The following is a 72,089-nucleotide window of genomic DNA, read 5'->3' on the forward strand; positions in this document are numbered from 1 at the left end:
TATCACTTTTTGTCTTCTAGTAAAAACCTCTCTTACGATAAGCTAGCCTATCTTCAAACATGATATTATATTCCTCACTTATTCTATTTTTCATATTCATGCAATATACTCTCTTTCATGAACTTTCCTCAAAAAATACACTTCACTAAAATCCTCATACCTTTTATATCAAATTCGAGTGATTATCCTTCCTATTTGTTTTACCACCTTTTAAGTTGTTATATTTCACGTAATTTTTTTTACTATATCATCTATTATATCATTGCTTAAGAACAATCAACTATCGTCCTTTCACTTTTCACACCCTTTATAATAAAAAAAATTATTAGAAAATCTCCTTTTTGACAACTTACACTTTTCTTCCCTCTCTCTCTCTAGTTCATACGAAGTGACTCTCCATCCGTGACCATGACCTCCTCATATATTTTATATCTCTCTCCAATCGAGATTCTTTAAAACCATGTCCTTTAGAAAAACTTCATTTCACATCTAACTCCACTTTATGTCATACATCTCATGTCTAACATCAAGTGATTAATGTCCTTTATAACTATTCACACTCCTTCCACGCATACCAAAAATATAATCTTCTTAAGTAAGAAATTATTGCATCCCCTCATATATTCCTGTTTGTCCTATTCCAAACTCCTTCTTCACGTATTTGGAATGCCTTCATATAAAATAAATTTTTGAAAAGTTGTTTGTTTTATTAGGCCATTATTCACTCTATAACTTTTCTTACATGATCTTCATGAAATCTTTAAAATCCTTGAATCATTCACTCTCTTGAGTTTATTAAGACACTCCATACTCCATACATGATATATCTCAAACTTCGACAAACTCTCCCATAGTAAATCTTTCTCTATATAGAAAAATTTCAAAACTATGTCCTTAACATACAATACACTATCTTCCAACAACTGATTTGATTTGTCATTCACAAGCCTCTTTATTTTTAACTCACGCATTTCCTCTTTCAGCTAAAATCTAAAAATCCTTCACTTCCAATGTCATTCATTTCTTATCACCATTACTTTTCTCCTTCTATTTAATAGATTGATTCATCTCTCATTCCCCACGAATATCTCTATTCTCTTACAAACTCCTACTCCTTCCAAGCTCTTATCTCTTGCTCGCATTTTTTTTAAGCTCTTGCCATGGCCTCCTCCTCAACCAATTTGATCACTGCCGCTGATCTCAGGTTTCCAGACCTATTTCATTTTTACAACTCTCTTTCTTCACGTCCAATTCATGAAGGTGAATTGGTTCACTACAAAGACTTCGCCTCTTTTGACCTTGACCAATCTCTTCCCGAACTTAAACACTTACTAGACACTTCATCCCAAGCTTCTTACTATCCCCAACTTGTTCGTCTCTTCTACACAAATCTTTCCACCGATCATAACCGCACTACCATCACCACCAAGGTCCGAGGACGCATGATGTTCTTTGATGCTTCCTCACTAGGCAAAATTCTCAACCTTCCTTCCACCAGCACCGATCTAACAAACATAGTACCACTCGACCACTCGATACTTCGAAAAATTCTTCTCTGTACTCACTTCACACACCTTCCCTGGCACATGAGAAATCTCCAACCCCATGCTCAATTGCTTGCCCATATTCTTCTTCACAATCTCTATCCCAAGCCTCCTCGCAAGGGATTAGTACCCAGAAAAATCTCTCTCCTCCTCTACGCAATCTTCTGCTCTACTCCGATCAACTGGTCCAACATCATCTTCGCCCATTTTATTCGCTATCAAAAATTTCAACCTCTTCTTTTTGGGTGTTTTATAACTCCCATTTTAAAATACTTCAAGGTACCCCTTCAAAATGAAGTTATCCTCTATCCTTCGCGGATCCTCAATGCTACTTTTTTCAATCCAAGGTCCCTGCACACTAATAATACCGGCTCTGATGACGCGGATCCCTCATCCGAATATGATTACCTTTCTGCAATCATGGATGTTCAGACAACTCAGGATCTTCTCCTTCGGAATCAAGCCTCGATGCAGCAGACCCTTCCAACTCTCCAACAAGATCAAGCCGCCCGTACACATCAATCCTCTCCACCTTTGGAGTAAACTTATTTTTTGGACTATAATAACTTTATTTTTTTTGGTCTGTAATAACTCTACTTACTCTGATCCCTTCCTTTTTGTCCATGACAAAGGGGGAGAAAACCCTGTCTCCATTATTGGAGAAAAATACTCTCTTTAACATTTTTTTTCAATAGTTTTATGATATTATTATTTTTCTTTGCTGGAAGTAAATCTGACAGAAAAAGCATAAGTGAAACATGTCATATGCTAGGGCACTCACTAGTTTCATGGTTCAGTAAGAAACAAAACTGTGTATCCTTATCAACTACTGAAGCTGAATACATTGCTGCTAGCCTAGCTTGTACACAAGTTATCTGGATGAAACAAACTTTGAAAGATTTTGGTTTAAATTTTGAAAATACAACTATTTTCTGTGATAATACTAGTGATATAAACCTATCTAAAAATCCTATTTTACACTCACGAACTAAGCACATTCAAATAAGACACCACTTCTTAAGAGAACAAGTCTTAAACAACATAATCAAACTCGAATTCATACCCACTAATCAACAGTTAGCAGACATCTTTACTAAACCATTAAAACATGAAGACTTTACACGAATTCGAAGAGATTTAGGAATATGCAAACTAACTGACTTATAATTAATCTCACCTACTAAGACTAAAACATCTTATGAGTTCTATTAAAATTTTATTTTATTCGGTTTCATTCTTATCGATTTCTCATATTTATGTTTTAAAAGGTCAAACTATGTATCTATATTCACGTATACTCTAAATAATTATAAAAACTCATTCATCATGACACATTCTTTATGTCTTTCAACTTGTCATCTTTCAAGTACACATCTATAATGACTCTTTGTCCTATTACCTTTCACTCATATCCATAAGAACTAATTATATTAAGTAAAAGCTATCATGATTTTGTTTACATCACTCATCTCATAACACCTCTTATCACTTTTTGTCTTCTAGTAAAAACCTCTCTTACGATAAGCTAGCCTATCTTCAAACATGATATTATATTCCTCACTTATTCTATTTTTCATATTCATGCAATATACTCTCTTTCATGAACTTTCCTCAAAAAATACACTTCACTAAAATCCTCATACCTTTTATATCAAATTCGAGTGATTATCCTTCCTATTTGTTTTACCACCTTTTAAGTTGTTATATTTCACGTAATTTTTTTTACTATATCATCTATTATATCATTGCTTAAGAACAATCAACTATCGTCCTTTCACTTTTCACAACCTTTATAATAAAAAAAATTATTAGAAAATCTCCTTTTTGACAACTTACACTTTTCTTCCCTCTCTCTCTCTAGTTCATACGAAGTGACTCTCCATCCGTGACCATGACCTCCTCATATATTTTATATCTCTCTCCAATCGAGATTCTTTAAAACCATGTCCTTTAGAAAAACTTCATTTCACATCTAACTCTACTTTATGTCATACATCTCATGTCTAACATCAAGTGATTAATGTCCTTTATAACTATTCACACTCCTTCCACGCATACCAAAAATATAATCTTCTTAAGTAAGAAATTATTGCATCCCCTCATATATTCCTGTTTGTCCTATTCCAAACTCCTTCTTCACGTATTTGGAATGCCTTCATATAAAATAAATTTTTGAAAAGTTGTTTATTTTATTAGGCCATTATTCACTCTATAACTTTTCTTACATGATCTTCATGAAATCTTTAAAATCCTTGAATCATTCACTCTCTTGAGTTTATTAAGACACTCCATACTCCATACATGATATATCTCAAACTTCGACAAACTCTCCCATAGTAAATCTTTCTCTATATAGAAAAATTTCAAAACTATGTCCTTAACATACAATACACTATCTTCCAACAACTGATTTGATTTGTCATTCACAAGCCTCTTTATTTTTAACTCACGCATTTCCTCTTTCAGCTAAAATCTAAAAATCCTTCACTTCCAATGTCATTCATTTCTTATCACCATTACTTTTCTCCTTCTATTTAATAGATTGATTCATCTCTCATTCCCCACGAATATCTCTATTCTCTTACAAACTCCTACTCCTTCCAAGCTCTTATCTCTTGCTCGCATTTTTTTTAAGCTCTTGCCATGGCCTCCTCCTCAACCAATTTGATCACTGCCGCTGATCTCAGGTTTCCAGACCTATTTCATTTTTACAACTCTCTTTCTTCACGTCCAATTCATGAAGGTGAATTGGTTCACTACAAAGACTTCGCCTCTTTTGACCTTGACCAATCTCTTCCCGAACTTAAACACTTACTAGACACTTCATCCCAAGCTTCTTACTATCCCCAACTTGTTCGTCTCTTCTACACAAATCTTTCCACCGATCATAACCGCACTACCATCACCACCAAGGTCCGAGGACGCATGATGTTCTTTGATGCTTCCTCACTAGGCAAAATTCTCAACCTTCCTTCCACCGGCACCGATCTAACAAACATAGTACCACTCGACCACTCGATACTTCGAAAAATTCTTCTCTGTACTCACTTCACACACCTTCGCTGGCACATGAGAAATCTCCAACCCCATGCTCAATTGCTTGCCCATATTCTTCTTCACAATCTCTATCCCAAGCCTCCTCGCAAGGGATTAGTACCCAGAAAAATCTCTCTCCTCCTCTACGCAATCTTCTGCTCTACTCCGATCAACTGGTCCAACATCATCTTCGCCCATTTTATTCGCTATCAAAAATTTCAACCTCTTCTTTTTGGGTGTTTTATAACTCCCATTTTAAAATACTTCAAGGTACCCCTTCAAAATGAAGTTATCCTCTATCCTTCGCGGATCCTCAATGCTACTTTTTTCAATCCAAGGTCCCTACACACTAATAATACCGGCTCTGATGACGCGGATCCCTCATCCGAATATGATTACCTTTCTGCAATCATGGATGTTCAGACAACTCAGGATCTTCTCCTTCGGAATCAAGCCTCGATGCAGCAGACCCTTCCAACTCTCCAACAAGATCAAGCCGCCCGTACACATCAATCCTCTCCACCTTTGGAGTAAACTTATTTTTTGGACTATAATAACTTATTTTTTTTGGTCTGTAATAACTCTACTTACTCTGATCCCTTCCTTTTTGTCCATGACAAAGGGGGAGAAAACCCTGTCTCCTTTATTGGAGAAAAATACTCTCTTTAACATTTTTTTTCAATAGTTTTATGATATTATTATTTTTCTTTGCTGGAAGTAAATCTGACAGAAAAAGCATAAGTGGAACATGTCATATGCTAGGGCACTCACTAGTTTCATGGTTCAGTAAGAAACAAAACTGTGTATCCTTATCAACTACTGAAGCTGAATACATTGCTGCTAGCCTAGCTTGTACACAAGTTATCTGGATGAAACAAACTTTGAAAGATTTTGGTTTAAATTTTGAAAATACAACTATTTTCTGTGATAATACTAGTGATATAAACCTATCTAAAAATCCTATTTTACACTCACGAACTAAGCACATTCAAATAAGACACCACTTCTTAAGAGAACAAGTCTTAAACAACATAATCAAACTCGAATTCATACCCACTAATCAACAGTTAGCAGACATCTTTACTAAACCATTAAAACATGAAGACTTTACACGAATTCGAAGAGATTTAGGAATATGCAAACTAACTGACTTATAATTAATCTCACCTACTAAGACTAAAACATCTTATGAGTTCTATTAAAATTTTATTTTATTCGGTTTCATTCTTATCGATTTCTCATATTTATGTTTTAAAAGGTCAAACTATGTATCTATATTCACGTATACTCTAAATAATTATAAAAACTCATTCATCATGACACATTCTTTATGTCTTTCAACTTGTCATCTTTCAAGTACACATCTATAATGACTCTTTGTCCTATTACCTTTCACTCATATCCATAAGAACTAATTATATTAAGTAAAAGCTATCATGATTTTGTTTACATCACTCATCTCATAACACCTCTTATCACTTTTTGTCTTCTAGTAAAAACCTCTCTTACGATAAGCTAGCCTATCTTCAAACATGATATTATATTCCTCACTTATTCTATTTTTCATATTCATGCAATATACTCTCTTTCATGAACTTTCCTCAAAAAATACACTTCACTAAAATCCTCATACCTTTTATATCAAATTCGAGTGATTATCCTTCCTATTTGTTTTACCACCTTTTAAGTTGTTATATTTCACGTAATTTTTTTTACTATATCATCTATTATATCATAACTTAAGAACAATCAACTATCGTCCTTTCACTTTTCACAACCTTTATAATAAAAAAAATTATTAGAAAATCTCCTTTTTGACAACTTACACTTTTCTTCCCTCTCTCTCTCTAGTTCATACGAAGTGACTCTCCATCCGTGACCATGACCTCCTCATATATTTTATATCTCTCTCCAATCGAGATTCTTTAAAACCATGTCCTTTAGAAAAACTTCATTTCACATCTAACTCTACTTTATGTCATACATCTCATGTCTAACATCAAGTGATTAATGTCCTTTATAACTATTCACACTCCTTCCACGCATACCAAAAATATAATCTTCTTAAGTAAGAAATTATTGCATCCCCTCATATATTCCTGTTTGTCCTATTCCAAACTCCTTCTTCACGTATTTGGAATGCCTTCATATAAAATAAATTTTTGAAAAGTTGTTTATTTTATTAGGCCATTATTCACTCTATAACTTTTCTTACATGATCTTCATGAAATCTTTAAAATCCTTGAATCATTCACTCTCTTGAGTTTATTAAGACACTCCATACTCCATACATGATATATCTCAAACTTCGACAAACTCTCCCATAGTAAATCTTTCTCTATATAGAAAAATTTCAAAACTATGTCCTTAACATACAATACACTATCTTCCAACAACTGATTTGATTTGTCATTCACAAGCCTCTTTATTTTTAACTCACGCATTTCCTCTTTCAGCTAAAATCTAAAAATCCTTCACTTCCAATGTCATTCATTTCTTATCACCATTACTTTTCTCCTTCTATTTAATAGATTGATTCATCTCTCATTCCCCACGAATATCTCTATTCTCTTACAAACTCCTACTCCTTCCAAGCTCTTATCTCTTGCTCGCATTTTTTTTAAGCTCTTGCCATGGCCTCCTCCTCAACCAATTTGATCACTGCCGCTGATCTCAGGTTTCCAGACCTATTTCATTTTTACAACTCTCTTTCTTCACGTCCAATTCATGAAGGTGAATTGGTTCACTACAAAGACTTCGCCTCTTTTGACCTTGACCAATCTCTTCCCGAACTTAAACACTTACTAGACACTTCATCCCAAGCTTCTTACTATCCCCAACTTGTTCGTCTCTTCTACACAAATCTTTCCACCGATCATAACCGCACTACCATCACCACCAAGGTCCGAGGACGCATGATGTTCTTTGATGCTTCCTCACTAGGCAAAATTCTCAACCTTCCTTCCACCGGCACCGATCTAACAAACATAGTACCACTCGACCACTCGATACTTCGAAAAATTCTTCTCTGTACTCACTTCACACACCTTCGCTGGCACATGAGAAATCTCCAACCCCATGCTCAATTGCTTGCCCATATTCTTCTTCACAATCTCTATCCCAAGCCTCCTCGCAAGGGATTAGTACCCAGAAAAATCTCTCTCCTCCTCTACGCAATCTTCTGCTCTACTCCGATCAACTGGTCCAACATCATCTTCGCCCATTTTATTCGCTATCAAAAATTTCAACCTCTTCTTTTTGGGTGTTTTATAACTCCCATTTTAAAATACTTCAAGGTACCCCTTCAAAATGAAGTTATCCTCTATCCTTCGCGGATCCTCAATGCTACTTTTTTCAATCCAAGGTCCCTACACACTAATAATACCGGCTCTGATGACGCGGATCCCTCATCCGAATATGATTACCTTTCTGCAATCATGGATGTTCAGACAACTCAGGATCTTCTCCTTCGGAATCAAGCCTCGATGCAGCAGACCCTTCCAACTCTCCAACAAGATCAAGCCGCCCGTACACATCAATCCTCTCCACCTTTGGAGTAAACTTATTTTTTGGACTATAATAACTTATTTTTTTTGGTCTGTAATAACTCTACTTACTCTGATCCCTTCCTTTTTGTCCATGACAAAGGGGGAGAAAACCCTGTCTCCTTTATTGGAGAAAAATACTCTCTTTAACATTTTTTTTCAATAGTTTTATGATATTATTATTTTTCTTTGCTGGAAGTAAATCTGACAGAAAAAGCATAAGTGGAACATGTCATATGCTAGGGCACTCACTAGTTTCATGGTTCAGTAAGAAACAAAACTGTGTATCCTTATCAACTACTGAAGCTGAATACATTGCTGCTAGCCTAGCTTGTACACAAGTTATCTGGATGAAACAAACTTTGAAAGATTTTGGTTTAAATTTTGAAAATACAACTATTTTCTGTGATAATACTAGTGATATAAACCTATCTAAAAATCCTATTTTACACTCACGAACTAAGCACATTCAAATAAGACACCACTTCTTAAGAGAACAAGTCTTAAACAACATAATCAAACTCGAATTCATACCCACTAATCAACAGTTCGCAGACATCTTTACTAAACCATTAAAACATGAAGACTTTACACGAATTCGAAGAGATTTAGGAATATGCAAACTAACTGACTTATAATTAATCTCACCTACTAAGACTAAAACATCTTATGAGTTCTATTAAAATTTTATTTTATTCGGTTTCATTCTTATCGATTTCTCATATTTATGTTTTAAAAGGTCAAACTATGTATCTATATTCACGTATACTCTAAATAATTATAAAAACTCATTCATCATGACACATTCTTTATGTCTTTCAACTTGTCATCTTTCAAGTACACATCTATAATGACTCTTTGTCCTATTACCTTTCACTCATATCCATAAGAACTAATTATATTAAGTAAAAGCTATCATGATTTTGTTCACATCACTCATCTCATAACACCTCTTATCACTTTTTGTCTTCTAGTAAAAACCTCTCTTACGATAAGCTAGCCTATCTTCAAACATGATATTATATTCCTCACTTATTCTATTTTTCATATTCATGCAATATACTCTCTTTCATGAACTTTCCTCAAAAAATACACTTCACTAAAATCCTCATACCTTTTATATCAAATTCGAGTGATTATCCTTCCTATTTGTTTTACCACCTTTTAAGTTGTTATATTTCACGTAATTTTTTTTACTATATCATCTATTATATCATTGCTTAAGAACAATCAACTATCGTCCTTTCACTTTTCACACCCTTTATAATAAAAAAAATTATTAGAAAATCTCCTTTTTGACAACTTACACTTTTCTTCCCTCTCTCTCTCTAGTTCATACGAAGTGACTCTCCATCCGTGACCATGACCTCCTCATATATTTTATATCTCTCTCCAATCGAGATTCTTTAAAACCATGTCCTTTAGAAAAACTTCATTTCACATCTAACTCTACTTTATGTCATACATCTCATGTCTAACATCAAGTGATTAATGTCCTTTATAACTATTCACACTCCTTCCACGCATACCAAAAATATAATCTTCTTAAGTAAGAAATTATTGCATCCCCTCATATATTCCTGTTTGTCCTATTCCAAACTCCTTCTTCACGTATTTGGAATGCCTTCATATAAAATAAATTTTTGAAAAGTTGTTTGTTTTATTAGGCCATTATTCACTCTATAACTTTTCTTACATGATCTTCATGAAATCTTTAAAATCCTTGAATCATTCACTCTCTTGAGTTTATTAAGACACTCCATACTCCATACATGATATATCTCAAACTTCGACAAACTCTCCCATAGTAAATCTTTCTCTATATAGAAAAATTTCAAAACTATGTCCTTAACATACAATACACTATCTTCCAACAACTGATTTGATTTGTCATTCACAAGCCTCTTTATTTTTAACTCACGCATTTCCTCTTTCAGCTAAAATCTAAAAATCCTTCACTTCCAATGTCATTCATTTCTTATCACCATTACTTTTCTCCTTCTATTTAATAGATTGATTCATCTCTCATTCCCCACGAATATCTCTATTCTCTTACAAACTCCTACTCCTTCCAAGCTCTTATCTCTTGCTCGCATTTTTTTTAAGCTCTTGCCATGGCCTCCTCCTCAACCAATTTGATCACTGCCGCTGATCTCAGGTTTCCAGACCTATTTCATTTTTACAACTCTCTTTCTTCACGTCCAATTCATGAAGGTGAATTGGTTCACTACAAAGACTTCGCCTCTTTTGACCTTGACCAATCTCTTCCCGAACTTAAACACTTACTAGACACTTCATCCCAAGCTTCTTACTATCCCCAACTTGTTCGTCTCTTCTACACAAATCTTTCCACCGATCATAACCGCACTACCATCACCACCAAGGTCCGAGGACGCATGATGTTCTTTGATGCTTCCTCACTAGGCAAAATTCTCAACCTTCCTTCCACCGGCACCGATCTAACAAACATAGTACCACTCGACCACTCGATACTTCGAAAAATTCTTCTCTGTACTCACTTCACACACCTTCCCTGGCACATGAGAAATCTCCAACCCCATGCTCAATTGCTTGCCCATATTTTTCTTCACAATCTCTATCCCAAGCCTCCTCGCAAGAGATTAGTACCCAGAAAAATCTCTCTCCTCCTCTACGCAATCTTCTGCTCTACTCCGATCAACTGGTCCAACATCATCTTCGCCCATTTTATTCGCTATCAAAAATTTCAACCTCTTCTTTTTGGGTGTTTTATAACTCCCATTTTAAAATACTTCAAGGTACCCCTTCAAAATGAAGTTATCCTCTATCCTTCGCGGATCCTCAATGCTACTTTTTTCAATCCAAGGTCCCTGCACACTAATAATACCGGCTCTGATGACGCGGATCCCTCATCCGAATATGATTACCTTTCTGCAATCATGGATGTTCAGACAACTCAGGATCTTCTCCTTCGGAATCAAGCCTCGATGCAGCAGACCCTTCCAACTCTCCAACAAGATCAAGCCGCCCGTACACATCAATCCTCTCCACCTTTGGAGTAAACTTATTTTTTGGACTATAATAACTTTATTTTTTTTGGTCTGTAATAACTCTACTTACTCTGATCCCTTCCTTTTTGTCCATGACAAAGGGGGAGAAAACCCTGTCTCCATTATTGGAGAAAAATACTCTCTTTAACATTTTTTTCAATAGTTTTATGATATTATTATTTTTATGCATAATGTCTTTTTGACAGGGGGAGCATATTTTGTCATCATAAAAAAGGGGGAGAATGTTGAGAAACTTTGTTTTGATGTCACATAATATGATACACTGTCTTATTTGATTTCATATGATATGATAATGTCTTCTTGAAAAATGTTATATTATGACTGGATATGTTTTGCCATATATCTAACGAGTATTTGATGCAAGGATATCTCACTCAAAAAGGATGGAGACCTCCTGTTCAAGTACAACTATGGTGCAATCATACTCCTTGAAGAAAAAGCTTGTTGAGCCATGCATTTCTAAAGACCATCTAAAGAGATCGGCTACCTCAAGTTGAAGATTTTCTTCTTCTTTAGAGTCATATGTAACAGAACCTTCAGAAGCATGCATGTTGCATACTCATTCATAAAAGCTATTTCATAAAAGTATACGATAGTTTCAAAAAGCTCATTTTTTTAAAACCAATAATTGTACCTTCTTACAAACCTTTATGGAAAAGGTATTTTGACATGATATAATTCATGATTTCAAAAAGCAATAATTGTACCTTCTATCATATACAAGACAACTTGAAAAGTAATGATTTCAAATATAGGAAAAAGACAAAACATGAAATCGGCTACACAAAGAAAAACAAATATAATACTTGTTGAAAAGACTCTAGTTACCTTCTTTAAAGAAATGATTTCAAATATAGGAAAAAGTCAAAACATGAAAATCGGCTACACAAAGAAAAACAAATATAATACTTGTTGAAAAGACTCTAGTTACCTTTGTAAAGAAATGATTTCAAATGTGTAGGAAAAAGACAAAACATGAAAATCGGCTAAGAAAAAAAATAATAATACTTTTTGAAAAGACTCTAGTTACCTTTTTACAAACCCATAGAATGTCGACTTACTTGAAGTCATCATTCTCTTTGTATAGCATTAAATACCTCCTGTAAGAAATCCTTGTTGATATCCTTCTCAAGAATGTCGACTTGTTTAAAGTCTTCATTCTCTCTATAGACATTGAAAAACACATCATAAAGAAAACTCTTGATATGACTATGTACAAATAAATATCTCAAAGCATTTATTGTACTTACTCTCATTTAAAGTAAAGAAGTACTTATGTACCATAAATCATTAATTAGGATAAAGACATAACTACATGACAACCTACAATCCAACGTTCAATGTACTATTGTAAGAAATAGACTTTTTACATAAAATATATATATTACCTAGAACATTACAACGACTAGTGTACCCTATATTTTACTTTTATGTAAAGAAGACTTTCTCGAATTTCTCTAAAGATGTTTTTTGAAATGACATGACATTTCACATCTCAAAAAGGCTACGATTTCAAAAAGTAACGACTACTTTTTTTAAGCTATATAAACACACTCAAATAAACTATTCAAACAACAGAATGGACATGTGAGCTTACAACGAGAAAAATTCCTATTCAATATCTGAAAGAGAGCCTAGAAAAAGAAAGAGAAAAGAAAGAGAAAAAGTCAAGAATAGCTCTTTGACAAAGAGTATCTTCTGAGTGAAAAGAACAGAACATTCTGAGAATCCTTCATTCGTGCATTCATATCATTCTGAAGGTTCTATAGGAAGTATTGTAACTTTCTGTTATTCACTGTATTCCTTCTTTGTTGAAAGAAGTAGACCTATGAGAAAGAAGGTGTTGCCCTTCTCTGTTGAGAGAAGAAGACCTCTGTGAAAGAGGGTGTTGTCCTTCTCTATTGAGAGAAGAAGACCTCTGTGGAAGAGGGTGTGCCCCTTCTCTGTTGAGAGAAGATGACCTCTGAGGAAGAGGGTGTTGTACTATTTATCCGGTGACTCGGATGTTATAGTGGAAAGCTCAAGTGGTTTGCTTCGGGACTGGATGTAGGTCAGGGTTTTGACCGAACCAATATAAATTCTGTGTTTAAGTGTTGTGCCTTTATTGCTTTATATTTTTAATTTATCGATCTATATACAATTTCACTATTCACCCCCTCTCTAGTGGAATTTCAGAGTCATGCCAGGCTGGGGGATTGGTGGTGTGTTGCTTGTTTTTCTCTGAACTTTCACAAATGCTGTGATTGTCATAAGTGCGACTCATCTTTTCTCTCTTGTCATCACCCAGTCTGGAAGCGAAGGTGATCTAACCCCTCACATTCCCATTTGTCGGGGCAAAATCTAGTCACTAAAGATTTTTCTGGGTTGAAGCATCATCCTGCAAGTCAGAATCATGAACGGCCTCCCCAAAAATTATCCTTTTCACCGTGGGTGTAGATTGACAATCTTTATAACTCGACGAATTCATTCCTTGCTGTCAAGATTGGGTCTATTTGGGTCCCGATCTGGCCGCAACACTTTGGGCTTTCTTTTCCGTCATTTGCCCCGGCTATGTTAGCCGCATCTCTAGCGTATGATGGCATCTCCCAACCATCGCAAGTTCTGCTAGGGGTGGCCCCAAAAAAATCTGCCTCTGCCATCAATGTTTACTCTCCTAGAGATTTGCCACTCACTATTTATAATGCACGGAGCTCGACGTCTGATTTTTTTTTGCGCTAATTTTCATGGCTGATTGACAGTGCGGTTGGATAGGCATGCTCGTGGGAAGCAGAGAAAAAATTTGCCATCCTCGCCATCACAAGTTCTGTTAAGGGTGGGCCCACAAAAAATTTACCATGATAGCAATGTTTTCTCTACTAGAGTTTAGTCGCTAATTATTTCTCAAGCTCGGGGCCTGGTGTCTGCTTCTGTTTGTACCACTTTCCGTTACAGCTAGGAGGCGTGGTTGGGCATGCTTGCGCGTGGTGGACAAAGGACGAATCTGCAATTGTCCTTGATTATTTTTCCCTCCAGACGCTCTGACGATTTGGTTATCAATCTTATTGCGTTTAATGCTAGAACCAACCTGGCAATCAGATACATGGTGCTTGGCTCCTCGGTTTCACGTCCTCTTCATGTATCGCATTATATCTCTAAGGTTTTTTCATCTGCCAAATCTTTTGGTCTTTCGCTAAACAGGGTCTCATCCGGTAGTCCAACGCGGCGCCAGGGTAGCCACTTGTTTATACCTTTGCTTCAGCAACGTCCTAGTCCACAACCCTTGGGTGTCATGATTGTCGATGCAGCTAAGTTGCTGGATATCTCCCTCTCCTCTTCGCAGCTGCAAGCTATAGCTGTTGATATGGATTCTATGATTTCAACTAACTTTGCTATTATTGGGGACTCTCTCTGCCACTTTGGTGGAGCAGACTGCGAGCAGTTGGGCATTTTTGATGGTCACTTGAGGTCGTCTGTCAGTGCTGGGAGTGTTCGGAAAATCATGCATGGTCAACGAAGAAGGAGGAGGCCTTCGTCAATTGTTTCGGCTACCGATGCTAGGTCCCCAAGAAGGTCATCTCGGTGCCACCAACCCTGGGTTTTTTTAGATTTTGTTCTATGAAGACTATTTATTGAGATGTTAGGGGCTTAAATTGTCTCACGAAATGCCTGTTTTTGGCTAATTAGGTTAGGGAGGAAAAGCCCAACCTACTTGCTTTATGTGAAACTAAAATGGAGGTCATCCCACTCGTGGTCACCTCTAGTATCTGACAGGGAGATGACTATTTCTTTAAGCCTGCGGTCAATCATGCAAGAGGTATCCTTATCTTGGGAAAGCAGTCTTTAAATTTATCTCAGTTGGATGTGGGTCTTTTCTCTCTATCTGTTATTTTCAATTTGTAGGCAATTGGTAGAAGGGTAGTGGTTTCTGTTGTTTATGACCCTAATCTCGTCGCCATGAGGCTCGCATTTTGGGATGATTTGGATATGGTTGTCATTTCCACTGCATATTGTCACCTTCTTATGGGGGTTTTCAATTGTTTGCTATCCATTCATGACTCTAATAACCTCGTTATTCCTAATCCCTCTATACGAGGTCTCCAAGACTTTGTTTATCGACATTTCCTCTACCCTATTCCTTTAACCAAGGAACACTTCTCTTGGTTGAATAGGCGGTCTCGTCCATGCTGTAGGGTCCTTGATAGAGTCTTTGTCACCCCTAATTTATTGGACCTCATTCCCTACGTTAAGTGTGTATTGTTTGCTCCCTCTATCTCAGATCATGGGCAGATCATCACTCATTGGGAGGATGGCTTTTAACCCACCAGAAGCTTTGCGTTTGAAGAATGGTGGCTTCAGGAGCTAGATTTTCTCTCGATTATTGCTAATTCTTGGAACAAACCTGTTGATGATCATTGGGTGGCGCTATGGGTTCAAAATAAGCTTTCTCGTCTAGCTAAGGATATCAAAGTTTGACTTCATAGTCATAATGTGGAGAAATTTCAGCAAATGTCCGCATAAGATAAGGAGATTTCTATGTTGTATCAGTCTATGTCTTCTCATGGCTCTCTTTCTGATTTGCAACTTTTCAGTCTCCAGGCAAGGTCCTTAGAATTAACTATGCTCTTAAAAAGCTGGAGGGTCAAAGAGGAAATTCGTTGAAAGTAGAGGTCTAGGGTAAATTGGCTTGCCTCTGGTGATGGCAACACTAATTTTTTTCACTCATATGCTTCTCATCGTCATAGGAGGAAGGTCATTCCTTCTATCTCCATTGGGGGTGTTTCCTATCTCAATCAGCACGTTAATACGACAATCTCGCTATATTTTAAGGATTTATATTATGCTTCGTTAACTGTAGAGGGTGTCTTTGGTAATGTCTTAGTTGGGTCAATTCAGCCTGAGCAAGCCAGATCTATGCAAATAAGGTTCTCTGACGATGATATTTTTAGAGCCATTAAGTATCTGTCGGGTTGGAAAGTGCCTGGCATTGATGGGTTTCATGTTGACTTTTTTAGAATCTTTTGGGACTGTGTTAAATCAGACGTGGTGAGCATGTTTGATGAGTTCTATCATAACTCCAGACTGCCTTATCATTTTCATGTTGCTTTTATTTTGCTTATTTTGAAAGAGGATGAGGCCACTGATATTTCACGATTCCGCCCTATCTCAGTTATGAGTGCTCTCTATCAGATGTTTGTCAAGATTTTGGCGAATAAGCTGAAATTGGTGGCTAACCATATTTTTTCAGACTCTCAGTTCGCCTTTATCCATAATAAGAGGGTCCAACACTCGTTCATCATGGCGTTCGAGGTTGTTCATTCGTTGCAGCATAGCGGTCAACCTTACTTTGTCCTTAAATTAGACTTTCATAAAGCTTTTGACTCTGTGCATTGGCCATTCTTATTTCAAATGTTAGCAAATTTCAATATTGGTCATCATTTTTCTGGTTGGGTATGGGAGCTAGTCTCAAATGCCCAGGCCATGTTAAATATCAATGGTGTTAGAGGAGACCGGTTCAAGCTGGGGCGGGGGTTGCGGCAAGGGTGCCCCCTCTCACCTTTATTGTTCAATGCTGTTGCAGAGGGTCTTGTGGTCTCGCTTAAGCGGGCTGCGGTATCGTGTTTCATTGATCCTTTGTAGGTTCCAGACTTTCCGGGTCATATTCTTACTTATGTTGATGATATGATCATTTTTGGTCATGCAAATGTTCAACATATGCTTAGGTTCAAGCTTATCATTCAGTTCTTTCTCTCTTTATCTGGACTTTCTCTAAATGAGACCAAATGCTCTATTACCATGTTCAATGTTTATGCCAATATGCTAGTGATACGATCCCACTAGGAGGACCGCACCAACTGAATGCATAGGAGGACCGCACCAACTGGGAGCATAGGCCTAAGTTGTGCGCAATGTAGGGGTGGCGTGTGTAGACAGTCGAGCAGGAGGCAGGGCGCAAGCAGTGTGCTATGACAAGGTGGCGTGTGCAGGTAGCTGTGCAGGAGACTGGGTGCTGGCAGGAGGCCAGCGCAGGTTCTGGCAGGGGTCAGTCTCAACAGCCCCTGCGACAGGTGCGCCGCAGGGTCCTTTGTGGCAAGTCTCAGCAGTCCGTGCGGCAAGTGCGCCGCAGGGGCCTTTTGTGGCAAGGCTCAGCAGAGGCCCATTACAGAGCACCTCGGGACTGACCCCTGCGCACTGTGCAGGGGTCTTGTTTGTTTCAGAGAGCCGTTGGGGGCTCTTCTTTTTTGGTTTTGGGCGCCCCAGCCATGGAGGCCCGTTTTTGTAATGGCTATAAGCCTTCCCTGTTGCAAAGTAGGAGTCATGGAATTTTGGAACTGATGCACCTTCGAGTTGCCCTTTCTCTTCCTTATTCCCTCATGCTCCTGCATGCGCAAGCTCGGAGCCAGACTCACACAGTGAGTAGCTGAAGGGCGTGTCTCTCTCTTCAGCCGGCCGACAGTCGCGTGGTTCTCGACGTCGGATTCCTGGGACTCGCTCAGCGAGTAGCCAAGGGGACGTGGTTCCTCCCTCTGGTTGGTCGAGGTCGCGTGGAACGCAACCCCGGATCTGCCTTCCTCAGCGGCGGCAGCAGCAGGTCAAGGCGTGGGACGCCTGCCTGTCTCAGCACTCCCTTCCACCTTCGCCAGTGGCGCGCCAGCCCCCGCAGTGTGGCACTCCACCCCTCCATCCGCAAGGCCCTCAACGCGCCTTGCCTCTCGCCCGCAGCTCCCCTCGCGTGCCCTCCTGGCGCACGGCCTTCGTGGTACACACTGACCCGCCTTCACCACACGCGCCTTCTGCGCGCCTAACGGGTTCCAGACAGGGAACCTCCCCAGCATCGCGCACCGCACCGCACGCAGCGCGCGCGGCGGATCCCGCTACCGAGAAACCTCTCTTCGCCCGCGCAACCCTCCGCACGACCGCTCGCTCTTGGCCTTCGTGGCACGCACCGGCCCGCCTTCACCGCACGCGCCTTCCGCGCGCCTGTGAACACCCCAAATTTTTCAAAGTTTTGTAAAAATGATCCTTTTTGCCCCTAACCCCGTTTTCTGAGAAAATCAAGTCATTTCTCCAGATTCTCTGAATTAAAATTCATATTGATATATATAAATCAACTCCGGATCCGAATCCAGCACTTTAAATCCATATTTCCTCAAAATTCGGATCAAAACCCATTTCTGAAGAAATTTTCTCAAAATAGTTTTTAAATTCTCAAAAAAATTCCTTTTTGCAAATATTTTTTGCAAAAACACAAAAAAAATAGTTTTAACCTTTGTTTTCTCACAAACTTTAGGATTTTATTCTAAAAATACAAAAAAAAATGAAAAATAAAACAAAAACCAAAAAAATGGAAAATTTCAAGAAAAATGAATGAGTTTAAACTTTTTTAAAGTCGATTTTGCTAAAAAAATAATTTTTAAACCATTTTTATGAAATTTTTTGTTAAGGGAGCCTCTTTTTTGGAAAAAACCAAAAAAATTTCACAAATAAACCCTAATCGCCCCCCTCTCTTTCACTCTGGCCACTTTCCCCTCTCTCTCTTTCTCTCTCCTCCATTATCCATCGCCCTCCATCTTCAACGATCTTCCTTCCCGAACCTTCACCCCCTCCTTAAGAAGGGCACTCGAGGGAACCCTAAGGGCATCGTCTTCACCCCTCCACAGCTTCTTCACGCTTCTCATTTTTCCTCCTTCCTCTTTCTTCTTACCCTCTTCTTCGCTTCACCCTCCTCATTGGCGTCAGCTGGAGGAAGTCGATCAATCATCCCAGCAATCAGAGTGCTTCCTCTACAAGAGTTGAACGGACCCTCTTCTGCAAAGCAATATCCCCCTATCATCCCTTTTCATATTAACGGAAGGAGATCCACCTCAGCAATATGGCTCCAATCGCTTGAAAGAGAGAATATCCCACAACACCCAGAGGAGTCATCCCTTCCATCTTCACCTCAAATCGACGAGCCTCTCTGATCAAGTTAAAGAGATCAAATCCCCTGCAGTCACAGGTAAGTGGTTGCCCCTTTCTCCTGATTCTTCATAGAAACCTTGTCTCTCTTTAGTAATATCTCTTTATGCTAAAATTCCATTCTCCTTCGTTGTTCTTTTTTTTTTAAAAGCAAAGGGGTGGGATCGGTCTGCATATAGCAGGACCGACCCACCTGCAAGCAAAATCAACGGAATACATCTATTCTAACATTTTTTTTTTTACTGTTTTCCCCTCTTTCGATTATGGAATTTCAATGGTTGTATATATGTTGATCCTCCTGTTGTTGTACTGTAGGTTATGATTTTCATCCATCTTGTTTTGATTTCCCTTCGTATTTATACTCCTCTTTCATATCTATTTTTTTCTCTCTCTCTCTGATAATCGGTTTGTGCTTTGCCCGCCTGTTTGATTCTTGAATTTCTGCTCTGTTTTGATCATTCATGGATTTGGAGTTTCTGCTTTCGTCGCATATGTCATTAGGTTGCCGCATCTTCTGCTGGTCCTGCATAACATCATTTGCATTTGTATATCACGCATTACCTCTGATTCACTGCTAACGTCATTATCACCCCTTTTCCTTGATATCCTTCTGTATTCACTACTACCATCCATACCATAGGTGCCTTGAGTTTCATCATCTCTGCTTCATGTCGATTTCATTAGTAGCGTGTTAAAACTTTGCTTCATTACTAGCAGACTTATCACCCATTACCCGTACAGAATGAGTTTAGACCTCCATCGTCATAAGCATTTTAGCATCGTCTATGGCCCTGTGCTACCTGTTTCATAATACATTTTTACCATTATTAGTATTTGTCCTGTTCATATTATCAGGTTCAGAAATCCTAAGTGATTCGTCTGAATTCTGATTTGATCTTGTTCATGGTTTCAGTACAATGCCCTTCTCTTTCTTCCCTTTTTTTTTTCTAATTTGATTCCACTATCATATCTGTTCATTTTTTTTTACAAACAAGTTATGGCCCATCTATGTCTTTTGTTGTGGCAATGGTTTTTCGAGTTTACGATCTTCAATGCTTTGTTCCACCATTTAAGCATGCTCTTCCCGGAAAATGGCTATCTTGCCTGGTATAATGAATGTGAGTCCGGAAAGCCTATACAACAGCAAACATCTGAGGCAAGGAGAGGAAAGTGACCCAATCATATTAAAAGATTACTAATTGCATTCCGTTCTCAGAAACTGTTGTGAATGAATGGCCCTGGTATTCACTCATCTAATGAGGGAGAAAGGCAATACTCCTTTCAAAGGAGATATACGTTGGAAAATCTGACTACATTCCATTAAAACTCAGCAGCAAACAAGGATTATGATAGTGGAATTGCCAAAAAGAACTTTGCTTCTCTATTGATAAATATGGAGATAGAGAAATACTATCCCCTAGATCCATTTGCTGCAGATATGTTTATCCCTGCAAAAAAAAAAAAAAAACCCAGATGCCTCATGCATTGGGTCTCTTCCCAAAATTGCGATTTGTTGTTTCTGATAGAAGAGATTTTGGTGCATAATCACTGCTGGCAGTGGAACAGAAATAAGAATACCAGATTCAGGTAACCTTCAATCATGCTATACATTTATCTGTAGCGTCATTTTTCCTTTATCATTTGAATGTTATCATCTCATAACCTCTGAATTCTCACCATAGCCCACCTCACGTCTCACACTTCCATTCATGCTCTTTTCAACATAACACCCCCAGTAGCCATCATTTTTACTCCTGCATAATACGAGCATATTGTATACAACTGCACAACTTTTGTCACAGCCTCCAGCCCCCTTTACATACTAACCTCCACCATCCACGTGAATTTCCATTTATAACTCTCCTGCAATTTATCTTGCACAGCAGAACATATATATATCCTTGATGTTTATATTAATCTTATCTATCTTCATTACCACATCATCCAGCGTGTTGTAGCATGTCCCTGTAAATATTCAGGGTACCCTCATTAACACCTTGATTGCTACAACTTCACATGTTTTCTTTTGTTAACAGGAAAAACATTTGTTGGAAAATATCGAAAGGATGGAAAAGCTCAAGCAAGAATCAACTTGTTTTGCATGTTTTAACTATGTTGGATTCCATTTTTTTTTGTATGCTATGCTGCAGTTTATTTAACCATGTGGTTAGATCCTCCACCTCACTCATGTGCACATTCCCCTTTTGCAAAACATATTGTGAATGTGGAAAAAAGTTACAAAGACGTTTTTTTTTTTTTTCTTTTTTTCTTTCTCTTTCTTTGACATTCATAATTATGCAGGACATCTGTGTATGCGTGAGTCAAGCATCATTAAATCTTGTTCATTTAACCCACAACGGTTGGGATCTCAGTCAAACCATATACAATCCTCGCCTTGATCAGTTGGAAAGGTTGGGCATTAATGCTTCTATATTTGAGGAAAGATGGGTTGAGTAATTGAGATATAACCCTTCTGATTCAGTTGGCTGTTATAACTTTGTATGCTCACAGCACCTTAACCTTCATCACTTCAGCCCATCATCAGTACATCCTGTATATAGTGCCCATCACACTGTTGTACCTTATGCATTCACATTATAGTATCCATGGCATCCACATAGCACCACCATAGCACCCCTGTTGCTACTCACCGCATCTTCTGCTGTCGTCTTAGCACATGCCTTCACCTCCAGTATACAGCACCACATAACACTATATATCACCCTTACACTACTACACTTCTCACAGTGTCTTCACACTACCTTCATCCCCCGAACTCGCCTACTGTAAACCCTCATACCCTGTTATGAATATTAACCATAGCTTATAAGTTGTTGTATGTTCATGTCTTCCACTCACCTCCATTTCACTTCACACTAATGCACCCACTTCATTGTTACAACTACTGTAGTAGTTGCCCTTCACATCCCTCTATAATTACCACAACATACCTTCATGTTTAACATCGTCTATTGGTATGCATGGCATCAGCAAATGCCTCCCTTACCTGCTGTTACACAGCAGTCCTGTCATTACCCTTCATTTCCCATTTCATTATACTTATGATTCCATCACCCACTGCGCACAGCAGAGGCACAACACCACATCATAAATACCTCATAAACAGTCATAGCATTGCTGCATTTGTTCTAACACATAACAATCTTCCTACCTGCAGAATTTTGTACGGAATGCTACAATTCCAGATTTAGGCAGTTTTAGGTGTTTTAGCTGCAAGGTTTTTCACATATCTCATATTTATTACCATATACAAGTATATACATATTGGTATATATGTCATTTTTAATCTTTCCATTATAAACATCTTGTTATATGAGCCTTTCTACCACTGATATTCATATGACATGTGTAACTTGCTTCTATTTTATGCTAACCAAGTTGTTTTTCAGGAAATATGTAGATAAAGTCATTATTCAGGGTTGTAAATTTGATTTTATGAGTAGTAATAGCTAGACTTTAATGAAAATTTACATTTCTTGCTTTAGGTAGAATGGATGAGCATTATAAAATGCCATGAATTGTTTATTCCATGCATTTTTCCTTTATTTCTCAAAATTCCCACAATGGTGAAACACGAATGGCACGTGCACCATTTCGTAAGAGGTAAGTTAATTCTAAGTTGACGATTTACATCAACGACCATAGTCGGGGTGTAAACAAAACTTAGAATTTCTATCTTTTACAAAATAACACTGGATCCACTTTCAAAATTCATCATATTTTCTCAAAATATTTTCTTTCTTTTATCAGAATTTAACTTAGGATTAACTCAAAATATATACCAATGGCCATAGTCAGGGTATATTGAGAGTTAATTTCATTTTAAATTCTATAAAAGCACTAAAAAAATGTATTTTATTCTTCTTTTGAATTTAAATATAGATTATCATATAATACATTCAATGACCATAGTCAAGGATGTATTATATTTTCAATCTTATTTTAATTCAATTCAAGAATAAGATAGCTTTTCAAAATCTAAATTCAAAATTCTTTAAATTCATTCATCATTTAAGGAAGAATTGCATCATATTTTCAAAATTCTCTTTCAAAAACCCAAGTGATCTCAAATATCTTTCTTCAGTCTATAGTTTAATTCATCCTTCTATCTTATTTCAATGATTTAAATTCCAAGTTCAAAGTCCAATTTGACTTTGAAATTTCAAAATTCAATCTTTATATTCTCGATTCATTCTAGATTCAAACTCCAAATTCAAAGTCCGAATTTGACTTTGAAATTCATTTATAGTTCAAATTCTCAAATCAAATTTTGAAACTCCAAAAATCAAATTCAATTCAAAAATTCAATTTCAAAGTTCCATTTACAACTTTGAAATTCTTGATTCAAAATCAAGTTCATCTTCCTATCTATTCAAAAACCACAGTTTGAGATTGATTCTCAAAAACTTGACCTTTCTTAAATTTTAAATTCAATCTGGGTTTTCCAAAACCCAGATCCATAATTCAAAAGTCCCAGATGGACTTTCAAAAGCCCAAATCCAAAGTTAAATCTCAACTTGGATCCAGATTTCCAAGTATGAATCCAACTTCCCCTTTGGATCTTAGACCTCAGATCCACATTTCATATTGGATTTCAAATCTGAGATCCAATTCTATTCTAGGATCCAGAATTCAAATCCCCTTTGGATCTCAGATTTCAGATCCATTCTAGGATCCTGAATCCAATTCTACTCTGGATCTTAGACTTCATATCAGAATTCCATTCTAGGATCCAGGAACATATTCTACCTTGGATCTCAGATTCAGATCCAAAATCCATTCTAGGATCCAAAATCGAGTTCTATTTTGGATCTCAGACTTTAGATCCAAATCCATTCTAGGATCCAGAATCCAATTATACTTTTGATCTCAGACTTTAGATCCAACTCCATCTTCCAACCCTATCTTGGATCTCAGATTTTAGATCTAAATACCTTCTTGGATTCCAAATCTTGAATCCAATTCCATTCAAAATTCCAAAATCCAAATTCCACTTAGGATCTAGATCTCCATTCTACTTTGGATCTCAGACTTCAGATCCAATTCCATTATAGGATTCAAAAATTTAACTTCATCTTGGATCTCAAATTAAAGATCCAAAATCCATTTAGGACCCAGAATTCAACTTTACTTTAGATCTCTGACTTCAGATCCAAATTTCATCTTGGATTCCAAATCTTGAATCCAATTCCATTCAAAACTTCAGACCCAAAATTCATCTTGGATTCCAAATCTTGAATCCAATTCCATTCAGAATTTCAGATTCAAATTCCATCTTGAAATTCCAACTTTTAAATCAATTTCATTTCTCAATTTTATTCAGATTTCCCAATTCTATCTTTCCTTCTGATTTCGAACTTCAAAGTTAGAATTCAATTCCATTTTCATTTCTATTCTGATCCAAAGTCCATTTATGACTTTGAAAATTCTTTTCTTCTTCTTTTGTCTCAGGACTTCAAAATCATTTTTCCAAAATCCAGATTTATTTTCCCGAGCTCTTGATTATTCTAAAAACTTAGAACTTCAAATCTTAAGTTCTAAGTTCGAAATCATTTCTTCACTTTATCAGATTCATCTCAGAATAACTTGGGAATTCTTCAAAACACTTTAAAAAAGAGCATACATCTTTGCATTTGCACAAACATGATTCTTTGTGCATTTAGAGTTAGAATAAATTCTTAAATGATATTTAGGCAAAGCAAAAGGCATAAATTCGACCCTTGGTTCGATTACCCCTGGTAAAGGCGCCAAGAACGGTCGAACCTCGTACCGACGAGCGAATCCCGTCTCCCAGTTTTCCCGCAAATATTTCAAAAATAGAGGCGAGTCATTTCAAATATTTTCAAAATTAAGGTCAAGTGAGACCCCGCAAAAGAATTCCTCTCCTCTCTTTCTTTCTTTCTTTTCTCTTCTCTCTTTCTTTTCCCTCTTTTATCTTTCTCCCTTCAAAAAGGAAGAAAATAGAGGTAGGAAAGGAAAAAGAGAAGGAAGAGAGAGAATATTACGAGAGGAAAAATTTTGCGATGATCACAGTTTTGGCGACCGAGATGGGACTCGTCTCCGTCCGATCGAATTTAATGCCTTTTCTTTTTGCTTTGATATTATCTAAGTCTTTATTCTAAACATATGTCAGCTTCATTTCCATGCAAACCTTAGGAAGCCTAGATTTTGTCCTAAGCTGACATCATTGCATATAGGATTTAAGTATGGTTTGGTAGGACCATATTGAGGAGATTATTCCATGCTCACATTAGACTTAGGTCTGAAATACAACTCTCCTCAATTTTAGGGATTGAATGCAAACAATGTATGCAAGTGTATGCTTCTCTTCATTTTTTAATCTATCTCTTTAGGACTTGCATTAGAGCCATCTGATTTATTTTGCATGTTGAACATGTTTTCAAAAACATCCCTTACCTATATTGTCCCGGTCTTCACGTTGCTGGGTTGTCTCACTGAACCATAGTTCGGGAGAGAGCCTCACAACTGGACCACTTAATTGGGTTCGCGCCCCCCTACCACGTACCTAAGGGCCATAGTCCGAGGTATATCGGTAGGTGCTCAAGGATGTTGGGAAACCATTACCTTAGAACCGGAGGAATATTTCTATGCCACGTACTTCGAGCTTCGGCTTGAGTATATCGGCGTATCTTGATTGGAATCAGATGATCTGAACCCTAGAGTTAGGATTAAGGTCCTAAAAGCCATTTTCAAAATATTGCATTTAGAGTCAGCCTATAGGGAGTGCTGTTTGTGCATCCTTGTTTGTATATCTATGATTGCATGATATTTTATATTCCCTATTTTTTTCAAAACCCTGGGTATATTATTATTCAAAATTTCCTCCTTGTTTTAAAACCCAGGTGTATTTTCCTTTTTTCTTCTCTTAATTTCTTCTAATTCTTTTTTATCCTGCCTGCAATTCTTCAAAAAATTTCTTTTCTATATTCCATTCCTTACCCTCATTTACAATAAAAACATCTTTTGTCAGGATATGTCCTTTCAAAATTTATCTTTATTCACATTTTACTTGTCTATCCTTTTTTTTTAGAAAAACAGTGCGGTTGTCGCAAATTTTGGTGACAACCCGATCCCTCGTAATGGGATATTTTCATTTTCAGATTATGATTTCCTCCTTTATTAAAATTTCTTCCTAGTTCTTCTTTTCTAAAAAAGCCCATTTATACTCTACAGAGAGCATCAGCGCTATCAGTTGAGTCAGGAAAAACTCAGAAAATTACACTGCTCTAACATCCCAGTTATAAGCGGAGAGAGTAAGGAATGGATTCTCAAAAATCTGTCAGAAAGGGAGTTCAGGACAGCAAAAGTGAGATCGATCCCGCAATATACCAATTATTCAAAAAGATGATGGTTGAGATCTTGTCTGAGCAAGCTGAAGCTAGTTGCGGAAAAGCTCCTGGTTGATATTTTGGAAGGCTCTTTTTTAAAACAATTATTTTCAATAAAACTTTGGAAAATCGTCAACCAAAAATATAAAAACCGACTTTCCACAAAGTGGTAAGTATGGGTCGATCCTCAGGGAACAGGAATTAATAACTACAATTCTAAAAAATTTAATTTATTAATATCAAATGGCAATCTACAATTATAAAGTGAATACAACTACAATTAAGCACTAAAAGAACACTAAACAAGCATTCAGTCTTCTGCTCCACACCAAGGGTATTTCTGTCTTTTCGCCACTTAGAGAATCTTCTCACTTGTATAATAACCCTGGAAACTAAATATGCTTTTCAACCTAAAAATGCAGAAAAGTACAAAGTTAGTTTTCTTTTTTAATTATGCAAACAACAACTAAAACTATGTCTAATTCTACGAAAATAATAAACAAATGTTACTTATCAAACAAAAATTAAATAAAATACTAAATTAATTCTAAAATTAACCAAATTACTTCTACTAATGCTGTATGATGATTATGCAACTTCTAAAATACAGAAACTACTGAAAACAAACCTAAAATGCTGAAACTAAGAAAATTACAAAACTGCCCCTAACTAGTGTAAACTAGCAATCTGACAGGTTATCGGAAAACCACTGTTTGACAGAGCAAACGAGGTCCGATTTTCCCAAAATTTGTTCTGTTCTGCAACTGACAGATTAAACAAATTGACAGTATTTACAGAATTGAAAAACAGTATCTGGAACTCCAGATATAAGCGTTTCAAATCTGGGAAAAATCAGGATATCGTCAGTCCTGTAATTTAAAATCCAGAAAAAGCGGTTTTCACAAAACGCTTAAAAATCAGACCAAATCAACTCCGAATGAACTGAAATTTGGTCTGCAGTTAAATAACCCGTTAATAAAGTGAATAGAAGAAAAAAATTTGGAAAACACAGAATTTTTGCTCAGAAAATAATTCTGTTGCGACAGGGCAAAAATCTGGTTTTTATTTGAGTGCACTATTCACTTTATGAACCTATTTACCCCCTATCAAATGTAATCTACACCTAATGCAATCTAAATGACACTGTATAACAGTGTATATGCAGATGAATATTAGGAAAACACTAAATGCACGACGAACAAAACACTACAAGCAATTTATGACTAGAACGAAGTTAACTAATAATGGAAATGCAACTATGCTCAATAATAAAATACAATCTAACTACTAAGTTAACTAATATCTAACTATCATTCAAACCACAATGAAACACATTTCATACATACTAAATAAATACGCTATACGTACACACACTTCTACACTAAAACTAAATTAGATAAATAAACTAATTAATATAGAAATCAAAAGAAATAATAAGAAATGACTTACTTAACTAAAGAACGAAGGCTAAGGTTAGGTTTCACTTGGTTGACTCGACTCGGATCGGTTTCAACTTGAGTAGGTTCAGTTTGGGTTTGGATGCACTCGGATGGGATTAGGTAGGCTCGATTTGACTAGGTTGAAAGAGATAGGTTCGAGCTAAGGTTGACTCACTAATTGGATTCGGTTTTGAGTTACCTTAATCAACTAGGTTCGGTTGACTTAGGTGGACTCGGTTTGACCTTAGTTAAGGTTGGGTTGGGTTTGGCTAAGGTTGACTCGATCTCGGATTGGTCTTGACTTGGACTTAGGCTAGGCTAGGGTTTGAACTTGGTTTAGGATAGACTTAGTCAACTAGGTTCGGGTTGACTTAGACTCAACTAAGTTGGACTCAACTTAGGTTCGACTAGGCTCGAATGGGCTAAGGTAAGCTCGGTTTGACTCACTAGGTTTAGACTAAGTTTTTACCCGAGTTAGGTCTTTGACTAGGTTTGACCAAGGTTGGGTTTTGGATTTAGGTCTAGCATGACTAGGATGAACTCGGTTTAGGTAGGCTTGAACTAAGTTGAATCAACTAGGTTTGACTTAGATAGGTTAGGTAGACTAGATTGACCTAACTTAGGTTAGGGTTGACTCCACTAAGCTTGACTAAGGTTGGGCTTTGGTCTTAGACTCGACCTAAATGCGGTTTAGGCTTTGACTTGGGCTAGGCTAGGTTTTGACTAGACTCAAAGGGGGTGTAGACTAGGGGTTGACTCGACCTAGGCTCGGTTTGACTAGGTTAGGTCTAGACTAAAGTAGTAACCTCCTAATTAAGCTACAATTAATCCAAAGTTCACGATTTTAATGGAGGAGGTTGGAAAAGGAATGTAATAATTACCAATGTTCAAACTTTGAAATGCTTTGAATTCTCAAAAATCGCCCCATTTAAAGAGGGAGTTACACTCCTTAATTGCCTTTAATGCCTTTTTGGAAATCTGAAAAGGCCAATCTAGAAATCCACGATTTTTGCTTTTCAAGATGGAATTAAAATGCTTTTAATGCTCTATGGAAATCGTGTAACCTAGATTGGAATTTTGGTTTAATTGCAAAACACTTTCCAAAGTTAAGGAGTAACTCGTTCTTTAATGCACATTCAAAATTCAAATCTTCCTTAAATGCCTCACACGATTTTTGAAGAATATCCTTTTTCCAAAAGCTTTCCAATTTTCAATTACTTTAATTACCTCCCTTCTCAAAAATCGCCAACTTCAATGGATGCTACTTTCTAAACTAATAGACTTAATTATACCTAGGGAACAAAAGAACTTAAATGGAAAATCGATTTCCTAGGAGTTAATGCTAACCTAATTCCAAAACTTACCTAAATGCAACCCTAAAAACGGCTAAAACAATAAACCCTAATACATTGAACCTAGACAACCTAATTAAACCTACCTAATTGCAATTAAGAATTACCAAAAACAGCCTAGAGCTCGAATTGAGCTCTAATGGCTGCCGCCCCTCCTTGGGGAAGAAGAAGACTAAAAAAAAAATACAACCTAAAAGAAAATGATTAAACTAAACATCAAACACTTTTGATAAAACTAAATTAAAATCTAATAAAAAAAAGAACTCCTAATTACACAAAGGCAAACATAAACAACACTATGCTGGAATTCATAAAAAAAACATCAAGAATTAAGACTCGATTTTTGGAATTTTCTCAATAGACCTAAAACACAAAAAACACAAAATGATAAAAACGATTATCTAGAGTAGTCCTAAAATGCTAACTCTACCACAACACACTTTGCAACACTGTAAAATCAATAAAATATGCAGACATGCAGTATGAAGTAGAAGCTTACACACACACCACTAGCAAACAAAATAAAAGAAATCGGCTAGATGAGATTCTAGCCGATTTTCACAATTTGAATAAAAAATCTTTAAAAATCAAAGACACCCAAATCAAGCAATGACTCAAACCTCAATAGATCTGCAAGAACTCACTAGAATCGGATCTATAAAGGGTCTATTAACCCAGCATGGCTGCTAAAACCCGAACTAAGGCAAAAATTGAAAATAAATCAAAATCGGCTAGAATGGATCTAGCCGATTTTTAATGAAAAATGCCTTTCTTCAAGTCCCCAACACCCAAAATAACTCAAACTGATCTTTTTGAAGGCTTTTTCTGTAGAACTAACACAAACACACACATTGGATAAGACAACCCAAATCGGCTAGAAGAACCTCTAGCCGATTCACACGTTTTTTTTGAAAAGTGATGAAAATCGATACTCGAACATGCAAACAATGAAACAATCCTAGGTCTAACGTGCTGGTCTATGTACGAATACTATTCTAAGGTTGAAACAAAAAGAAAACCAAGAAACATACAGAAAATAACAAAACCAAAAACCACACACAAAAATCGGTTTTATCTAGAAGAGAAGGAAGAAGAAGACCTACCTTTTGGAAGATCCGACGACCGGGGGGGTGAAGAAGAGCGGACCGTGGCTGGAGGTAGACGTCTTCTACAGTTCAAGGATGCTGTACTTCACCAAAAACGGCACCTATTGCAGCTGCTACACGTTGGAGATCCACCAATGATGGAATGTGAGCCGATTCGCGATCGGAGGGTGTAGAAAGCCGGATGGAGGTAGGGCCGGCTCACCTTGGTGTTGTGTTGCGCACTCCCGCCCAAGGTTAATGGTCTCCACCTCTGCTACACCTGCAAAAGTACAGAAAAATGGTGAAAAGACAGCAAGGAATAAGAAAGAAAGGAAAAGAAACCAAAGAAAGTTTGAAAATATGCTTGAAAATCAAGCATAGGTCGATCTTCAATGGCCAACACTTGGGAAAGATGGAGAGGAAGGAGCTGCTGCTGTAGAGTCACTGTAGGGGGCATACAAACACAGCCAAAGACGCCTAGGGCTTCTCTAAAAAGTATATTTATACTTTTTGGAATTTGCAAAAACAATGTTATAAAAAAAATATTTTCTAGGCGCCTCTTTTTGGGGGGTTTTCAGAAAAACTTTTTGAAATGGATCTAGATAGGCGTATGGGTTGGGTTTTGGACTTTTAAAGAGTTGATCCAAGGTCCAATTGACCTAATTGGGTCGGATATGGATCCGATCCACCTCGAAATCCGTGCCCAAACACTGAAATAGCCATAACTCTCTCATTTTAACTCTGATTTTTCTGAAATTCGAACCATAGCCCCTTACTATCAAAACACATCTAAACATGGGTTTAAAACCTTAAACTTGACACAAAATGCATGAAAAACTTGTTTACATGTTGTGCAATTCATGCATCATCAAATACCCCCATGCTTGAATGTTTGTTAGTCCCTTAACAAACCCTAATCATGATATGCACTGAAGACAAGAAATGCTAAGCATGAATGCATAACACTACAAGAAAACCGTGGATTAGCGACGGCCTCTATCCATCGCTAATCCGTCACTAAGCCGTCGCTAAACTGTTTAGCGACGGCTTAGCGACGGATAGAGGCCATCGCGATTTTTTGCTCGCTAATTAGCGAAAAAAATTATCTGTCGTTAATTCCGTCGCTAATTTGCGACAGATTAGCGACGGACATTATCCGTCGCTAATCTGTCGCTAAATTTTAAAAAAAAAATAAAAAAAAATTGATCCTTGTCGGGCGGTATTCCGGCAGCACTAAGCCGGACTTATACCGCACCCGACAGGCATTGCATGCACATAACGATCGCTCTGCCTCATCGCGAACCGGCGTCGCCGTCCTCCATGAACCGGTGCTCTCCGGCGTCGCCGTCCTCCATGAACTGGCACCGTCATCTTCCGTGAACCGGCGTCGCCGTCATCCTCTGTGGACCGGCGTCATCGTCCTCCATGAACCGGCGCCAACGTCCTCCAGCGATCGCCGACCGTCCTCCGTGAATCGACGTTGTTGTCCTCCGTGAACCAGCGCCGACATCATCCAACGATTGCCGACCGTCCTCCGGCGTCGCCGTCCTCCGTGAATCAGCATTGTCGTCCTCCGTCAACCGGCGCCGACGTCCTCCAGCGATCGCCGACTGTCCTCCGGCGTCACCGTCCTCCACTCTCATGTACATGCTCTCCAATAAGCTCTCCGACGTCGCTCGGTTTAAATCGAGCGCGGTCGATTTAAATCGAGCGCGGTCGATTTAAATTTCAAACAGGGAGAGAGGGAAAATTTCGCGCTTGGTTTAAATCGAAAATTAGCGACGGATTAGCGACGGAAATTTTCCCTCGCTAAATCCCTCGCTAAAATGTTTTTCTTGTATTGAGAATTAGCGACGAAATACTTGTTGTCGTTAATTCGTCGCTAATTAGCGACGGATTAGCGATGAAACAACTTTCATCGCTAATCCGTCGCTACTTAGCGACGGATTCATTAAGAAAGTTTTCTCTAGCTAATCTGTCGCTAATTTGCGACGGAAAAAATCCGTCGCAAATTTCCGTCGCTAATTAACATTTTTCTTGTAGTGTAATACTAACTCACTTTCGTAGGAATCACGGTTGCATTTAGCGTATGCAACAAGCCCTTTAAACCCCTAGCTTACACTAGTGGACGAGTAAGGTCTCGTGAGGGTTTGCAGCGATGCTACCCACAAACATCAATAAAATGCAAGGATGATCTTTAAAAAATATTAGGCTCTTAAGAATGCAGTTGTAACAAATCTTTCCTGTAATTGACATTCTCAAAACAAGTTTAAAAATCTCATGCCTCCACAGTAAAAATTCTTTTCTTTCACTTTTCTCATATTGTAGCTAGTTCATGATTTTTCTCCAAAAGTCAAATATTCTCATGTTTTACTCATTTATTCTCACTTGTATATTTTCTGCACAGTAATGCACATATATACTTAAGCAATGAAAATTTTCTCATTTTGCACATTCTCTTTTTTTTTCATTTTCACTCTCTTTTTTTCTTTCAACTTTTGATTTCTTGCGCAATCTTCTCGTATGAGCACTATTTCGAATAGTCAGTTTTCGTGACCCGTGTAGCGAGCTTTGGGTCAGTGACTCCCAAGTCGGCCGACCTTAGGGCACTAGATACAGAGTATCCCTCGGACTTAATTGCTCGAGTCACTAGACCTTCTATTCTAATAGTTTACGTATAGTCTTCCTCTTGTCATGTGCAATGTCTCTATCTCTTAGGCTTTCTATGCAGTCCATGTAACAAGCTTTCGAACCGGTGGCTCCCAAACCAGCTGGCTTTGGGGCACCAGATGTAAAACACCCTTCAGATTCTACTTACTCGAACTACAAAGGCCACATATATCGACTTAGACAAGAGATGATCTCCTTCGTTATCCTTTTCGTTAAGATACTCAAACACTTCATCTCGTGTCTGAGTTCTACTACTAGGATTCACGAAGACATCAACAACTAAACGTAACTCTATTCTTTTAAACTCATTTTTCAAACACATCTTTCCATTGCTTATTTCTTTCACAAAACATACTGTGCATACTTATACAAAAGTGATTCAAAATTTTCTAACAATCAAATACTATCTTTTCTTTGAATTATCTCATAAACAACTACTATATTTGATTCAGTTCAGAAAAAAAAATTTATGGGGCTTAAAAATTTTTAAACTGTTAGATTATGCCAAAAACAATCATATATGCTACACTTTGTTCTTAAATGCCTACTTTGATTACCAGTCATACAAAAAAATTTTGTGTATTTTTGTGTGCATGCATCTAAACCACCCCCCCATGCTTGAATGACACTGTCTCTAGTGGCATACAAAATGAATAAAAATGTAATGCAAATGCACACTAAAAGACGCTAACAAAAATATGGGAGAAAGGATAGATACAACCTGATTTGCTCTGAGCTTTTGAAGTTGATTTTCCTCTGATTCTTGAATTCTTTGAGAACTCTTCTCTGTACCTGGTAATTGATACACTAATTGTTAAGTTCATCCTGCATACATCAAAACACAAATTAGCACATGTGAAATGAAATACTAAATAAATAAAAACTCTGAAATGAAAAATAAATAATGTACATATGATACATCCCTCTGGTCGAATCTTCATGCCTTCGTGAGATGCACTATCTCACACTCACCATCCTGTAAGACATCTGAAATGAATGGCTTCAGTCTTTGCCCATTTACTTTGAATGTACCTTGGGTCATAGGATCGAATAATGTCACTGCTCCATGGGGAAATACTTCTTTTACAATGTATGGACCTGTCCATCTCGATCTTAACTTCCCTGGGAATAAATGTAAACGAGAATTGTATAGCCACACTTTCTGATCTGGCTCAAACACTTTTCTGACAATATGCTTATCATGAAATGCTTTTGTGCGAGCCTTGTATAATTTGGCATTCTCATATGCATCATTCCTGAGTTCCTCTAATTCTGAGAGCTGCAGTGCTCTCTCTTTGCCAGCCTGGGTGAGGTCAAAATTTAATTTCTTGATAGCCCAGTACGCTCTATGTTCTAACTCGACAGGAAGATGACATGCTTTCCCGAATACAAGGCGATACGGGGACATGCTAATGGGAGTCTTAAATGCAGTTCTATATGCCCAAAGTGCATCATCTAAGCGCTGGGACCAATCCTTGCGGTCCAGACGAACTGTCTTTTCTAAAATTCGCTTAATCTCCCTATTGGACACTTCAACCTGTCCACTAGTCTGCGGATGATATGGAGTGGTGAATCTATGATTGACAGAATATCTTTTCAGCAAAGAAGCTATCTGAACATTCCTAAAATGCTTGCCACCATCGCTAATCATCGCACGTGGCACTCCAAAACGACTGAAAATGTTGTGCTTAATGAACTTAAGCACTACTCTGTGATCATTGGTCTTGGTGGCCACAGCCTCGACCCACTTGGACACATAATCAACCGCCACCAGAATATATAAATTTCCGAATGAGGGCGGAAATGGTCCCATGAAATCAATGCCCCAAACATCAAAAATTTCGACTATCAAAATCGGCAGCAAGGGCATCATGTCCCTCTTGGACATGTTTCCAATCTGCTGACATCGCAGGCATCGCCTACAGAACTCATGAGCGTCCCTGTGGAGTGTGGGCCAATAAAATCCTGACTGCAAAACCTTTGCAGCCGTCTTCCTACTACTAAAATGCCCTCCACAGGCTAACGAATGGGAAAAATTCAAAATGGATTGGTATTCTTCCTCCGGAACGCATCTCCTAATGATCTGATCTGCACAGTATTTGAACAACTCCGGTTCATCCCAATAATAGTGCCTCACCTGAGATAGGAACCTCTCACGCTCATTCTTGTTCCAATGCTCAGGTATCTGCCTCGAAACCAGATAGTTCACAATATCTGCAAACCAGGGTAACTGCGATGTACTGACTAACATGATCTGCTCGTCGGGGAAAGAATCACTGATCGGTCTCTGATCCTGCGTGGTCTCCACGATCAGTCTGGAAAGATGGTCTGCTACTACATTCTCGCTTCCCTTCTTATCTCGAATCTCGAGATCAAACTCCTGTAGTAGTAGGACCCAACGAATTAATCTCGGTTTGGTGTCTTTCTTATTCAACAAATATTTCAATGCAGAATGATCAGAATAGACAACCACCTTCGAACCGAGTAAATAGGACCTAAATTTATCCAATGCGAAAACTACCGCAAGTAGTTCCTTCTCTGTCGTAGTATAATTCATCTGTGCATCAGACAGAGTTCTACTCGCATAGTAGATCACATAGGGCTTCCTATCAATGCATTGTCCTAGAATGGCCCCCATAGCATAATCAGATGCATCGCACATAATCTCAAATGGGAGAGTCCAATCTGGAGGTCTCAAAATAGGTGCAGTAATCAAGGCCTCTTTGAGAATCTCAAAGGCCTTCATACAATCCTCACCGAAAACAAAGGGCTGGTCTTTCTCCAATAACGTGCAAAGCGGTCGAGAGATTTTGCTGAAATCTTTTATGAACCGCCTGTAAAATCCCGCATGCCCTAAAAATGATCGAATCTGCCTCACAGAGGTGGGTGGAGTCAAACGAGAAATGGATTCCACCTTCGCTCTGTCAACCTCAATACCACGCTTGGACACAATGTGTCCAAGTACAATCCCCTCCTGGACCATAAAATGGCTCTTTTCCCAACTCAGGACGAGATTGGTCTCCACACACCTACTCAGTACTCGAGCAAGTTTATGGAGACAATCTTCAAAAGAAGAGCCATACACAGAAAAGTCGTCCATAAAAACTTCCATCACATCAACAATCATGTCCGAGAAGATAGCAAGCATGCACCTCTGAAAAGTAGCCGGGGCATTACAAAGCCCAAAAGGCATACGTCTAAATGCGAAGGTGCCATAAGGACATGTAAACGTGGTCTTCTCTTGGTCATCAGGATGGACAGCTACCTGATTGTATCCTGAATATCCGTCTAGAAAGCAGTAGTAGCTCTGTCCTGCGAGTCGCTCTAAGATCTGATCAATGAATGGCAATGGGAAATGATCTTTCCTAGTTGCCACATTCAACTTCCTATAATCGATGCAGACTCGCCATCCTGTAGTGGTCCTCATCGGAATTCTCTCACCCTTCTCATTCTCAACCACAGTGAGTCCTGACTTCTTTGGCACAACTTGAATCGGACTGACCCACTGACTATCAGAAATAGGGTAAATGATTCCAGCATCCAACCACTTCACCACCTCTTTCTTCACCACTTCCTTCATGTTGGGATTTAGCCTTCTCTGCATATCCCTAAATGGCTTGATTTCCTCATTACAATGGATCCTATGCATGCAGAATGAAGGATCAATCCCTTTTAGATCAGCAACTCCCCATCCAATCGCTGCCTTGTGCTCTCGAAGAATAGTCAGTAATCTCTGTTCCTGCTCCTCAGTGAGCAAGGACGAGATGATCACAGGCAGAGTCTCATCATCTCCGAGGTATGCATACTTGAGTGAATCTGGTAAGGGTTTCAACTCAAGTTTCGGAGGCGACTCGATCGACGATTTGGCGGGGGTCTCCGCAAGTGGTGGAAGAGGTTCCCTGACCGCTCCCCAAGGTGGTCTCTCCGACGACACTCTAGACACATCTACACTATCTACACAGCTATTCTTCTCTATATGGTACAAATCTAAAGAATCCTCAGTAATGTACAACTCGGGCTGCTCCTCCACTAACTCCTGTGCAATGTCTACATGAAAGCAGTCCATGTCTCCTGCTGGTCCCATTGCGGCATTGAAAATATTCAGCTTTACCTTCCTATTGCCGAATGAGAGATCCATGGCTCCGGTCCTACAGTTGATGCATGCATTGGCAGTCGCCAAGAATGGTCTGCCTAAAATAATCGGAGTCTGGTGCTGGCTGTCTACTCCTTCCATATCAAGGATAATGAAATCGACTGGAAAATAAAAGTCATCCACTTTAACTAGCACGTCCTCCAAGACACCTCTCGGTACCTTGACGGAACGATCTGCCAGTTGAAGTGTAATCGGAGTCGATCTCATCTCACCTAGCCCGAAAGAATCAAAGAAATATCCGGGCAGAATGTTCACGCTTGCTCCAAGATCGAGCAATGCGCGTTCTATCCGGATGTTCCCTATAGTACAAGCAATGATAGGGGCTCCAGGGTCCTTGAGCTTTGGTGGTGTCTGATGCTGAAGTACTGAACTCACCTGCTCAGTCAGATGGACCCTGTTAGGAACTCGCTCTCTGGATTTCCTCTTTTGCGTACATAGCTCCTTCAGGAATTTGGCATAAGCCGGCACCTGCTGAATAGCATCGAGCAAAGGTAGGTTGATCTGCACATGCTTGAAGATATCAAGCATGTCCTGGATCTTCGCACCTTGCTTCCCTCTATAACCGAGAGACTCTAATGCTTTGGGATAGGGTGGTGGGGGAATATACTCTGCTGGCTCCTCCTCTTTGCGAGAAGGCTCACTCCTATCCTTCTTCTTCTCTAAGGATAAAGATGATGAAGGTGATGATGGGGATGGGGATGATGATTGAGCCGACGTAGGTGAAACAATGGTCTCTGGCTCCTCTATCTTCTCTCTACTCTCTCGCTCTCTGCTCTCGACGTGATACTCACGTCCACTCCTCAAGGCCATAACTGATTTAGCCTGCTGCTGTGTCTCAGTATGAAATAGGCCTCCAGTCATCTGGTCCTTACCCTTCGGGTTCATGACAACCTGACTCGTCAATGTACCCTCGGGTCTCCTACTAATAGCCTCAGCTAACTGTCCCATTTGCGACTCTAACTTCGCAATGGACTGCGTATGCGAGCTCAAAATCTGGCTACACTTCTCGAAGGCGTTCTGATTAGAGGTTTTCACCTCTTGGAATGCCTGGAGAAGTCTCTCCTCAAAAGATGTCTGCGGGGCAGACTCCTGCTGAATCGGGGAAGGAACTGAAGAAGAAGAAGACTGAGCATAGTTCGGTCTTTGAAATGGCTGAGTAAAAGATGGCTGCCGAACTGGCTGAGAGGAAGAAGGCATCTGTATAGAAGACTGTGGATTCTTCCATGAAAAATTGGGATGGTTACGCCAACCCGGATTATATGTCGATGAAAATGGGTTATTTGGCGGTCTGACGTAACCCTGAGCTGCCTGAACTTGTTCTTGAACAAATTCAGGGTACTGAGCTGCTGAAGGGCACTCAGTGATCTCGTGTGCCGGACTGGCACAAAGAGTACACACCTGCTGTGTAGTGGATGGTCCTGAGAGAAGCTGGTCCAGCTTCTGAGCAATCATGTCTACTTTGCACTGTAGTGCAGTAGATGGACCAATCTCAAGAACACCAGCTTTCTTCTGAATGCTGGGTGTGGCTCTATCAGAATGAGAGCTCGAAGCATGGTAGAGTGAATTCTCGGCCAATGTATCAAATAGCCTCCATGCTTCGTCCTCGCTCTTCAGCATGAATGTCCCACCGCATGAAGAGTCGATCATCTGACGATTCTTGTCAGACAATCCATCATAGAAACTCTGCACCAGTTGCCATTTCGGCACCTGATGATGGGGGCATTTCCTGAGGAGATCCTTCATTCTCTCCCAGGTCTCATGAAAGCGCTCACCATCTAGCTCTGAAAAGCTAGTGATGGCTCTACGATATTGGTTCGTGCGACCAATGGGAAAGTATTTCCGAAGAAACTCCTGTTGCAACTGATCCCAGGACTCTATTTCTACAGAATCTAAGGACTTTAGCCAATACTTGGCTTTGTCCTTCAATGAAAAAGGGAATAGAGTCAACCTCAACGCATCATCATCGAAATTCTGTATCTTAACAGTAGAACAGATTTCGAGGAATTCATCTAAGTGTCGGTAGGGATCCTCATGACTAAGGCCATAAAAGGATGGAAGCATTTGAATAATGCTGGCCTTAATCTCATAATGTGGCGCTCCTACATCGGGTCTCCGAATGCAGGATGCCTGAACATAGTCTGTGGGAATGAAGTATTCCCGCAGAGGGCGTGAAAGAACTGGGGGTGGAGGTGGAGGATCCATGTTAGCCATTGTTGCCAAACTTCGATGAGAATGTAAAATTCTCTCTGGGTTGTCAACAAATGGGTGTAATGGGGTTCCTAGACCTCGTCGACCCTGCATACACTGGTACTAAGACCAGATGTAAGCAAACGACCTAACTAAAAAAATTAAACTAGCACAGATACTAAAATGTAAATAAGCAAATAACAGTAACTACAAACAAATATGCTATATAGCTATGTCAGAATTCTATACTAAATAATTAAATAACAAAGTAAACTATTCTAAAATGCTAAAACAAATAAATACAGGAAATCACAAACTATGTTTTTCTAAAACCCACCTGTCTAATCGCTCCTTGCAGAATGATAATTAAGTGAATCCTAAAAAGAACAATATGTGAATCCTATATTTACTAACTATGTTAATCCTATATTCACTTACTAATCCTACTAACTAAAAAGAAAACAACTAATTAACTAACTAAAACAAAATAATAATAAATTAAACTCTAAGAAATAAAGTAATTAATTCGCCGTTCCCCGGCAACGACGCCAAAATTTGGTTGATATTTTGGAAGGCGCTTTTTTAAAACAATTATTTTCAATAAAACTTTGGAAAATCGTCAACCAAAAATATAAAAACCGACTTTCCACAAAGTGGTAAGTACGGGTCGATCCTCAGGGAACAGGAATTAATAACTACAATTCTAGAAAATTTAATTTATTAATATCAAATGGCAATCTACAATTATAAAGTGAATACAACTACAATTAAGCACTAAAAGAACACTAAACAAGCATTCAGTCTTCTGCTCCACACCAAGGGTATTTCTGTCTTTTCGCCACTTAGAGAATCTTCTCACTTGTATAATAACCCTGGAAACTAAATATGCTTTTTAACCTAAAAATGCAGAAAAGTACAAAGTTAGTTTTCTATTTTAATTATGCAAACAACAACTAAAACTATGTCTAATTCTACGAAAATAATAAACAAATGCTACTTATCAAACAAAAATTAAATAAAATACTAAATTAATTCTAAAATTAACCAAATTACTTCTACTAATGCTGTATGATGATTATGCAACTTCTAAAATACAGAAACTACTGAAAACAAACCTAAAATGCCGAAACTAAGAAAATTACGAAACTGCCCCTAACTAGTGTAAACTAGCAATCTGACAGGTTATCGAAAAACCACTGTTTGACAGAGCAAACGAGGTCCGATTTTCCCAAAATTTGTTCTGTTCTGCAACTGACAGATTAAAAAAATTGACAGTTTTTACATAATTGAAAAACAGTATCTGGAACTCCAGATATAAGCGTTTCAAATCTGGGAAAAATCAGGATATCGTCAGTCCTGTAATTTAAAATCCAGAAAAAGCGGTTTTCACAAAACGCTTAAAAATCAGATCAAATCAACTCCGAATGAACTGAAATTTGGTCTGCAGTTAAATAACCCGTTAATAAAGTGAATAGAAGAAAAAAATTTGGAAAACACAGAATTTTTGCTCAGAAAATAATTCTGTTGCGACAGGGCAAAAATCTGGTTTTTATTTGAGTGCACTATTCACTTTATGAACCTATTTACCCCCTATCAAATGTAATCTACACCTAATGCAATCTAAATGACACTGTATAACAGTGTATATGCAGATGAATATTAGGAAAACTCTAAATGCACGACGAACAAAACACTACAAGCAATTTATGACTAGAACGAAGTTAACTAATAATGGAAATGCAACTATGCTCAATAATAAAATACAATCTAACTACTAAGTTAACTAATATCTAACTATCATTCAAACCACAATGAAACACATTTCATACATACTAAATAAATACGCTATACGTACACACACTTCTACACTAAAACTAAATTAGATAAATAAACTAATTAATATAGAAATCAAAAGAAATAATAAGAAATGACTTACTTAACTAAAGAACGAAGGCTAAGGTTAGGTTTCACTTGGTTGACTCGACTCGGATCGGTTTCAACTTGAGTAGGTTCAGTTTGGGTTTGGATGCACTCGGATGGGATTAGGTAGGCTCGATTTGACTAGGTTGAAAGAGATAGGTTCGAGCTAAGGTTGACTCACTAATTGGATTCGGTTTTGAGTTACCTTAATCAACTAGGTTCGGTTGACTTAGGTGGACTCGGTTTGACCTTAGTTAAGGTTGGGTTGGGTTTGGCTAAGGTTGACTCGATCTCGGATTGGTCTTGACTTGGACTTAGGCTAGGCTAGGGTTTGAACTTGGTTTAGGATAGACTTAGTCAACTAGGTTCGGGTTGACTTAGACTCAACTAAGTTGGACTCAACTTAGGTTCGACTAGGCTCGAATGGGCTAAGGTAAGCTCGGTTTGACTCACTAGGTTTAGACTAAGTTTTTACCCGAGTTAGGTCTTTGACTAGGTTTGACCAAGGTTGGGTTTTGGATTTAGGTCTAGCAAGACTAGGATGAACTCGGTTTAGGTAGGCTTGAACTAAGTTGAATCAACTAGGTTTGACTTAGATAGGTTAGGTAGACTAGATTGACCTAACTTAGGTTAGGGTTGACTCCACTAAGCTTGACTAAGGTTGGGCTTTGGTCTTAGACTTGACCTAAATGCGGTTTAGGCTTTGACTTGGGCTAGGCTAGGTTTTGACTAGACTCAAAGGGGGTGTAGACTAGGGGTTGACTCGACCTAGGCTCGGTTTGACTAGGTTAGGTCTAGACTAAAGTAGTAACCTCCTAATTAAGCTACAATTAATCCAAAGTTCACGATTTTAATGGAGGAGGTTGGAAAAGGAATGTAATAATTACCAATGTTCAAACTTTGAAATGCTTTGGATTCTCAAAAATCGCCCCATTTAAAGAGGGAGTTACACTCCTTAATTGCCTTTAATGCCTTTTTGGAAATCTGAAAAGGCCAATCTAGAAATCCACGATTTTTGCTTTTCAAGATGGAATTAAAATGCTTTTAATGCTCTATGGAAATCGTGTAACCTAGATTGGAATTTTGGTTTAATTGCAAAACACTTTCCAAAGTTAAGGAGTAACTCCTTCTTTAATGCACATTCAAAATTCAAATCTTCCTTAAATGCCTCACACGATTTTTGAAGAATATCATTTTTCCAAAAGCTTTCCAATTTTCAATTACTTTAATTACCTCCCTTCTCAAAAATCGCCAACTTCAATGGATGCTACTTTCTAAACTAATAGACTTAATTATACCTAGGGAACAAAAGAACTTAAATGGAAAATCGATTTCCTAGGAGTTAATGCTAACCTAATTCCAAAACTTACCTAAATGCAACCCTAAAAACGGCTAAAACAATAAACCCTAATACATTGAACCTAGACAACCTAATTAAACCTACCTAATTGCAATTAAGAATTACCAAAAACAGCCTAGAGCTCGAATTGAGCTCTAATGGCTGCCGCCCCTCCTTGGGGAAGAAGAAGACTAAAAAAAAAATACAACCTAAAAGAAAATGATTAAACTAAACATCAAACACTTTTGATAAAACTAAATTAAAATCTAATAAAAAAAAGAACTCCTAATTACACAAAGGCAAACATAAACAACACTATGCTGGAATTCATAAAAAAAACATCAAGAATTAAGACTCGATTTTTGGAATTTTCTCAATAGACCTAAAACACAAAAAACACAAAATGATAAAAATGATTATCTAGAGTAGTCCTAAAATGCTAACTCTACCACAACACACTTTGCAACACTGTAAAATCAATAAAATATGCAGACATGCAGTATGAAGTAGAAGCTTACACACACACCACTAGCAAACAAAATAAAAGAAATCGGCTAGATGAGATTCTAGCCGATTTTCACAATTTGAATAAAAAATCTTTAAAAATCAAAGACACCCAAATCAAGCAATGACTCAACCCTCAATAGATCTGCAAGAACTCACTAGAATCGGATCTATAAAGGGTCTATTAACCCAGCATGGCTGCTAAAACCCGAACTAAGGCAAAAATTGAAAATAAATCAAAATCGGCTAGAATGGATCTAGCCGATTTTTAATGAAAAATGCCTTTCTTCAAGTCCCCAACACCCAAAATAACTCAAACTGATCTTTTTGAAGGCTTTTTCTGTAGAACTAACACAAACACACACATTGGATAAGACAACCCAAATCGGCTAGAAGAACCTCTAGCCGATTCACACGTTTTTTTTGAAAAGTGATGAAAATCGATACTCGAACATGCAAACAATGAAACAATCCTAGGTCTAACGTGCTGGTCTATGCACGAATACTATTCTAAGGTTGAAACAAAAAGAAAACCAAGAAACATACAGAAAATAACAAAACCAAAAACCACACACAAAAATCGGTTTTATCTAGAAGAGAAGGAAGAAGAAGACCTACCTTTTGGAAGATCCGACGACCGGGGGGGTGAAGAAGAGCGGACCATGGCTGGAGGTAGACATCTTCTACAGTTCAAGGATGCTGTACTTCACCAAAAACGGCACCTATTGCAGCTGCTACACGTTGGAGATCCACCGATGATGGAATGTGAGCCGATTCGCGATCGGAGGGTGTAGAAAGCCGGATGGAGGTAGGGCCGGCTCACCTTGGTGTTGTGTTGCGCACTCCCGCCCAAGGTTAATGGTCTCCACCTCTGCTACACCTGCAAAAGTACAGAAAAATGGTGAAAAGACAGCAAGGAATAAGAAAGAAAGGAAAAGAAACCAAAGAAAGCTTGAAAATATGCTTGAAAATCAAGCATAGGTCGATCTTCAATGGCCAACACTTGGGAAAGATGGAGAGGAAGGAGCTGCTGCTGTAGAGTCACTGTAGGGGGCGTACAAACACAGCCAAAGACGCCTAGGGCTTCTCTAAAAAGTATATTTATACTTTTTGGAATTTGCAAAAACAATGTTATAAAAAAAATATTTTCTAGGCGCCTCTTTTTGGGGGGTTTTCAGAAAAACTTTTTGAAATGGATCTGGATAGGCGTATGGGTTGGGTTTTGGACTTTTAAAGAGTTGATCCAAGGTCCAATTGACCTAATTGGGTCGGATATGGATCTGATCCACCTCGAAATCCGTGCCCAAACACTGAAATAGCCATAACTCTCTCATTTTAACTCTGATTTTTCTGAAATTCGAACCATAGCCCCTTACTATCAAAACACATCTAAACATGGGTTTAAAACCTTAAACTTGACACAAAATGCATGAAAAACTTGTTTACATGATGTGCAATTCATGCATCATCAGCTCCCACAGAAGGAAAGGCACCTGTCACTTTCCCCAAGAATAAGCATAGCAATATCAGTGTAGGAAATTCCAAAACCAGCAGGGGCAGCAGTCAAGGCAACCAAGGCAGCAACTTGAGAGAGTATAAAAGCCAGATTTGGAAATATTGTGAAAATCGTGATAGACCTCTTCAATACAGTCCTCAGCAGAAAGGCAAGAAGCAGGAAGAACCAAAGTGCAAGGATTGGAGCAGGGATCGAGATTTCACACCTTTGGATAAGCCGCTTGACAAAGTCCTCGAATACATGTTGTCCAGTGGATTGCTCAGGCTCCCAAAAGCCGCCAGCCCTTCCACAGTCATGGGAAAATATATAGACCAGTTCTGCAGATACCATCAAGTAACAGAGCATGACACTGAGCATTGCTTCATCTTCAAGAATATAGTTCAAGACTGCCTTGATAAGAATCTCTTTGTCAAAAACGAAGAAGAAAAGCATCTGGATCTCCTAAACATGCAAGCTCAGTCAAGCTACCAGGCAAGGGTCAGTGCTCAGCAGAAGCCAAACAAGCCGAAGAAAGCAAAGCATGAAGGCTGGGGTTATGATCGTCAGCTTACCCCTCTAGGTCAGCCGATCGAAGAAGTTCTCCAATACCTGCTCGAGAAAGAAATGATCAAACTCCCAAAGCAGGATGATCCCCCTGTCACCAAAGGGAAATGGAAGAATCGCTTTTGCAAGTTTCATCGAGCGAGGGGGCATGACACGGAGCGTTGCTTCATCCTCAAAAACATTGTGCAGGATTACATTGATAAAGAGCTTCTGGTACCAGAGGAAGGAGAAGAGCAGACTGCAGTTCCGCCCAAACCATTTCCATACTACTTAGAGAATTGAAAATACCAAGAGTTTTCGCTTTCATCCCTTTCTGTTAGTCGTTTTGTAGGGGCAAGTCAGCCCAGTCTTTGTGACTTCTTTTTAGTTAAAATACTTGTAAATATTCAGTTTTGTTATCAACTTTTGCTTATCAATGAAATGTCGATTTTCTTTATATCTTCGAATATTCAATACTTCCTTCTTTTTGCTATATTGGGGCATTAAATTTCTTTTTCAAAATTCGGGACAATCCTGACATCATTCATGAGAGAAATGATATTACCTATGAGGGTCTTTCAAAAACCATGAAAATCTTAGTTCAAATATTTTATTACAACCTTTTTCAAAGATCAACCCTTGTGTTGATCATATTTTTCTACAAATTGATTTTGAATCATTGCATTTCAAAGATCAACCCTTGTGTTGATCATATTGATTTTGAATTATTGTATCTCCAAGATCAACCCTTGTGTTGATCATATTTTTCTACAAATTGATTTTGAATCATTGCATTTCAAAGATCAACCCTTGTGTTGATCATATTTTTCTACAAATTGATTTTGAATCATTGCATTTCAAAGATCAACCCTCGTGTTGATCATATTGATTTCGAATTATTGCATTTCAAAGATCGACCCTTGTGTTGATCATATTTTCTAAAAATTTGGTTTTCAAACCATTGCATTTCAAAGATCAATCCTTGTGTTGATCATACTGATTCCGAACCATTACATTCAAAGATCAACCCTTGTGTTGATCTCATTTTCCAAAAGTTGATTTCATTACATTCAAAGATCAACCCTCGTGTTGATCATATTTTTTTACAAATTGATTTCGAATCATTGCATTGCAAAGATCAACCCTTGTGTTGATCTCATTTTTCCAAAAATTGATTTCATTATATTCAAACATCAACTCTTGTGTTGATCATATTTTCTAAAAAAATGATTTCGAATCATTGCATTCAAAGATCAATCCTGGTGTTGATTATGTTTTCTAAAAATTGATTTCAAATCATTGCATTCAAAGATCTACCCTTGTGTTGATCATATTTGCTAAAAAATTGGTTTTGGATCATTACATTCAAATATCAACCCTCGTGTTGGTCATATTTTCTACAAATTGATTTTCAAATCATTGCTTTTAAAAAATTAACCCTCATGATGATCTCTCATGAATGATCCCCTTTCAAAGATTAGCTCTTGTGGTTAATCCTTCTTTCCAAAAATGATTTTTCTCGTCTTCTTCTCTCATTTTAAAGATCCCACATGCAGGCAGGATCAAACTCTTTTTCTCAACTTTTATCAACCCTTTGTTTATCCATTTTATCAATTTTTATTCATTTTTATTATTATTCATCCATTTTATTAATTCTCCTTGATTCTTATTTTCAAAGAATACCCCTTCAGGTTAAGGGATAAACCTGATGCCTCTTTCCCATGAGGTATTTCTTTTTTCTTCTTTTCTTTCTTTCTCCCCCTTTCAGGTTAAGGGATAAACCTGAAACCTCATCCTACGAGGTCCTTCTTTCTTCACGATAAGGGATAGTCTTGAATGTCTTTCTTCCTCTTTTAAAGCTTCATTAATCTCTGCCGAATCTTTTTCTTTATCAAATTTTCAAGCTTCGTTGATTCTTTTATCAAATCTTGCTAAAATTTTATTTTTTTTTCATTTAGGATAAGGGATAATCCTGAAACCCCTCATAGGAGCAACAATGCTACCTGTGAGAATTCTTTTACAAAAATAAAATTCCATAAAATTTCCTTGATTCTTCGCTTTTGTCAAAACTTCCATCAATTTCTATTCTTCTCAGATTTTATATCCTCTCCAGTCGAGATAAGGGGGCAATCAGATCGCATGCAAATAAATTCAATCCTCTAAATGGTCATACTCAATCCCAGGTCCGGTCCTCGCACTGGCAAATTTTTGATTAAAAACTTTCTGTCAGAAACCCGAGTTTTCACTCGGGCTTCTCCCTCTACTCTTTCGTTCGAAGTTCTAAGTTTCGACCAGGACTTCCTTTTGAATCCAATCCTCGCATTGGAAATCCTTCATTCTCCGAGTTCCAGCTCGGGTTTCTCTTCTATTATTTTCATTTGAAGTTCTGAGTTCCGACCAGGACTTCCTTTTGAATCCAATCCTCGAATTGGAAATTCTTCATTCTCTGAGTTCCAGCTCGGGTCTCTCTTCTATTATTTTCAGTTGAAGTTCTGAGTTCCGACCAGGACTTCCTTTTGAATCCAATCCTCGCATTGGAAATCCTTCATTCCTTATGGAAATTTGAGTTTCAGCTCGGGTTTCTCTTCTATTATTTTCAGTCGAAGTTCTGAGTTCCGACCAGGACTTCCTTTTGAATCCAATCCTTGCATTGGAAATCCTTCATTCTCCGAGTTCCAGCTCGGGTCTCTCTTCTATTATTTTCCGTCAAAGTTCTGAGTTTTGACCAGGACTTCCTTTTGAATCCAATCTCGCATTGGAAATCCTTCATTCCTTGTGGAAATTCGAGTTCCAGCTCGGGTTTCTCTTCTATTATTTTTAGTCAAAGTTCTGAGTTCCGACCAGGGCTTTCTTTTGAATCCAATCCTCGCATTGGAAATCCTTCATTCCTTTGAAAATCCGAGTTCCAGCTCAGGTTTCTCTTCTATTATTTTCAGTCGAAGTTCTGAGTTCCGACCAGGACTTCCTTTAGAATCCAATCCTCGCATTGGAAATCCTTCATTCCTTGTGGAAATTCGAGTTCCAGCTCGGGTTTCTCTTCTATTATTTTCAGTCGAAGTTCTGAGTTCCGACCAGGACTTCCTTTTGAATCCAATCCTCGCATTGGAAATCCTTCATTCTCCGAGTTCCAGCTCGGGTTTCTCTTCTATTATTTTCAGTCGAAGTTCTGAGTTCCGACCAGGACTTCCTTTTGAATCCAATCCTCGCATTGGAAATCCATCATTTTTTCCCCCTTCAGGTTAAGGGATAAACCTGATGCCTCCTGCTAACAAGGTATTTCTTTTCCTCCTTCCCAGTTCAGGATAAGGAGATAAATCCTGAAAACAAACCACCACACAGTTAGGATGTGACGGTCCATTGAATTCAGAATCTTTCATCAAATTTTACTCTCCTAGCTCATCTTATTTCTCAAAACTTTCAATCATATGTTGAGCTCATTTAGAAAATCCGGTCCTCGCATCGGTAACCTTCTAAATTCAGCGTTCTTATCAAATTCAAGATCTGACTTAAATCTGATATATTCCCAAAAGATCCAACATCTCACTGGTCATGTATTTCCAAAAGATCCAACTTTTGTTGGTCATGTATTTCCAAAAGATCCAGCTTTTACTGGTCATGTATTTCAAATGTTCCAGCTTTTGCTGGTCATGTATTTCAAACGTTCCAGCTTTCGCTGGTTAGATATTTCAAACGTTCCAGCTTTCGCTGGTCATGTATTTCAAACGTTCCAGCTGCTGCTGGTCATGTATTTCAAACATTCCAGCTTTTGCTGGTCATGTATTTCCCAAAATCGAAAGATTGCAACTCAAGGTCTCATCAAAATCTATATTGAATGATTATTTCACAAAGAATTCATGAAAACTTTGCCAATTTGCTAAAAGCATTTGTTGATTCTAAATATTCTTACTCCACAAAAAGAATTTTCTCAGATTACCTCTTGTATTTCCTTCCAAAAGGTGAAACTTTTTGCGAAAAGAGGTAAAATTCAAATCTTTTCCTGTTGATCAACCAAAAGGATGTAAGAAATGTCCTCAATATGATCAATGAAAGAAATCTTCAATGATGTTGAAAAGCCAGAAGCAAATTGATATTGATCTTGGCTATGGCGCATGTTTCAAAATGACTTTCTGGCAATCAGGCAGTGGGAATATCCTGAGCTACAAAAGAATCCACTTAATCCATATCTTTTCATTTTTTAAGCTGCAATCAAATATCCGCAAAAGGAATCTCTCAATTGTCGTCAAGATGAAGGCGAATTAAGCGAGTAGACCCCCGGGGTCAAAGAAGATTTGAAACATCTCCAAGATGACGGAGTTTGTGACGGATCCTTCCAGAGAAAGTTTGGATCACCGTCGAGATGAAGGCGGATGTGATGGGCAAACCGACAAACCCTAAAAAATATTTGATTCCAACTATCATCTAAAGATCTTTTGAGCCAATATCATATATAATCCCTGAGAAAAAGAAGGATCGGAGCATCTCCAAGATGAAGGAGTTTGTGACGTACCCTTCTCTGAAAAAGAGAGAAAAGTCAGGACATCCAAATGAAGGATGATGTGAAAAACCGAGAAAGCCCAAATGACTCAAAAAGAGTGCAAAAAGATCATCGTAGAAAAAACACCCAGATATCAAACTGCCAAAGTTGCGAGAAGTCATCTTTTCTCATGCAAAATTCTTTTATCAATATCTCTTCATTTCCTCCTTTTATGAAGTTAAGAATATTTCTTTTATTCTCATATCAGGGAAATGGATAGCTTCCTTGAAGAAAATCATCAGTGCTAAATTTTTGAATTTGACTCTTAAAACCGAGGAGTTAACCTCATTAGAGGAAATACTCTAGGTAAAAGAGGGAATATCTTTGCACATACATGCACATTTAGAAACATCTGAATCTGCTATGATTTTATCTTATTGGCAAAATTTTCTAGCTATTTCAAGAATTAAATAAACATTCAATATTCATTTTGATGCAACCTAGCGTTGTTTATATTTCCCAAAAAGAGTTGCCTCTGAAGGAAGTATCTCTTCCTGTCCCATCACGGTTTTCTCATTAAAGAATCCCGTATGGATACCTGTTATCATCGCAAAATTTTTAACTTTTGCAAATCAAACTGACCTTTGAAAAAGATTTTGAAAATAACTCGCCTCCATTTTTTAAAATGCGGGAAAATTCCGAAGAATGGGACTCGCCTGTCGGTACGAGGTTCAACCGTTCCTGCCACCTTTAACAGGGGTAATTGAACCAAGGATCAATCTTATGCTCTACTCTATTCAACTTGTCTAAATCATATTCTAATTTCTAAATGCACATAGAATCAGGCATGTGCTATGAATTTTCAGAAAATGCACATTTGAAAACATGATGTTTGCTTTGAATGATTGAAATATTCAGAAAATGTAAATCTTGGAAATGATATCACATGAGAAATCGTGAATTGGGATTTGAAATATACTTCTGAGAGAAATAAAAATCGATTTTGAGAAATCCTTGACATTTAATGAAAATCGATTCTGAGAGACTTGGTTTCTCTGAATTCAAACTTGGAAATTGAAATTCTAACTTAGAAAATTTGAATTTGGAACTTGAGAAATACTTGAAATATTCTTTGAAATTCAATGCTTTTGGGAAAATCGATTTTGCTATAAGACTTAGGAGATTTTGAGAAAATGAACTTCTTTGAATTGAAATTTGAATTGGAATTGGCAAATGCATGAAATGAATGAATATGATTTTGAGGAATTGAGAAATACTTTTTGTATTTTTGAGAAATGCAGTGCATTTTGAAGTTAGCCTAAGAGTGTAGGCTGAATGTGGCTAATGTGAAGATCATAAATCTAGATATCCTTCATATTCTGACTATGGCCATAAATATGAATTCCACCAAGTTTATAAACTTCATAAAAGCTAGTGCATGTGCCATTCGTGTAGACCATGGTGAATTTGTAAAAATATGCATGAATCATCATCCATCACACATTAAAATTATGAAAATAAACTATATGCAATGCAACCTAAGCTAAGCAAGAAATGTAAATTCTTATTCCAAAGTTTAATTACAAATTACATCACTATTGAAATTTAAATACATTAAAAATAAAGTCTTCAATGTACCTGCAAAACTAGAAAACTTGGTTAATGAAAATATGTTGGCTTTTCTAGATTTATCCAGTAATATCTAGAAATTACTGGATTTTGCTAGATATAAGCCTTTTCCTTGATTCCCTTAAATAAAAATGATAAAATAGGAATAAAGAATAAAGGTAAAATATGAAATTTCGAAATTGGGGTCAAAATGACCAAAATACCCCTAATAACAAGACTATGGCCTTGAAATTATGGTTTTTAGAAAGATATTTTGATAAAATGCAAGTTTTGAAATTTGAATGGAATAAACTCAAACCAAATATACTATGACATGATTAAAAATATGAAATTAGGGTTAGGGATTTCAAAATTTAGGTCAAATGACCAAATTGCCCCCGATAGCAATACTATGGCCTTGAAATCAGGGTTTTTAGAAATAGATTTTGGTAAAAACTTAGGTTTTATGCACTAAATGAAATCAAATGAGCACAAAATTAAACCTAAAGCATCCTAATATGATTATGAACATGATTAAATCCTAAAAATATATGCTCATGCACGAAAATACAATAATATCACAAAAACTGTGATTTTAGCAGTGTTTTTGGATCTTTCAGGAACCCGGTTTTGAAATTTGCTTAATTCAGCCATCAAATGGATTCCAAAATCCATAAAAATTGGTACCTGCACTTGTTATAACCCTAATGTCGAATTGGAATTATAAAAATAATTTTTTGACATTAAATTAATCCGAAAATTGCATTAAACCCTAAACATATGCTATTTTTGACCTAATTCACCAACCAGTTTCAATCCAAGACCTGAATCAGGGGTCAAATCTCCATGGAAATTTATGAAATTTTACAGAGACTAACTATGGAGAAAAAAAGAGATTTCCCAATTTACAGATCGGAAAAATCATCTCCGGTTAGGGAGAAACCTTTCCGGCAATCTGAGCTAAAATATATCACTTTTAACAGGGATTAAAACAGCTATTACAGATTGAAAATACAGGAATAAATAGAAATCCTAAACAAACATTTCTGAAATTTTAGTGGTGAACAGTAGACAGAAAAATAACAATACTCACTTTTTACAAATCTAAAATCGGATCTGTGGTTTGGGATTTATGACTAACACAAGTCTGATTAGAATTTTGGTAAACCCTAACGAGCTTTAACTTTAAAAAAAGATTCTCTGAAAGGGGAAAAATACTAAACAGTAATAAAAAATTCTTAAAATTTCACAGCAGACAGATCTACTCAATGTGAATCCATAGCATTTTACAGATCTAAAATCGGATATAAGATAAGAGAAATATCATCACAGCAAGTTACCTTCTTGATTTTGACCACGATTTTAAAGCTTTAAAAACCCGATTTGATGTCTGATTTTTTTGATAGGGTTCCCGAGATCCAAAACCTTTGATTTTTCTACAGTAACTCAATAACTCATGCATTCACCATATATAAAAAAATCAGAAATAAACAATTAGTGCTTCCATCCGAAATAACATCATCTTTACTGTTCTAAACCTAGAACACACAGAAATTTAAGAAACTTGAAAAACCATGCATTAACTAATGTAAATAAATAAAATAAACCATAAAACAGTAAATAAAACTGATTTGTATGCTATAGAACGTAAAACAAATATGAATAAACCATGAAAATAAATTAAAAACAGGGAATCAATGGCTGGAATTTGATATCACCTTTAAAACATAGATTTAACCCATTAAAAAGGGTAAATCATATATTTTATTGGTTATTAATGCAAAGAATCATATTAAAATCAATTCTAATGGATTAAAATCTCTGTAAATCACCCAAAACAGGGTTAGATCACCTTCTTGGATCGTTCTTGCTGATTCTTGAGGTTGAATCCATGGTTTAATCCATGAAGGGGATGACACCAATGGCTAAAATTGATTTAAAACATGAAAAAGTATTAAATAAAACTAAAAAATATTAAAAATATTACCTTAGTGCTTGCAGCTTCAATGGAGGAAGGTGGAGGTGCTGGAGAGGAGAGAGAGGCCACGAAAATTTGAGAGAAAAGAGCCCCCCTTTTGGCCCCCCTTAGGTCCCTTTTTATAGTTTTTCAAAAAGTCACTTAATTAGGGTTAATTAAGAGGTTTTTCATTTTTTTAGGACTCTTTCTAATAAATCCACTAAAGGCAACAATTTTTTGTGGTTTTCTAACCTAGGTGGGACTCTAATTAATCCCTAATTATCCCCTAACTAAACCTAGAAAGCCCCCAAATGTGATGCCACTTGGCATCTTTCACATTTGGGTTTTTAAAACACCTTTAAAAACATTTAAAAACACTAGTTTTAAAAACTAATTTTCAAAATGAGTTTTCAAAATGGTTTTGACTCTTCTAAACCTCTAACACTAACCAAGACATCAACTAACCCTAGTCTAGCCCTGACTTACTCGAATATGGCACCACCCCGAGTGGGCCCTACTTGAGTTTTTCAAAAAAAACGATTTTAAAACTTGAAATTGAAGGAGTTTTCAAAAGATTCTCAAAAGTAAACTTAAAATTAGGATTTTTGAAATGGCATAAGGTCCTAACTGAGTTAGAATTCCTCTGAATATGGTGCCAACTGAGTGGGCCCACAACGAATTTTGAACATTTTTGAAATAAACACTGAAAATGGCTTTAAAAAAGGGTTAAAATTGACATTTGAAATTCAAGATCTTTGAAAATAGGGTCTCAAGCGAACTGGAACTCCGGGTTAGAGTCCTGAACCCTTAGGACTCTGAGATTTTAGATTTTAAAAGCCAAATGAAAGAATTTTCAAAAGATTTTATCAAGAAATGATGAAATAAGTCAGAAAACACAGTCAGGGTTAGACTCTCAACTCGACCGAACTCTAAAATAGAATCATGAACTAACTGGACTCTGTAAAATGACCTAAATTTCGAAAACAAACGAAAAAGATTAAAAATGGAAGTAAAACAGACTCCTGACCGGATCAGGTCTCTGAGACAGAGTCCTGATCGGACTGAAACTTTCAAAATTTTGAGAAATTTGATGAATAGAGGAATTCAGAAGCGACACCACCTCAATGGGTCTCATCTGTGAATTGAAATCGATTAAAATTTGAATTTGAAATGAATCCAGATTGTTTCCTTGAGAAAATATTTTGAAATATAAAGTCCTGGGGTTGGAAAATGACAGAGTATTGAATAAAAACCCAGATTTTGAAATTGATTTTGAAATAAAGCTTTAAAATTCAAATCTGGATTGAATGTTTTGAAATAGGAGTGTTGGATCTCGAAAATGAGATGGGATGACATGTAATGACATGCAATGTTATGCAATGCGATGAAATGATATGCAAAAATGTATGCAGTGATATGCAATTACATATGAAATGGACAAACACTGGATGAGGGTGAAAATTTGGGGTGTTTATAGATGCCCCTCTTTGCTGCTAAGCCGGTTGAAAGCCGAGCTTAGTGGCAAAGAAAACACGCCAAATTTGAACCATAAAAATGCCCCAGTTAGATAAATCTGACTGGGTATGAAGGAATTAATCCAAGTAATGATGATAGATATGAAATGGAGAATAAGGAGAAAATTTTACTTCAAAATGAAGTGAGATTCAGGTTTTGCCCTTAACCTGGATGGGACAGAGAATACCTTGTGTAGAAACGAAGCTCAGGTTTGACCCTTAACCTAACCGAGAAATGAAAATGGAATACCTCATCAAAGGAGGCTCAGGTTTATACCCTTAACCTGATCGGGCAGTGAAAATGAAATACCTCATCAAAGGAGGCTCAGGTTTATACCCTTAACCTGATCGGGCTGAAAATGAAATACCTCATTAAAGGAGGCTCAGGTTTATGCCCTTAACCTGATCGGGTTGAAAATGAAATACCTCATCAAAGGAGGCTCAAGTTTATACCCTTAACCTGATCGGGTTGAAAATGAAATACCTCATCAAAGGAGGCTCAGGTTTTTGCCCTTAACCTGATCGGGAAATGAAAATGGAATACCTCATCAAAGGAGGCTCAGGTTTATACCCTTATCCTGATCGGGCAGAAAATGGAATACCTCATCAAAGGAGGCCCAGGTTTATACCCTTAACCTGATCGGGCGGAAAATGGAATACCTCATCAAAGGAGGCTCAGGTTTATACCCTTAACCTAATTGGGCAGAAAATGGAATACCTCATCAAAGGAGGCTCAGGTTTATACCCTTAACCTGATTGGGCAGAAAATGGAATACCTCATCAAAGGAGGCTCAGGTTTGTACCCTTATCCTGATTGGGCAGAAAATGGACGGAATCCTCGAAAGAAGAGACCGTGATGGAACCTTCGAATTTCCGCACAATGAATCCGATAAGGGTTTTGCAAAAGGAAGGAAATTGGGGTCCCTAAAGTTTGAAAAGGGATTGATTTTGGGCGCCTCATTGCTGAGACTAATTAACTTTTGAAATTGCCTTTTGCTGAAATTGGTGGCTTAACCTCAAGCCGAAATTGGACTGTCTATGGTGGGACAGTGGGGAGCACAGGGAAGTGTGCGAATCTGAGAGCTCGTGCGCTCAGATTATACCAAAGAAGGGAAGGAATCTTGAAAACTCCCGTTATCAAGTCCTAAAAGGGATAGCAACTGATGTCAGGATGCACCAAAGATGAACCTCAAGCTCTCGCTTCACGCCAGGATAGCTAGAAAAAATTGTCAAAATGTTGAAAATTGTTGTTGATTCAAAATAATTGAAAATGATGCACATTGTTTTGAAAGTATTCCCTCTTTTCTACCTGAAGTATTACCTCCGACTGAGCTTAACTTCGTAGAATCAAGATTCGAATTCAAATTGCTTGCGATTGGCTTTCTTTCAAGGAAGCTATCAATTTCCTTGATATGGACGAGAAAGAAAATATTCTTGATATTGCGAGAGCTATTGGTGAAAGAATATTGATAAAAGAATTTCACAAAATTAAAGAAAATTCTTGATAAATTTGGCAGTCTGATATCCTGGGATTCTTTTCTCATGATGATCTTTCTGCACTCTTTTTTTTTTTTTTAGCAGATTGGAGCTCTCTTGGATTTTTCGGGAATTACATCATCCTTCATTCTGGAGATGTCCTGACTTGTCTTTCTCTTTCTTTTTTTTGGAAGGGTACGTCACAAACTCCTTCATCTCAGAGATGTTCTGATCCTTCTTTTCTCTCAGGGGTTATCATGATGATTATTGGCTCTTTGGTAGGAAATCTCTTGATGATAGCTGGAATTAAATATCTTTTAGGGTTTGTCGGTAGGCTCTTCACACTCGCCTTCATCTCGACGGTGATCTGAACTTTCCCTGGAAGGATCCGTCACAAACTCCGTCATCTTGGAGATGATCCAAATCTTCTTTGGCCCCGGGGGTCGACTCGTCTAATTCGCCTTCATCTTGACGACAGTTGAGAGATCCCTTTTGCAGATATTTAATTGCAGCTTAGGTGATTGAGGAGATATGGAGATTGAGTGGATTTTTCTGTATCACCCAGGATATTTTGACTGCTTATTTTCCAAAAATGGTCTTTAAAAATATGCCATTGACTGCGATCAATATCAATCACTTCTGACTTTGCAACAACATTGAATTTTCTTTGCTGGCCATATCGCGGATTTATTCTTCATCCTTTTGGTTGGCCAATAGAAAGATTTTGAATTTTGAATCTTTTTTCACAAAAGCTTTGTCCTTTCGGAAGTAATACTAAAGGTATTCTGAGGTACAATTTTATGCAGTAAAGATTTTGAGATCGACAACTATTTTTCATGACAAATTGGCAAAATATTCCTGAAATCCTTGGTGAAAGAAATCACTTGAGATCTAAATGACACATCCGTGGCTAGATTCTCCTCTCCTTTCCCCAAAGGAGAGACTCAGAAATTGGAAATAGGATATTGGATGACCTGGAGATCAAAATTGTGATTTGGTCTACTGGAAGCGACATGGGTTCTGTAGGGATTCATCCTAAGAATGACATTGGTTCAATTGAGAATGACATTGGTTCACTGGGAACAACATGAGTTCGATAGGTATTCAGCCTAAGAACGACATTGGTTCAATTGAGAACGACATTGGTTCACTGGGAACGACATGGGTTCTGTAGGGATTCAGCTTAAGAACGACATTGGTTCAATTGAGAACGACATTGGTTCACTGGGAACGACATGGGTTCTGTAGGAATTCAGCCTAAGAACGACATTGGTTCACTGGGAACGACATGGGTTCTGTAGGAATTCAGCCTAAGAACGACATTGGTTCACTACGAACGACATGGGTTATGTAGGGATTCAGCCTAAGAACGACATTGGTTCAATTGAGAAGGGCATTGGTTCACTGGGAACGACATGGGTTCAATAGGGATTCAGCCTAAGAACGACATTGGTTCAATTGAGAACGGCATTGGTTCACTGGGAACGACATGGGTTCTGTAGGAATTCAGCCTAAGAACGACATTGGTTCACTGGGAACGACATTGGTTCACTGGGAACGACATGGGTTCTGTAGGTATTCAGCCTACGAACGACATTGGTTCAATTTAGAACGGCATTGGTTCACTGGGAACGACATGAGTTCTGTAGGAATTCAGCCTAAGAACGACATTGGTTCAATTGAGAACGGCATTGGTTCACTGGGAACAACATGGGTTCAATAGGGATTCAGCCTAAGAACGACATTGGTTCAATTGAGAACGACATTGGTTCACTGGGAACGACATGGGTTCTGTAGGAATTCAGCCTAAGAACGACATTGGTTCAATTGAGAACGACATTGGTTCACTGGGAACAACATGGGTTCAATAGGGATTCAGCCTAAGAACGACATTGGTTCAATTGAGAACGGCATTGGTTCACTGGGAACGACTTGGGTTCTATAGGGATTCAGCCTAAGAACGTGGATCAGGAGGACTTCAACCTACAAATCATATATCTAAAAAATACCAATCCAAAAGGAGTTTGACCTAAGGACTGTAAAGAATATTGGATCAGGAGGACTTCAACCTACAGATCGAAATTTTTGAGAACGAGATTGGTTCGAAAGGGGTTCAACCTATGAGCCGTATTGGTTTGACAGGCGTTCAACCTACAAATCACATTGACTCTGCAGGGGTTCGACCTACGAACTATCAATTCCATAGGGATTTAACCTAAGGATCACAATTTAAGAAGGAAGTGTTCAACTTATGGGTTTTGAATTTGGAAAATAAAAATTCTTGGTTCATGATTTGAATGGACCATCATAGTTAGCTTTTCAAAGCCTGTTTTCAGGATTAACCCCTTCTCCTGAGCGAGGAAGCTTGATGCAAATGCAGATGAATGCGAATGAATGCCTGCAAATGCAAATGAATGCAAATGTATGTAAAATGATATAAATGGGTGCACATGCGTGCAAAATGAGAGATTTGTTTGATTCTGCCTGCATACAGGATGTTTTGAAGACAATTTCCAAAGTAATGCCTCAGTGTAATGGGGGAATAAGAAAGGATAAGTAATTGATATTTGATGAGAATTCTCTGAGGATAACGAGGTAAAACTGACAATGAGCTTCTTGGTTGATTAGAGAGGCACTTTGAAAAAGGTTACCCCTTATAAGAATACATTTAAACATTTGCAAATGAAGAATATAAAAGATGACGCCAGGCCATAAGGAAGATTGACAAATTTATTAATGCATTGAAGAAGGAAATAACAAATTGATAGAAGAACTGAGACTACATTGTTGCTTCAAAATGACAAAATGATGAAAGTGACATAGTCTCGACATTGTCAATTTTTAGAAAACTTGCTCAGGATGGTCGACTGGTATTTTCCTCATCTTCAATAAGGATATTCTTGTCGATGCAATCTTGAATGATATTTTTCAGGACGAAACAATTCTCAGTGTCATGCTCTACTGCCCGATGAAATTTGCAAAATCTTTCTTTGAATCTACCCATGATTGTTGCGGGATCAGCTGCTTTAGGTAAACAGATCATATCTTTTGCAAGCATGTATTCCAGAACACTCTCTAGTGTTTGGTCCAGAGGGGTGAACTTTCGATCCGTACTCCAATCCTTGCGCTTTGGCTTCTTGATCTTTCTCTTTATGCTGAGGACTAGATTGAAGAGGCCTATCATTGTTGGAGAACTTTCCTTTTTGGCCCTTGGATCCCTCTGAATAGTGATCATGATTTTTCTTGTTGCTTTTGCTATCATTGGCAGAAAGAGTGAAGTGAGCCTTTTTCTTCTGCTCACTCTGATTGTTACCTTGTGTAAAGATGAAGCCTTCATAAACTCCATTTTCCATGCTTAGCTCGAGCCACTCGGCTCATTCTGTCAGTTCGATGAAGGTTTTTGACGGTGCCGTGGAAATGAGACCTTTCAAGGGTTGTGAGAAATTATTCAAGATTAGTGACAATGCATGCCCTTCTGATATCGGGTCTCTCATCTTATTGCAAGCTGACCTCCATCGGTGGATAAAATCTTGGGCCTTCTCGCTTTCTTTCTGCTTGAGGCCGCAAAGATGACTGAGAGTCGGGGGTGCTTCAGCATTGAATAGAAAGCGCTCAATAAATAAATTGACCACTTTATCAAACTCTTTCAACTCTATCGGGTTGATATGCTCTGAATACCACTTTGCCGCAATACCCTCCAAGCTGCGAGGGAAGCAGAGAAATAAGGCACGATTGTTCCTCTTGAACCTGGAACATTCTGCGAAGAATAGGGCGAGATGTGCTTTTGGGTCACCCGAACCATCAAACTTGATAAATTTCTTAGGGAGATTATCAAGATCATCATCCCCATTCAATCCATCATAGAAGTCTTCACTTGTAAAGACTCTTTTGCCCTTGTCACGAGTTTAAAGATCCTTAACTATTTTCATCACATCTTTGAGTTGTGACTGTGTAGGGTCGTCAACAGACTGATTCTTGGATTTGTAGGCCGACCCCTGCCCCTGAGTCGACCTTTTGAATTCTTGCTTGTTTTCATACTCTTTGTCAGTATCATCTGCTGATTCTGACTCATCAGACATCTCCTCATGATGATTCTGCCTTTTACTGATCTTCACATTCTTGACGGCATGACCCTTATCTTTCTGTTTAGTTTGAATTTGCTCAGTACTGGCCTCAGCTTGCTCTGCCAGCATCTTGGTCATCATCTTTTTGAACATGATATACATTTGGGGATCGATGCCATCATTCGCCTGCTGACCCTGACTCTGGATTGCTTGAGGTGAGTCCATCTCTTCTTCTGAAGCTACTGAATATGCGACGCCTTCAACTGATGCGGCTTTCTTTCTGGATCTTGTATTGACCATCGGGTATTGCAAATGTTCTCTTGGATGTTGTTGATGCTCTCTGCAGAGCAGAACTAATGGTTAGGTTTCTGAAGGAAATTTGGTTTGGAGGAAAATATTTGTTGAGAATTTTGGTAGACAATTGAAATAATATCCCATTACTAGGGATTGAGTCATCGCTGGGATTACGACAATTGCGTTGCTATTCTTTGCAAGATAAACAACTGAAAATATGCCTTGTTACCTAGGCGAGGTCGTCAAACCAATAAAGGAATTTTTATAGAGAGGAAAAAAACATGATTTTATCAATAATACACTTGACAGAGGGGAGGGGGACAGACAATTTTCCACCACTCCAGATAATCAGAAGATACACGAGGACCAGGAAAAATAGTAAGACTGACAAAAGAATCCCAGCCATGTCTGACAGAATGGTATGCTCCGGACCACTGATCTGATGTGAGATCGAATTCTGGCAGAACCCCGGCTAGTGGACGAATCTCTACGCGCTTCTGCCTCTGAGAGAACTGCCTGACACACCGCTCGGGATGATAGTATGCGCAGAAGAACGGGCCAAGTAGTCTGAATCGCTTGCCATAAGTATAAGTGTATCTGGGAGGTGATTCCTGGCGATCATAGTCCCATACGACTTCTTCCTCCTGAAGGTTGTCGATCAAGAACCGGTATCGCGCAACTGGAAGAAGCTTCTCTCCATTGTATCTGAATAAACTGGCTCGGACTGGCACATGCCGGAGGAACCAAGATTGCAAGGCATAGGTGCACCCTTCGACTAGAATCGATTCTCCGAGTGCGAAACGAGTCAACCCTCGGTATAGAAAAGCGAGTGCGGCCATGGCTATCGAGAGGCGGCTGGTTTGTCGACTTCCCCATCTCCTCATAAGCTGAACTATTCTGATATCCATGTAATTCCGTCCGTCGGGAAAGAAAGCTAATCCCACCATGCATAGAACCATCGCGTGCTGAATTCTCTCTCGAGCTGTCCTGGACAACGAATTGACTTCCTCAAATGTCCCATGCTGTCTGTAGATTTCGAGCAGATCCACATATTCATTTCCATCTTCTTCAATCAGAGGCCAAGACTTGCGTCCTGTCATGCGGGCTAAGGCATCCTTAGGGTCCAGACCCTTAACATTAATCAGAAACTGTTTCTCCAATGGATCTCCAGGCTGACCGGCTGGCTTGGGCAATCCCATAATCTCTGAAAATTCATCCATCAGTACTGTCATCTCGCCCCACGGGAACCAGAAGGTAGAAGTGCTCGGATTCCACCGCTCTGCTAGTGCATGAATCAAGTTGCCGTTGACTGTCTGCTTTCCCACTGCGGACGCCAGTTCCAATCCACACTCGTCCAGATGGTCCGGAAACATACGAGAGAAGTTTTTGAACCATGAATAATACCACCGGGGAAAGAAGGATCCGGTGCTGAGGACTCAATGTTCGGGAAGACTTTGTCTCACCTCGTAGGAGATGTGACCCTCAGGGAAGACTGAATCAAGCTGACTGGATGCCATCGGACTGGAAGACATGGAAATTGGAATAAGACTTGGAAAATACAGGAATTTTGAGAAAAATGCAGGCAGGATAAAAATAAAGCAGGAAATTCGAGATCCAGAAGACAGGAAAGATGGGAAATCACCTGGAGTTTTGAAGAAAACTAAGGGAAATTTGAAAAATCGTCCAGGGTTTGATGAAAAATGGAAAATGAAGTATTTAAAAAATCGTCCAAGGTTTAAAACATGGACAGTACATGGACCTAGATTGGGGAATTTTGAGAAAATCATCCAGTATTTTAGAAAATTAGGGAAAATATGGAAAATAAAAGGAAATGACTATAACACATTCTGCACAAACAAGTATGCACATACAACATTCCCTAAAAGCTGACTCTAGATGCACAAATTTTGAAATAGTTGTAGGACCTTAATCCTAACTCTAAGGTTCAGATCAACTGTATCCAACCCAGTTATGCCTATATACTCAAGCCAAGGCTCGATGTACGTGGCATAAAATCAATTTCTCCGGTTCTAGGTTCAAGTTTTCCAACATCCTTGAGCACCTGCCGATATACGTTGGACTATGGCCCTTGGTACGTGGCAGGGGGGTTTTCACCCAAATAAGTGGCCCAGTTGTGAGGCTCTATCCCGAACTATGGTTCTGGAAGAGAGCCCAGCAACGTGAAGACCGGGACAATATAGGTGGGGTGGTTCTTGAAAAATATGAGCACATGCAATCAAATCAGAAGGCTCTAAGTCCTAAAGAGATAGATTTTTAAAATATTTGAAGAAGCAAGCATTGTTTTCATACAATTCCTAAATTGAGGAGTGTTGTATTAGACCTAAGTCTATGTGAGCATGAATAATTCTCCTCAATATGGTCCTACCAAACCATACCTAGTCTATATGCATTCCATGTCAGCTGGGTACAAGTCTAGGCTCCTAGGTTCACATGATATCATAAAGCAAAGCTGACATTCCATGGAAATCGATTTTGACAATTTGAACTAAGTAGAGCATTAGATTGATCAGGCAAAGACAGGTCCCATCACTGTCGCCAAACCTGTTATCATCGCAAAATTTTTAACTTTTGCAAATCAAACTGACCTTTGAAAAAGATTTTGAAAATAACTCGCCTCCATTTTTTAAAATGCGGGAAAATTCTGAAGAATGGGACTCGCCTGTCGGTACGAGGTTCAACCATTCCTGCCACCTTTAACAGGGGTAATTGAACCAAGGATCAATCTTATGCTCTACTCTATTCAACTTGTCTAAATCATATTCTAATTTCTAAATGCACATAGAATCAGGCATGTGCTATGAATTTTCAGAAAATGCACATTTGAAAACATGATGTTTGCTTTGAATGATTGAAATATTCAGAAAATGTAAATCTTGGAAATGATATCACATGAGAAATCGTGAATTGGGATTTGAAATATACTTCTGAGAGAAATAAAAATCGATTTTGAGAAATCCTTGACATTTAATGAAAATCGATTCTGAGAGACTTGGTTTCTCTGAATTCAAACTTGGAAATTGAAATTCTAACTTAGAAAATTTGAATTTGGAACTTGGGAAATACTTGAAATATTCTTTGAAATTCAATGCTTTTGGGAAAATCGATTTTGCTATAAGACTTAGGAGATTTTGAGAAAATGAACTTCTTTGAATTGAAATTTGAATTGGAATTGGCAAATGCATGAAATGAATGAATATGATTTTGAGGAATTGAGAAATACTTTTTGTATTTTTGAGAAATGCAGTGCATTTTGAAGTTAGCCTAAGAGTGTAGGCTGAATGTGGCTAATGTGAAGATCATAAATCTAGATATCCTTCATATTCTGACTATGGCCATAAATATGAATTCCACCAAGTTTATAAACTTCATAAAAGCTAGTGCATGTGCCATTCGTGTAGACCATGGTGAATTTGTAAAAATATGCATGAATCATCATCCATCACACATTAAAATTATGAAAATAAACTATATGCAATGCAACCTAAGCTAAGCAAGAAATGTAAATTCTTATTCCAAAGTTTAATTACAAATTACATCACTATTGAAATTTAAATACATTAAAAATAAAGTCTTCAATGTACCTGCAAAACTAGAAAACTTGGTTAATGAAAATATGTTGGCTTTTCTAGATTTATCTAGTAATATCTAGAAATTACTGGATTTTGCTAGATATAAGCCTTTTCCTTGATTCCCTTAAATCAAAATGATAAAATATGAAGAAATAATAAAGGTAAAATATGAAATTTCGAAATTGGGGTCAAAATGACCAAATTGCCCCCGATAGCAAGACTATGGCCTTGAAATCAGGGTTTTTAGAAATAGATTTTGGTAAAAACTTAGGTTTTATGCACTAAATGAAATCAAATGAGCACAAAATTAAACCTAAAGCATCCTAATATGATTATGAACATGATTAAATCCTAAAAATATATGCTCATGCACAAAAATCCAATAATATCACAAAAACTGTGATTTTAGCAGTGTTTTTGGATCTTTCAGGAACCCGGTTTTGCAATTTGCTTAATTCAGCCATCAAATGGATTCCAAAATCCATAAAAATTGGTACCTGCACTTGTTATAACCCTAATGTCGAATTGGAATTATAAAAATAATTTTTTGACATTAAATTAATCCGAAAATTGCATTAAACCCTAAACATATGCTATTTTTGACCTAATTCACCAACCAGTTTCAATCCAAGACCTGAATCAGGGGTCAAATCTCCATGGAAATTTATGAAATTTTACAGAGACTAACTAGGGAAAAAAAAAGAGATTTCCCAGTTTACAGATCGGAAAAATCATCTTCGGTTAGGGAGAAACCCTTCCGGCAATCTGAGCTAAAATATATCACTTTTAACAGGGATTAAAACAGCTATTACAGATTGAAAATACAGGAATAAATAGAAATCCTAAACAAACATTTCTGAAATTTTAGTGGTGAATAGTAGACAGAAAAATAACAATACTCACTTTTTACAAATCTAAAATCTGATCTGTGGTTTGGGATTTATGACTAACACAAGTCTGATTAGAATTTTGGTAAACCCTAACGAGCTTTAACTTTAAAAAAAGATTCTCTGAATAGGGAAAAATACTAAACAGTAATAAAAAATTCTGAAAATTTCACAGCAGACAGATCTACTCAATGTGAATCCATAGCACTTTACAGATCTAAAATCGGATATAAGATAAGAGAAATATCATCACAGCAAGTTACCTTCTTGATTTTAACCACGATTTTAAAGCTTTAAAAACCCGATTTGATGTCTAATTTTTTGATAGGGTTCCCGAGATCCAAAACCTTTGATTTTTCTACAGTAACTCAATAACTCATGCATGCACCATATATAAAAAAATCAGAAATAAACAATAAGTGCTTCCATCCGAAATAACATCATCTTTACTGTTCTAAACCTAGAACACACAGAAATTTAAGAAACTTGAAAAACCATGCATTAACTAATGTAAATAAATAAAATAAACCATAAAACAGTAAATAAAACTGATTTGTATGCTATAGAACGTAAAACAAACATGAATAAACCATGAAAATAAATTAAAAACAGGGAATCAATGGCTGGAATTTGATATCACCTTTAAAACATAAATTTAACCCATTAAAAAGGGTAAATCATATATTTTATTGGTTATTAATGCAAAGAATCATATTAAAATCAATTCTAATGGATTAAAATCTCTGTAAATCACCCAAAACAGGGTTAGATCACCTTCTTGGATCTTTCTTGCTGATTCTTGATGGTTCTTGAGGTTGAATCCATGGTTTAATCCATGAAGGGGATGACACCAATGGCTAAAATTGATTTAAAACATGAAAAAGTATTAAATAAAACTAAAAAATATTAAAAATATTACCTTAGTGCTTGCAGCTTCAATGGAGGAAGGTGGAGGTGCTGGAGAGGAGAGAGAGGCCACGAAAATTTGAGAGAAAAGAGCCCCCCTTTTGGCCCCCCTTAGGTCCCTTTTTATAGTTTTTCAAAAAGTCACTTAATTAGGGTTAATTAAGAGGTTTTTCATTTTTTTAGGACTCTTTCTAATAAATCCACTAAAGGCAACGATTTTTTGTGGTTTTCTAACCTAGGTGGGACTCTAATTAATCTCTAATTAGCCCCTAACTAAACCTAGAAAGCCCCCAAATGTGATGCCACTTGGCATCTTTCACATTTGGGTTTTTAAAACACCTTTAAAAACATTTAAAAACACTAGTTTTAAAAACTAATTTTCAAAATGAGTTTTCAAAATGGTTTTGACTCTTCTAAACCTCTAACACTAACCAAGACATCAACTAACCCTAGTCTAGCCCTGACTTACTCGAATATGGCGCCACCCCGAGTGGGCCCTACTTGAGTTTTTCAAAAAAAACGATTTTAAAACTTGAAATTGAAGGAGTTTTCAAAAGATTCTCAAAAGTAAACTTAAAATTAGGATTTTTGAAATGGCATAAGGTCCTAACTGAGTAAGAATTCCTCTGGATATGGTGCCAACTGAGTGGGTCCACATCGAATTTTGAACATTTTTGAAATAAACACTGAAAATGGCTTTAAAAAAGGGTTAAAATTGACATTTGAAATTAAAGATCTTTGAAAATAGGGTCTCAAGCGAACTGGAACTCCGGGTTAGAGTCCTGAACCCTTAGGACTCTGAGATTTTAGATTTTAAAAGCCAAATGAAAGAATTTTCAAAAGATTTTATCAAGAAATGATGAAATAAGTCAGAAAACACAGTCAGGGTTAGACTCTCAACTCGACCGAACTCTAAAATAGAATCCTGAACTAACTGGACTCTGTAAAATGACCTAAATTTCGAAAACAAACGAAAAAGATTAAAAATGGAAGTAAAACAGACTTCAAAACAGACTCCTGACCGGATCAGGTCTCTGAGACAGAGTCCTGATCGGACTGAAACTTTCAAAATTTTGAGAAATTTGATGAATAGAGGAATTCAGAAGCGACACCACCTCAATGGGTCTCATCTGTGAATTGAAATCGATTAAAATTTGAATTTGAAATGAATCCAGATTGTTTCCTTGAGAAAATATTTCGAAATATAAAGTCCTGGGGTTGGAAAATGACAAAGTATTGAATAAAAACCCAGATTTTGAAATTGATTTTGAAATAAAGCTTTAAAATTCAAATCTGGATTGAATGTTTTGAAATAGGAGTGTTGGATCTCGAAAGTGAGATGGGATGACATGTAATGACATGCAATGTTATGCAATGCGATGAAATGATATGCAAAAATGTATGCAGTGATATGCAATTACATATGAAATGGACAAACACTGGATGAGGGTGAAAATTTGGGGTGTTTATAATAACCCACTGAGGATAAGGGGCAAACCTAAACCATTTGCGAAAGATCATTTAATTTCAAAAGCTATTTCAGTCTAAGCAAAGAGACGCCCAATTTCTTCCCCTTTTCAAAGCTTTAGGGACTCTATATTTCCTCCTTTCGCAAAAACCCCTTTCGGATTTGTTCGTCCAAATTCCGAAGGTCCCATTATGGTTTCTCCATTTTTGAGAAACTTGTATGGTAGATTTCCCCCACTCAGGATAAGGGGCAAACCTGAACCATTTGCGAAAGATCATTTAATTTCAAAAGCTTTTTCAGTCTCAGCAAAGAGACGCCCAATTTCTTCCCCTTTTCAAAGCTTTAGGGACTCTATATTTCCTCCTTTCGCAAAAACCTCTCTCAGATTTGTTCGTCCAAATTCCAAAGGTCCCATCGTGCTTTCTCCATTTTTGAGAAACCTGTATGGTAGATTTCCCCCACTCAGGATAAGGGTTAAACCTGAACAATTTGCGAAAGATCATTAATTTCAAAAGCTATTTCAGTCTCAGCAATGAGACGCCCTATTTCTCCCCCTTTTCAAAGCTTTAGGGACTCTATATTTTCTCCTTTCGCAAAAACCCCTCTCGGATTTGTTCATCCAAATTCCGAAGGTCCCATCGTGCTTTCTCCATTTTTGAGAAACCTGTATGGTAGATTTCCCCCACTCACAATAAGGGTTAAACCTGAACCATTTGCGAAAAATTATTAATTTCAAAAGCTATTTCAGTCTCAGCAATGAGACGCCTTATTTCTTCCCCTTTTCAAAGCTTTAGGGACTCTATATTTCCTCCTTTCGCAAAAACCCCTCTCGGATTTGTTCGTCCAAATTCCGAAGGTCCCATTGTGCTTTCTCCATTTTTGAGAAACCCATATGGTAGATTTCCTATCCAGATTAAGAGTTAACCCGGAACCTCTCTTCGCGAGGTATCTTCCTTGCAGGTTTGGGTTAAACCTGAGTCACATTCCAATGAGATTCCTCATTTTTGACGAGATGTTTTCTTCCAGTCCCACCATGGTTCTTCCCATCAAGGAACCCATGCTTCATATATTCCTCCAAGAAAAGATCATACTCGAGCTTCATTTCACAAGGCCTTTTCCAAAATGTCCCATCAAGGTACTCATGTATTCCTTTCCTCATTTCCAAATTCATTTTTGATATATCTTCGTCCCATCCAGGTTAAGGGCTAAACCTGAATCATTCCAAAAAGAGTATCTTGTCTCACCCATGAGACCTGATCAAAATTTTCATTTCCCACCATTTCAGAATTTCCTATCCAGATTAAGAGTTAACCCGGAACCTTTCTTCGCGTGGTATCTTCCTTGCAGGTTTGGGTTAAACCTGAGTCACATTCCAATGAGATTCCTCGTTTTTGACGAGATGTTTTCTTCCAGTCCCACCATGGTTCTTCCCATCAAGGAACCCATGCTTCATATATTCCTCCAAGAAAGGATCATACTCGAGCTTCATTTCACAAGGCCTTTTCCAAAATGTCACATCAAGGTAATCATGTATTCCTTTCCTCATTTCCAAATTCATTTTTGATATATCTTCGTCCCATCCAGGTTAAGGGCTAAACCTGAATCATTCCAAAAAGAGTATCTTGTCTCACCCATGAGACCTGATCAAAATTTTCATTTCCCACCATTTCAGAATTTCCATCTAAAGTCCCATCACGATTTCCTCATTTTCTACTCAATCATATCATCTTCGAGGATTTCGTCTCCCCAAAACCATTCAGGATAAGGTTTCAAAAGCCTGAAAAACCATATTTTCAAAATAATTCTTCCACACCTAGTTCAGACCTGCTGACTGGGGCATTTTCAAAATTTGGAGTGTTGTCTTTGCCACTAAGCTCGGCTCTCAACCGGCTTAGTAGCAAAGAGGGGCATCTGTGAACACCCCAAATTTTTCAAAGTTTTATAAAAATGACCCTTTTTGCCCCTAACCCCGTTTTATGAGAAAATCAAGTCATTTCTCCAGATTCTCTGAATTAAAATTCATATTGATATATTCAAAATCAACTCCGGATCCGAATCCAGCACTTTAAATCCATATTTCCTCAAAATCCGGATCAAAACCCATTTCTGAAGAAATTTTCTCAAAATAGTTTTTAAATTCTCAGAAAAATTCCTTTTTGTAAATATTTTTTACAAAATCACAAAAAAAATTAGTTTTAACCTTTGTTTTCTCACAAACTTTTGGATTTTATTCTAAAAATACAAAAAAATTTGAAAAATAAAACAAAAACCAAAAAAATGGAAAATTTCAAGTAAAAAGAAATAAGTTTAAACTTTTTAAAGTCGATTTTGCTAAAAAAATCATTTTTAAACCATTTTTATGAAATTTTTTGTTAAGGGAGCCTCTTTTTGGAAAAAACCGAAAATTTTTCACAAATAAACTTTAATCGCCCCCCTCTCTTTCACTCTGGCCACTTTCCCCTCTCTCTCTTTCTCTCTCCTCCATTATCCATCGCCCTCCATCTTCAACGATCTTCCTTCCCGAACCTTCGCCCCCTCCTTAAGAAGGGCACTCGAGGGAACCCTAAGGGCATCGTCTTCACCCCTCCACAGCTTCTTCACGCTTCTCATTTTTTCTCCTTCTTCCTCTTTCTTCTTACCCTCTTCTTCACTTCACCCTCCTCATTGGCGTCAGCTGGAGGAAGTCGATCAATCATCCCAGCAATCAAAGTGCTTCCTCTACAAGAGTTGAACGGACCCTCTTCTGCAAAGCAATATCCCCCTATCATCCCTTTTCATATTAACGGAAGGAGATCCACCTCAGCAATATGGCTCCAATCGCTTGAAAGAGAGAATATCCCACAACACCCAGAGGAGTCATCCCTTCCATGTTCACCTCAAATCGACGAGCCTCTCTGATCAAGTTAAAGAGATCAAATCCCCTGCAGTCACAGGTAAGTGGTCGCCCCTTTCTTCCTGATTCTTCATAGAAACCTTGTCTCTCTTTAGTAATATCTCTTTATGCTAAAATTCCATTCTCCTTCGTTGTTCTTTTTTTTTTAAAAGCAAAGGGGTGGGATCGGTCTGCATATAGCAGGACCGACCCACCTGCAAGTAAAATCAACGGAATACATCTATTCCGACATTTTTTTTTATTTTTACTATTTTCCCCTCTTTCGATTATGGAATTTCAATGGTTGTATATATGTTGATCCTCCTGTTGTTGTACTATAGGTTATGATTTTGATCCATCTTGTTTTGATTTCCCTTCGTATTTATACTCCTCTTTCATATTGATGTCTTCTTTATAATCATTGTAATTTTGAAAAGATTTTTATATGAAAAACATGTGAAAACCAGACATCAAATAATAAAAACCGGTTCTCACTAGTGGATGAGACTAGGTCGAACTCAGGGAACAAGAATATTTTGTATTCAAGCACACAATTCTAAACTATTCTTTATTGCTGAATTATTGAAATGTAAAATGTTTAAGAAAAGTAAAAACAACTAGCTATTACAACAAATGAATACCCTTCGCAGAGGGCGTAAAGTGCAATATTTACAAACCCAATTAAAATTCTAATTCTAAACTGAAAAGTAAAAATCTTCTATCTTCGTACTTTGTGTCACGTAATCGCTTCAACTCCACTCCTTCGTTATCCTGCACAAATTCAATGAAAACGAGCAGTACCAGAGATAGAAATAGAAATCTATATTGAATTAGCTAATTCTTAAAAACACTGAAGGATATTAACAAAAGACTTCAATGACAATTAAAACTACATTAACTAACACAATTAACTAAATTTCAATTTACTCAAACTAAACTTTATGAAATCTAATTATTTCAATTAACGAACAGTGAAGACAATTAATCACTAACACTTTATTAACAAACTATACACTTACACTATTGAAAAACACAAATACCAAAAATTGAAAGCATTAAAAATCAAGAAATGTAAACATCAAGGAATGCCTAATGAAGAACAAAAATTCAGGTATTGAAAACAAAAAAAAGAAAAACATGTGAAAACTAACTAGAAAATAGCAAAAGAAAAAAAAATTGTAAAAGATATTGAATGAAGAAAAACAGGAAAAGATCTTAATTGGAAAAACAAGAAATCTACTTATATCAACTAAAAGAACTAGAAAATGAAATGTAAAACAGAAATTGAAGGTTACAAAACAGAAAATTAGAAGATATAGAAAATGTGAATATGATTTTTTTTTTAAAAAAACAGGATTTCAGCAAAATGAAAAGAGAAGGAAATCAGAAGAAAAACTGGAAATGGATATAAGAACAAGAAATGATCTAATTGAAAACAGAAAAAAAACAAAACAGAAATTTAGTAAACAACGAAATTCAGGTAGATATTCAATATATTTCAGACTGAAAATTCATGATATATTTGATCGGATTCTTATAGAATTCAGTCATTTACTTCAGAAGTCCGATATTCACTTGCTGGATTTTAATTGCTCATGCATCAGATGTAATGAAGCAGCTTAATCTTCTTTTCTTCAGATGGAAATCAAATTGCTTTCTGATGGACCATAGCAGAGTATTTCAGAACAAGCAAGAGCTTCCGGCAATAAAGAGTAACTCAGTCCATTTCACCGTGAAATTTTTACAGAAGATCACGATTCTTCAATTTGTACACAGCATTCCAGCAACTAGTTGCTGGATCAAGGCTTCCTC

The 72,089-nt window shown here is 37.6% G+C and overlaps 1 non-coding gene across 1 annotated transcript; it reads left to right on the forward strand.

Moving 5' to 3' along the window:
- The first annotated feature begins 38,884 nt into the window (after nt 1-38,884).
- LOC149840142 (small nucleolar RNA R71) lies at nt 38,885-38,987 on the forward strand. Its single transcript, XR_016431715.1, has one exon. It is a non-coding gene; the product is annotated as a small nucleolar RNA R71 (small nucleolar RNA).
- Nucleotides 38,988-72,089: the final 33,102 nt, after the last annotated feature.

The sequence above is a fragment of the Nuphar pumila genome, chromosome 4 (genome assembly GCF_984573655.1).
Source record: "Nuphar pumila chromosome 4, dmNupPumi1.hap1.1, whole genome shotgun sequence".
Taxonomy (NCBI): Eukaryota; Viridiplantae; Streptophyta; class Magnoliopsida; order Nymphaeales; family Nymphaeaceae; genus Nuphar; species Nuphar pumila.